The sequence below is a fragment of the Ahaetulla prasina genome, chromosome 4 (genome assembly GCF_028640845.1).
Source record: "Ahaetulla prasina isolate Xishuangbanna chromosome 4, ASM2864084v1, whole genome shotgun sequence".
In the NCBI taxonomy this organism is placed as follows: Eukaryota; Metazoa; Chordata; class Lepidosauria; order Squamata; family Colubridae; genus Ahaetulla; species Ahaetulla prasina.
Window position 1 is genome coordinate 8,921,900 of NC_080542.1, and position 72,089 is coordinate 8,993,988.

A 72,089-nucleotide genomic window follows, 5' to 3' on the forward strand; every position below is an offset into this window, starting at 1 on the left:
GCCTCTGACTGACTCTTTGCTGGGAGTATTGGGGGGAGGGAAACAGAACACAAGGGAATATTCTTTTCAAATGTTGATGATCAAGCACTCATTAAATTGACAAAATGATATCCATAATATCCCTAATAAATACTGTTGTAATCAGCAATGACAGTGAAATAAAATCTGATAGTGTGTGTGAGAAACAGAAGGGAGAGAGAGGGAGGAAGAAAGAAAGAAAGAAAAATGAGAACAACTTTCCTTTGTTCGGAAGTTGTGAGGGTTAGTAAAACCACAGATTTTACTATCTAGTTAAGCCCTCTGTTGAAATTGCTTCACAAAAGGTTTGAAACCCACAGTAAGATCTAATGCTACCTGGCCATTTCCAAATAGAATAAAGAATGTATAGCCTCCTAATGGATAAAATAAGTTTTAAAAAATGTCACCCAATTTACAATTGTGGAAACATTAGAGGTATCATCCTCCCTTCTAAAAGGATCTGGAAGGAAACCATAAAAAACCTCTTAAAATCAGGAAATATCAAAATACCTAGGCGTCCTAATGGTATGCAAAGGAAGGTGGTGTGCAATTGTTTTACAGTGTTTGCGATAAAGCAGCATGACCTAATACTATATGCACAGGAAAATATTATTTACAAATCCAGTAGGCATTTGTACCATTTTTAAATTCCTTCTCATTATTTTTCATTATTTACCATATTTTTTGGACTATAAGATGCACTGGATGATAAAACACACCTAAATTTACAGGGGAAAACAAGGGGGTGGGTGGGTTTTGCCTCTGCGCATTGTTTTTTCACCCTCCCAGCCCACCAGAAGCAGTCTGCAGTGCTCTATATATTCTATTTTTGCCAAAAATGGGCCCATTTTTGGCCTGCAGAGTGCTTCGGGGGCTGGGGCGACTGAAAAACTAACACGTGGAGGGTTCGGGAGGCCAAAAATGCCCATATTCGGTCTATAAGATGCACTAAATTTTCAGTTAAAGTCTAACTGTCCAATTCTATTTCCCCAGGTCTTTTCAAAAGTGGTTCAAACTTAGTCATGTATTATGTCATCTAAAAGAATGATCAGCTATACAAAGAAAATTGTCAGATTCTCTATTGTTCAAGGGTAATTATGTCCCTTATGAATTACTGAAATCGCTGCATTATTCTAGAAGGCCAAAACACCAGAGATTCTGTGCAGAAGGAAATAGGAAGTGAGAGACAATCCACATAAATATTTCAAGAGCCACAGGGAGGCAGGAAGGGCTAATGCTGACTCTCTGAGCTTTACTTCCACAGAATTCTCTTCCTCCTTCTCTTCTCTGCCAGAACTTCTCTTTCAATGATAGACCCAGATGTTTTCCCCATAAGCCGAGAGTCATGAAGTTATTCCTTCTGGTATTCCTGATGAACAAAGTAATTACTCTGAGCTGCCCTGCAAGTGATGCTTTCCTTTTTCCACATGAGTGGTACCAGCCTGGTGGCCTTATCTTTGGTGGGATGGTGTCTCAAATTGTTTACCACTTTTATGAAATTAAATTTAAGGAACATCCATCTTTAAAAGGTTATGGCTTACCACTGTAAGGGTTTTCCTTTCTTTCCATGCAGTCTCTAATCTTAACCAAATCGTCCAAAACTTCCTTATATAAATAAAACCTGTTTGAACATAAATGCTGAATTTTGTATGTTATTTAAGTCTGTTTGTCTTTCAAATGTATTTGGGTGTGGAAGAATAAATAATTTCCTTTGTGTTATGTTAAAGTCTTTCTTGTAAAGTGTATAAAACTTTGCTGCAAGGAGTCTTTTGAGGAACCTTTAGTGAGATTAAGGTACTTTTAAAAAGGTCTAAATTATCTAGGTTTTGTAAATTATAACATTTGTATGTTATCTAACCCCGTTTGTCTTTCAAATGTATTTGGTGTGGGAGAAGGAATAATTTCCTTTACATAACGTTAAAGTCTTTCTTGTAAAATGTATGCAAGAAGTCCTTTAAGGAACCTTTAGTGAGATTAAGGTACTTTCTAAAAAGTCTACATTATCTATTCATATTCAGTTTTGTGTTATGTGGATAGAAAATAAAAGCTGTAGCTTGAAAAAAAAAGCTACTTATATTGTTGCAGTACACATCTGTTGCAAATCATAGAATTATTGTGTAAAAAGTATATTTAAATTCTGTACTAATTATTGAATATTTTAGAAAAGCTGTCATCTATCTACTTCAGTAAGAAGCAGAAATGCTTCTTCTTCATATAGAAATGTTACAAGAATTGTAGAATTATTTTTTCAATGGGGGTATTTAACCTATTTGCAGTGTAATAACGAAATTCTACCAGCACATCCTTGCCTTGGCTTTTGCTGTGAAGGAGATCAATGAGGACTCCCAGATCTTACCTAATGCCACTCTTGGGTTCCACATCTATGACAGTTATCACAATCCAAGGATGACCTATCGTACCACTCTGGACCTGCTTTTCAAATCCCAGGAATTTGTCCCTAACTACAAATGTGATAGCCAGAAGAATCTCATGGCCATCATCGGAGGATTCGGCTCGGATACATCATCTTATATGGCAGAAAGTGTAAATGTCTACAAAATTCCACAGGTAGTTTGGGCAGTGGATGAGAGAGAAACTTTTGACTTCTTTTGTAATGAATGTTAGATATTGGATATTCTCCGGAAGCTCATGAATAGTTTTTTCTCCATAAGTATTTTATTTTATCAGCTACAAAGAAGAGCAGAAGTTCAAAAAGTTTAGCTCTGAAGAACACAGAATAATACACTAAATTTGGAAGGGACCTTGAAGGTCTTCTAATCCAACCCTCTACTCAAGCAGGAGACCATATACCATTTCAGACAAATAATTGTCCAGCCTCTTTTTGAAAGTCTTCAGTGATGGAGAACCCATAACTTTTGAAGACAAGCTGTTCCATTGGTTGATTTAGGAAATTTCTCCCTAGTTCTAGGTTGCTTCTCTCCTTGGTTGCTTCTAGATAGCTTCTGTCCAGATTTAGCTACATTCCAGGTGTTCATGGAATGTTCATAGCATCTATTCCAGGATGCAAATTTTGGTTCATAATCCAGTTGTATTCCATAGGTGAGAAAATATTCCATTTTTAAACTTTATTGCTTTGATTGTTCATCTTCCATAATCTATGTATAACTGGAGAAAATTTCAGAGTAGGGATTCAATTTACATCCATCCAGCAAGCAATCATTTCCCCCATACTTTCCCCTTGTTTCTCGTGAATAATGGCTCTCCCTTTTTTTTAGTTTAGTTGACTTATGGCTCTTTTGCCCAAGAAGAATTGAGGACTACTAAGTTATCTTCACTTTATTGCATGGTCCCAAATGAGGATCAACAGTACACTGGAGTTCTACAACTTCTTCTTCATTTTAGATGGACGTGGATAGGAGTCTTCACTCTTGACACTAATAAAGGAAAACGTTTCTTCCAGAAACTGCAGTCATGGCTTTCCCAGAATGGCATCTGCATAGCTTTCTCACAAAATATTCCACAATTAGTAAATTTGGAAAACGTGTCTGAATTACTTCAGGGAAACTCAATTATCTGCAATAAACTAATAGATCAGAAGGCAAATACTTTTCTTGTCTATGGAGAGTCGTTCACAATTTGGTGGCTCAGAATTGTTGTATTTCTGTGTGATCTAGAGGATGAAGAGAGCACATCCTTTAGAAAGGTTTGGATCCTGATGGACCCAACTGATTTCATACTGACAGCATTTCAAAGACGTTTTGATCTCCAGATGTTCCATGGGGCTCTTTCCTTTACAGTCCACTCAAGAGAAGTTCAAGGCTTCAAAGAATTTCTTCAAGTCATCAAACCTTCAACCCACAAAAATGGATTTTTTCAAGAAGTTTGGGAGCAACTGTTTGACTGTTCATTTTCTAATGAGGAATTATCCTTAATGTATGATAAAGTTTGTAGTGGGGAAGAGAATTTGGGGGATCTGCCTGCGCCTCTGTTTGAGTTGCAGATGACTGGCGAAAGCTACAATATCTACAATGCTGTCTATGCAGTGGCACATTCTTTGCACGAGGCAGTGAGTTCAAGATCCCAAAAGAGAGATATTCAAAGGTTTGAATTTCCAGATCTTCAGCCTTGGATGGTAATGTCTCAACAGATGCTTTACCTATCTTTTGTTTTAGTCAAAAGTTTGTTGTTTTAGTCATTGTCCTCCACTACTGATCATGGCTTGTTTGCTTTGGCCTATACTCAGATATCAATAGAAAAATTGAGGCAATTCCGGCATTCCAGCAATGCAGGAGATGTGGGCATAAACAAGGAACATTCTACGACATGTGGTGGACCTGCCCTAAAATTAGAAAATTTTGGTGCAGGATAAGAAAATGGGTCGAAGAGATAATAGAACAGAGGATGGCAATGAAACCAGAACAATTTCTTTCTTTTCTTTTCTTTTTTGTTTACATTTATATCCCGCCCTTCTCCGAAGACTCAGGGCGGCTTACAGTGTGTACAGTGTTTTGGGTATTTTTGAAGGGAAAATGGAGAAAAATTACGCTATATAACTTTACATATATTAACGGCAAGTAGAATTGTCATAGCACAAAATTGGAAACAATCAGATATTCTTCCAGACCAAATTATAATTTTAGAAAATATATAACTGTGCAGAAATGGATAGACTGTCTTTGGAAATGAAAGAGAGGGAAGAGACTGATAATATCAAATTTGGAACAGATGGTACTCCTGGCTTGAGAGTAAATGCGAAATCTAAGGGATAATTTGTTAAATATAATATGGAGAATGTAATAATAATAATACGTCTCACCGACCCATGCGCTCTCACAGAGAGGGACTCCTCAGGGTGCCGTCAGCGCGACAGTGTCGTCTGGTGACGCCCAGGGGAAGGGCCTTCTCTGTGGGGGCTCCCGCCCTCTGGAACGAACTCCCCCCAGGACTCTGTCAACTTCCGGACCTCCGAACCTTTCGTCGCGAGCTTAAAACTCATTTATTCATCTGCGCAGGACTGGGTTAGTTTTTTAAATTTATGGGTTTTTAATGGGTTTTTAGTATTTATTCTAAATTTTTAATTTCGGCCAATTGAATAAGTTTTTTAATTGTATTTTAATTGTATTTATATTGTAATATTATTGTGTTTTATTTGGCTGTGAACCGCCCTGAGTCCTTCGGGAGAAGGGCGGTATAGAAATTTAAATAATAAATAAATAAATAATAATAAATAATATTTATTATTTATTTATTTATTGTTCACATTTATATACCGCCCTATCTCCCTAGGGACTCAGGGCGGTTCACAGGCACTTAAAAATACATATAAGTAATAATAATAATAATAATAATAATAATAATAATAATAATAATAATAATAATAATAATAATAATAATAATAATAATAATAATAATAATAATAATAATAAATTTGTATACCGCCCTTCTCCCGAAGGACTCAGGGCGGTTTACAGCCAAGATAAAAAACAGTAAAGACACATATAATACTAAAAACATACATTAAAAAACTTATTGTCGGCAGTGTCGGCTGGCGGCCCCCAGGGGAAGGTCCTTCTCTGTGGGAGCACCTACCCTCTGGAACGAACTTCCCCCCGGTTTACGCCAATTGCCTGACCTTCAGACCTTTCGCCGGGAACTGAAAACTTATCTATTTATTCAAGCGGGACTGGCCTGATTTTTAAATTCTAAATTTTAAATTTTTAATTGTAATTTTACTGGGTATTTTATATGGTCAATTGGACGGTTTTAATTTTGGCCTTTTATTGAATAAGCTTTTTAATTGTTATTTTAATATGTATATTAATTGTTTTAAATGAAGGCTGTACACCGCCCTGAGTCCTTCGGGAGAAGGGCGGTATAAAAGTTTAATTAATAAATAAATAAATAATAAATATATTAAATTTGGCCCAATTTTTAAAATACAATCAATCCCAGTAAATAAAAATTAATGTAAAACTGGATAGGAATGTAAGATATGAAACAGAATTGTAAATAGATATTACTATAATTTAAATAAGGAGGTAATTCAAGAAAGAGATGTATATAATTAGAATCTTTGTATATATGTTTGTTATGATAGAGATACCAATATGGAAAAGCTGTCAGTGCTAATTTTTTGCTGTGTCTTTTTTTCTGTTTTTTTTCCCTTTTGTTGTGTTTTTTATATTTTATGTTTTATATGATGGAAATTTAATAAATATTAAAAAAATATTGAGTTAAGATAGCTGATGGTGTAAGAGGTGATTCTAAGTTATAGACTACAAGAAGATGAAAATAACCAATGCCTTTGCAAATTTTAGTCTCGTCAATGAGGTTTATACAATATATCATCCTTGGTTCCATAAATAACCATTTCATTTCCACATAGAATTGGCCTGTCTTGTAAATGTATCCAGACCAGTTCCAAGAAAGATTTAATGAAGGGGGGTCTTTCCTTTGTGCCCAACACACTTCTCTAAAATGTGGAGATTTCATTTTTCTGATTAATATTTTGCAATTTAGTCAAGACAGGGTTGTTAGACTGTGAATTCAGAGGCTATGACAAGAGGGAGTCGGGCTGTTCTCCAAAGCACCTGAGGGTAGAACAAGAAGCAGTGGGTGGAAACTGATCAAGGAAAGAAGCAACTTAGAACTAAAGAGAAATTTCCTGACAGTTAGAACAATTAATAAGCGGAGCGACTTGCCTGCAGAAGTTGTGAATGCTCCAACACTGGAAATTTTTAAGAAAATGTTGGATAACCATCTGTCTGAGATGGTGTAGGGTTTCCTGCCTGGGCAGGGGGTTGGACTAGAAGACCTCCAAGGTCCCTTCCAACTCTGTTATTATTGTTGTTGTTGTTGTTGTTGTTCAATCAGTAGAGGTGCACTATTTTAGTTTACTTTATTGTCATTGGACCTCGTACAATGAAATTAAATGCCATCTTCAGTATTGTTGTTGTTGTTAGTTGCGAAGTCGTATCCGACCCATCGTGACCCCGTGGACAACGTTCCTCCAGGCCTTCCTGTCCTCTACCACCCTCGGGAACCCATTTAAACTCATGCCTACTGCTTCAGTGACTCATTATGCATAAAAAAAACCCACACATCCTTCACATTCTATACAATTGAATTGAAAACCCCTGATATTGCATTAATATTGCACTATATAGTAGAATTCAATTAGTTACTGCCCTGGGATAGAAGCTGTTTTTCAGCCTATTTGTCCTTGTTTTTATTTTCCTGTACCGTCTACCAGATGGTAATAGTTCAAATAAAGGGTATCCAGGATGAAATGGATCTTTAAGAATGTTTTGAACTTTCTTAAGGCAGAGGGAGCTATAAAGCTCTTTCAAAGAGGGGAGAGGGCAACCAATGATTCTGTGGGCAATGAAGTTAACCCTCTGGAGTGCTGTCCTATCTGCCACTGTGCAATTGGCAAACCATACACAGGAACAGTAAGTTAAAATACTCTCTATGGTGCAGTGGTAGAAGGTCACCAGCAGTTTTTTATTCAGCTGTTGTTTCCTGAGAAGTCTCAGGTAGTATAATCTCTGCTGGGCCCTTTTGACCAGTGCTGCAATGTGAGCACTCCAAGTCAGGTCCTCATTTATGATAATATCTAGAAACTTAAAACTTCAAGAAGTGATGTTTGTTTTCAGTTAAAGTAAACTAACAGGAAAATTGTTGAGCTTGTTGCTTTAAAATACTTGTCATCATTTATGAATATGATCCAAGTGAGTTCCAAATCTCATTTATTGATCATTCAATGTAGGTTTACATTTTCTTCTTCTATATTTCAAGTTAGAAAGACTTTTTTTTTCATTTCCTGGAAAGTGAGAGTAAAATAAAGGGAAGTTTTAAACCTTTTATCCCTAATAATTTATTTTCTTTTGGACTCCCTTTTTCTGATCCTTCTTCAAGTAGCTCCACAGATTTCTTCAAGGGATTTCTTTTAACAACTCAGCTGGAGAAAGAGTCTTCTTTAAAGACAAAAGGGAAAGTCAAGGTGGTTTTGACATTGTCAACATGATCACATTTCCAAACAGATCTTTTCAGAGAGTTAAAGTTGGAGAGTTAAGGTCCAGTGCTCCAGAAGGGAAAGAACTCATCATTGAGAGGAACACAATCCTTTGGCACCCTGGATTTAACCAGGTAGGTAATCATGATTGTGTACAACCTGTACAAATTGTATCTTTTTCCATTATGATCTGTTGATCTTTGTCTGTTAAACCATACTGAAGATAGTCACTTTCCAAATCTAATTTCTCTTGTTGAAAAGGAAAAATAAAGGCATGTACTGTACAAATTGACAAACTGGTATGATGATTTTAATATTGCCATCATGCCAATTTATTTACTCGCTCTGCCCTTCTTCGAGCAGATCCTCTTACACATCCTTGTAATTTCAACATCTTTTTAATGCACAGTATAAATCCAAGATGATAAAATTCAGCAGTCCATTGGGTAGTAGAAACTTATCTGCCTTCCTATAGGGAAAAAATCAGAAACTGTTTTAAAGATCTCTCTTTTCAAAACCTTTTATGTTTATCACCAGGTTCTTCCTCTTTCTCGCTGTAATGACCATTGTTCCCCTGGATATTGGAAGAAAGGAGATGAAGAAAAAAAATTCTGCTGCTATGACTGTGTTCGATGTCCAGAAGGGAAGATTTCAAATCAAATGGGTAGGGTAGCCATTCCAAGAAGCTTTCGATAGATATGCTTAAGCAAACTATAATGTGTTACTTTAGGATTCATATGTTATTAGATTTCTGAATCCTTCAGGGCAAATATTTATTTCCTTACCTGTGAATCACAATTCATTTGCCCTTGAAGTTTCTGCTGATCATGTTTCCTATATAAAAAGAAGTTGTACATGCATTGAGCCATAGACTCTATATGATGAATGGATGGGTGGGTGGGTGAGTGGATGGGTGGGTGGGTGGACGGACAGACAGACAGATGGGTGGGTGGGTGGGTGGGTGGATGGATGGTAAATAGATGGATGGATAGATGATAGGTAGATGGATGGATGCAGATAGATAGATAGATAGATAGATAGATAGATAGATAGATAGATAGATAGATAGATAGAGATAGAAATAGAAATAGAAATAGATCGAGATCAAGATTGAGATTGAGATCGATCGATGATAGATAGATAGATAGATAGATAGATAGATAGATAGATAGATAGATAGATAGATAGATAGTTGGGTAGGTGGGTAGATAGATAGATATCATGTCATCATATGAACTCTATGCCTCAATAATCTATATCTATCTATATCTATATATCTATCTACATCTACATCCACATCTATTTCTACATCATTTACACATCTAAGTATCTATCTATCCATCCATCCATCCATCCATCCATCCATCCATCCATCCATCTATCTATCTATCCTATCTTCCATTTTTAATTTATTTGTATTAATTGTTATTCTCTCTAAGACTCAGTAAAGAAAATATTTTTTTGTAAACCTGGACCTATGGCTGATACAAGATCAAGGAGAGAAACAACATAGAACTAAGGATAAATTTCCTGATATTTAGGACAATTAATCAGTAGAACAACTTTTGAATGGAAGTTTTTAAGAAGAGATTGGACAACCATTTGTCTGAAATGGTATAAGGTTACATGCCCAAACCTACATGGTCCCTTCCAACTCTATGTACTGTTAACTGTCACTTGAACTATCATTTTCTGGATTTTACCTTTTATAAAAACATGAAAGTAAAGGAAACAAAAGAAGCTTCAATAGACAAGGGAAGATTTGTAAATGGATCCTCCTCCTCTGACGGCCGGGTCTGTAAAGTCTGTCTCAAGCATAGCCACGAAGCCTCTGTAGCTTTGACAAAGTACTGTCAGAGTTCTCAGGGCAGGCAGGAATCCAAGGTGTGACTTCAGCAACCAGATTAGACTTTGCCTGACTCAAAGAATGCAGAAAGCAGATCCTTTATATAGGTCATGGGGTGTGGCTCCATGACTCAGCACTTATCCAGGCCTGCCCCTCCCTTCCTTTTGCTGACGTCGCCTCTCCATTCTCCGGAAGCGTGGATCTGTCCACCCTCCAGCTGCCGGCAATTCTAGCTCGTGACTGGCTTCATGCTCATCATGCTCACACGCTGTGGGGGTGGGGAGGTTTATTTGCTCAGTCTGTCCGGGCATGGTGCCAGGACTCAGGGCTGGAGGCATGCCAGGCCATTCGTCTTCATTATCAGTCTCTGGCTGAGATAGCAGGAGATGAGAGGGGCCCGGCTGCAGAGAGGGGGGTGGGCGAGGCACAACAGTCATTGACACAGTGGGCATGAGTTTGAGCAGATTCAGAGAGGCAGTGGAGGATGGGGGGATGGTGTGCTATGGTCCATGAGGTAGCAAAGAGTCGGACATGACTTAGCAACTGAACAACAGCATTATTGAAAGTAAATCAATGGTTTGGGGTGTTTTTTGCTTGTCGAACCACACCTTTTTTTTTTCAAAATAAAAATACTGATGTTTCCTAGTTTACTGTCTCTTTAGGAAGGAGAAAAGCTAGAGGGTTTAAATGAATTATATTGGAATGAAACTAAGTAGTTCTCCATCTGCTTCTGTTATTCAAATCGTACATCCGTCATCAGACTTTTCTTCTCCATTTTTGGAATTTTTCTATATTGTAGTAACTTTCAGAAATGTTACAATGACTGCATTTTAAGATTAATTGAACTTTATTTTATGCCAATCTTAAATGATACAGAAGAATTAAAACTGTGCTTACGTAAAAACACGATCAAACTGAGAACGATTGGAAACAACTCAAAAAGAATATCATGTGGTTCCCACTCTCAAATAAAACTAGGGAATGCATAGATGACAAATTCCTTGATTTTTTTTTTTCAGATATGGATGACTGTTCTGAATGTTCAGAAGATCACTATCCAAATAAGGAAAAGATAGAATGCATTGTGAAACCGGTGGTCTTTCTAAACATTGAAGAAAACCTAGGAACTGGTTTAGCCTCAACGGCTCTTTCTTTCTTCTTCCTCACAATGTGGGTATTTGGGGCTTTTATTAAGCACAGAGATACTCCCATTGTCAAAGCTAACAACCGGTCGCTCACCTACACCCTGCTAGCCTCTCTTCTGCTCTGTTTCCTCTCCTCTTTGCTCTTCCTCAGCCAGCCTGGCAAAGTGACCTGCCTTCTCCGACAATCAATGTTTGGCATCACTTTCTCTGTGGCCATTTCTAGTGTACTGGCTAAAACCATCACCGTGGTTGTGGCTTTCATGGCCACTAAACCAGGATCTCAGATGAGGAGATGGGTGGGGAAGAGATTGGCCTTTTCTATTGTCCTCTCTTGCTCTCTCTTCCAAGTGTGTATTTGTACTCTTTGGTTGTCAACATTTCCCCCATTCCCTGAATTGGACATGCATTCAGAGCTCCAAGAAATGATTTTACAGTGCAGTGAGGGGTCAGCTCTCTTCTTCTACTGTGTCTTGGGCTACATGGGTATCTTGGCCATCGCCAGCTTTATTGTGGCTTTCCTTGCTCGTAAATTACCTGACAGCTTTAATGAAGCCAAGTTCATCACTTTCAGCATGTTGGCCTTTTGCAGTGTGTGGCTCTCCTTCTTTCCAGCCTATCTGAGCACAAAAGGCAAAGCCATGGTAGCTGTGGAAATCTTCTCCATTTTGGCCTCCAGTGCTGTATTACTGGGATGCATATTTTTGCCAAAATGCTACATCATTATTTTTAGGCCTCAGCTAAACCACAGGGAGCAACTAATAAAGAGGACTTAGTACATCATATACTTATTCTTGCTATACTGTCAAAAAAGAATAAAAAGCCTATTTGCTATGTATATGAAACATATAGAAGTTATTTCTGTGAAAGGAGGATTTTTGGAAGGTTATTGTGATTATGATTAAGATTTATTAATGTCACCCATTCGAAAAGAAGTGTTCATGCTGCTGCATTTTCAAATATTTTTTAAGATTGTTTAACCTAACCCCTCTCACCCTTTCAACACTTCATCTCAAGAAGATTTTGAGTATCTAGATTGCTTGAATACTGTTAGGAGATTTCAGATATGGACTCAAAGGATATCCAAACTCTTTCATGGTATTTATACTTTCTGTTCATAAACCACTGTATAAATATAGTAAAAAAGTGATTAACATTTTATGAACATGTATTTGTTATAGTATCATGGAACATCAGTTTTTGATTGTTTAGGGTTTGTTGTGTCTGCGCCCCCCGAGCCGGGCCTCCTGCCAGAAAGTGACTTGGAAAGTGAGGGGGAGGGGCTGTCAGGACTTACCTCGGAAGCACCGGCTTCCCTGGCTCAGCTCCAGAAGCCAGAAACAGGCCAGGTGGAAGAGATAACAAGACCTCCGTCCCCTGACTCTTTCCCCCCCCCAGGCCACGCCTTCAGACCCAGCTGATGGCAATCAGGCTTGGTTGGACCCTAGGTTTCATAGGCAGGAGAGGAGGGAACAGAAGCAGGGGTGGGGCAGGCCTAGGAAGTGCTGAGTCATGGAGCCACACCCCACAGGATATAAAGGCAGTGAGAACTGCTGTGCCTCTTCATAGCAGGCAAATCAACTGATTAACTAAGAACTGAAGTTTGTTCCTGGGTGACTCATCTGGCAGACACTCCCTATTCTGCTGCCAGAGCTGATAGTGCCGGCTAATTAAGCCATCACTCAGACGGAGGCGAAGGAGGACAGAACAGGGTTCTTTGAAATGTAAAATTTAAAAAGTTTCTGAATCCGGTACATTTAATTGAATTGGTAGGTCACAAGCAGTTATCATTCTATTTCCATTGTGACCTATTACCCGATTTTAAAAATATTGGAAATGAAGTGAAATGAAGTGATGTGAAATGTATTCTTTCTGTCTCATCCTTTATTTGAAGCATATACTTGCCATATATGTACATATAAAATTTAATTTGCTTTGGTATAAATTGTTCCTCTGTAATCTTTCCATGAAATTGTGGAAAAACAAATTGTGGATATATCAAGATGTAGTGTTCTCTTTTTGCTCTTCAGAAGAAGAATCTTGAAAACTCCTAAGGACAAAATGAACTTGCTATGATGGGGAAGTGATAAAAGATTGAATAAGTAAATAACCTCCCATTCCCAGTCAATTAACATTTCTAGTCGTACTTTCTGGTGCTTTGAAAAATAAGTTAACTCTCCTCTTCTTAGTGTCAGCCTTAATAAGATAAACAAAATATGAAATGGTGGATAATTTTTTTTCTCTTAACATCAACTGTGAACAATAAAGGAACTCATAAAATAAAAGTACTCATGAAATATGCTGTAGACTTTCATTTGATAAGGTAACAATAAAAGTTTAAAAGATATTCATATGCAATCTGAAGTTCATGGGATTGTCCAAAGCAATGGTGGTATAATTTTGAAGCTTTGATGAATATCATGTTCTCCCATCTTAGGGGTAGATTCAAGCAATCAATTCTAAACCTTTTCTTGGAAGCTCACAAGTCAGATGTAGACCTCAGTATATTTGTAGAAATAGGCTTAAACTTTCTCAAGGTGTCATTATTTCTGGTCCCCTTGACACAAGATGGATCTCAGTGAAGGACTTTAGAAAAGTAGAGGGAAAGCCAGATTCCACAGATAAATACTTCATTCTTCATTCTACCCTACTATTTACCTTTGGATAGTTGCAGCCAGACCTCGCACACCTCAGCTCATTTCTCTGGGAAGGCTTTCCTGAAGTCCTCTCTAGCTGATAGCAGAGGTCCGGATCGATCCAGAACTCTGTTATCAGCTAGAAAGGCCATCCTGGCCTTACCGGATGAAGACTTTCCTGAAGGCCTCTGATAGTGAAAAAGAGGCCAGAGGCGATGCGCGCAAGTGAGGTGAGTCAGTGGACGATATTTCCCCCCCCCCCGAAAATAAGACCTGGTGCCTTTGTTTGGTGGCAAACACATTGCAGTAATCTAAGCAGAAGCTTACATGGGCTTGGGTGATGGTGAACAAGGCCTCTTAGCCCAGGAATGGGCTAAGTCTAAGGAGAAGCAATGGGTTTGTCTGGGGTAGTGTCACCCCATCCAAAAACTAGACATAGAAGAACCTTATATCCAAAACTATTTCTTCTTGCTAGGGTTGAGTCAGAGATGGTTTCATCCCATCCAGATGAGTGGTGAAATCCAAATTTTTTTACTACCAGTTCTGTGGGCGTGACTTGGTGGGTGTGGCAGGGGAAGGATACTGCAAAATCCCCATTCCCTCCCCACTCCTGGGGGAAGGATATTGCAAAATCTCAATTCCCACCCCACTCTGGGGCCAGCCAGAGGTGGTATTTGCCGGTTCTTCAAAGTACTCAAAATTTCTGCTACCAGTTTTCTGGTTTGCTCAAAATTTCTGATACCGGTTCTCCAGAACCTGTCAGAACCTGCTGGATTTCACCTCTGATCCAGACCCAGTTTTCAGACACTAAGATACATCATCCACAGCACCCCCTCCATGGCTTGAAGTAGAGATATAAAGCTGGGTATCATCATCATATTGATAAATTACCTCCTGTAGTGACCTCATGTAGGTCACTACAGGAGACAGGGGCGGGGGAAAGAACCAAGCCCTGAGGCACCCTCATGGTCATGGCCATGATCTATACTTGCCTATCAACACCACCTGAAGCTGATGTCAGAAGAAGGAGAAAAACCAGCACAATACAATACCAATCACTCCCAACCCCTGGAGCTGCCCCAGACTGATACTATGCCTGATGTTATTGCCTCTGAGAGGTCAAGAAGAGCCAGGATGGATGCACCACCTTCATCTCACTCCTGCCAGAAGTCATCCATGAGTTCAATAAATGCCATCTCTGTCCCATGTCTTCAGACAGAGGGAATGAGGTCTAGACCTTCATCCAAGGTCATTTGCAGTTGCCATGCAACCACTCTTGCCATTTTCATCTCTAAACATAGAAGATTGGAAACTGGGTGAAATTTGTCTATTTTGTGGACTGTGTGATGCACCTTTATGGAGGGGATACACCACTGTCTCTTTAATTAAGAGCTGGGATCACTCTTTCTTTCAAGGAGGAGTTAATTATTACCAGACCCAATCTCATATTCCTTTCCACACAACTAGCAGCTGAGAGAGTCTTGCTCACTTCCTCTGGTTCCATGGGCTCAAAATCTTCTCAGATCACCTTGCAAGACCCCACACCTCACAGATTCTGCTTTAAAATTGAAGTCCAACATGGAGCTCAATTGAGTGACATTGTCCAGCAGATGTACAATGACCCTTTAAGTATTACTCCCTCCAAGAAGGGACCAAGTAATCCATGACCCTGAAACATGGATTACTTATACCACACTGGATTCAAAACTGTGGATGAAACTTTAGAAGATATACCCAGCTTCTGGTGTGACATCAGTGGAAAATCTAAGGCGGTATAGTGATCACTAGCCAGGAGTTTCTAAAGGTTTGAAGGATGCTCCACCACAGATTCTTGAATGTGAAACCTGTTCAATAGGTTGGAATCAAGGGATCAGTGGCATTGTTGATGCTGCACCAGCCTCCCTTATAGGTAGCGACCTCCCAACCTGACCTTCTTGACTTCATCTTTGGGTTGACAGTAGAGTTGCTTAAACTCATGGTCTTGCAGAATTTTAATCTGCTTTCCCTAGAAGAGGGCTTATCCCAGGGGTGAAATCTAAAAATTTTCCCTACCAGTTCTGTGGGCATAGCTTAATTGGTGGGTTTGGCTTGGTGGTCAGGTGACTGAATGGACATGGTCAATAATAATAAATAATAAAAATAATAAAGTATACAGAACTTGGGAGGCATTGGTCTACCTTCTTTAAAAATAGAGGCCCTGGTCTACCAATTGCTTTTAATGAGAAGCCCCGGTCTACCAATTGCCTTTTACTGAGAGGCCCCGGTCTACCAATCGCTTTTTACTGAGAAGCCCCGGTCTACCAATTGCCTTTTACTGAGAAACCCCGGTCTACCAATTGCCTTTTACTGAGAGGCCCCGGTCTACCAATTGCCTTTTACTGAGAGGCCCCGGTCTACCAATTGCTTTTTACTGAGAGGCCCCGGTCTACCAATTGCCTTTTACTGAGAAGCCCCGGTCTACCAATTGCCTTTTACTGAGAGGCCCTGGTCTACCAAGGGCCTTTTTTTTGGCAGGCACCAGTCTACCTTCTTTAAAACAGCTGTAGTGCGGCCCTTTGAAGTGCTGTGGCAGTTGTTTAAGGCCGTTTGCAGCTATATCACCACCAAGAGCTTCAGGGACAGAGAAGAGGAACAGCGAGGTGTGGCCATTGGGGGAGTGGGCAGGGATTTTTGCTACCGGGTGACTCGTGGTGTTTCCCTTGTCATGGTTTTATCATGCCCTGATAACCATCAGATTCTTTGGCAGCACCATCAACTGCAGGTAGTGGTCAGTCTGCCCATTGTTGACTAATACACTCACAAGGGTATGGCCAGTGTAAGATGATTAGCTGCATGAATCATATGACCCATGGGTCACAGCTTGGAATAGGGGGGAAACCAAGGTTATGAACTGGATCACACCTATGTAATCTTTTGAATCTCATGGAACAGAATATAAAGTTTATTATGGTCATAGATCAGCAAAAGACAAGAATCTATTTACACTTATATTAAAAGATAGTACAATCACAATAGTAAATAGTAACATCCAAAACAATAAGATACAGTTTGGATCGTGCCCAGTTGTACTCTATGGATAAGCGGGTAGGATAGGATTCAACTCTGATCCTCAAAACGATGCTACAGAGCACTGCACACCAAGACAACTAGACTCTCTCTAGTTCTCTAGTTCTCAAAAATCACTAGTCTTCCCACATTATGTTTGTGAGACATCCTAAAATGTCATTGGAGAAAAGCTTGAACTTTCCCCTAATGCAGATTTCCCCTAAATCCAGATTTCAGAGCTACAAGTAAATCAGAATGTTAAAGACCCTTTAATATGAATAACTTAAAATTATTTTCTAATTTTGATGAATCTTACTCTTATTAACTTAAAAATATAATCAAGCAAAGAAAAAGATACCTAAGCATGTCTTCTTATCAACTGTTCCTTGTTGTTTAAATCAGGCCTCAACACAATAATGTAACACTTGGGGGCAAAGATGCATCCTAGGAGTGCAGCACTAGAGCACAAGATAGAGAAGATCTCCACAGCCACCATGGCTTTTCCTTTTGTGCTCAGGTAGGTTGGGACGAAGGAGACCCACACACTGCAGAAAGCCAACATGCTGAAGGTGATGAACTTGGTTTCATTAAAGCTGTCAGGCAGTTTACGAGCCTGGAAAGCCACAACGAAGCTCGCAAATGAAAGGAGGGCCATATAGTTCAGGACACAATAAAACATAACAACTGATCCTTCGTTGCATTGTAGAACCATTTCTTCAATTGTTGAATGCATGTCTAATTCTGGGAATGGGGGAGAGGTTGACAGCCACACAATACAGATGCTTGCTTGGAATAGAGAGCAGAGAAGGACAATAGAAACGGCCAGTCTTTTCCCCACCCATGTCCTCATCCGAGATCCTGGCTTGGTGGCCTTGAAGGCGAGAGAAACAAGGATGGTTTTGGCCAACACACAAGAGATGGACAATGAGAAGGTGAGGCCAAATGCAGACTGTCTGAGGAGACAGGTGACTCTCCCAGGTTGTCCAAGAAAGAGCAAAGAACAGAGGAAACAAAGCAGAAGGGAGATGATGAGAGTGTAGGTGAGATCCCGGTTGTTGGCTTTCACAATAGGACTGTCTTTGTGCTTAATAAAAGTTCCCAACACCCATGTTGTAATGAGGAAGAACACAGCAGCAAGACAAGCTAAACTATACCCTAAAGATTCTTCATAAGATAGAAAGTTTATCCTTTTCAGGAGGCATCCATTTTTTTCTTGGTTTGCATAGTGATCTTCTGGACATTTGAAGCAAGCTACCATATCTGAAATTGAAAAAACAACAAAAATCAGGACTTTCCGGGTGGCTCCGCTTCGTTAATGGCGGGCTATCTCAGACCGCCAGTTCCGTGTGATTTTGTAGAGCCGCTTAGACAGCGTTAATCTGCTGTCAAGCGACTTGGAAATCTCTTCCCTTGGGCAAAGAGGGAGAGGTGAGCATTCGGGCTGAAGTAGAGCCCCCAGGAAAGCACCAGGAAGATTCCTGGTAGCTTGATGGGAACGCTCCTTCTATAGCCTGAAAAAAAGCTCCAGAATCCGGAACGCTTCTGCCAAATGGCAGAACAAAATGCAGCGTCCATCTCCGTGACTGAAATGGATTACTGAAGGACTCTAATGTGGATAGAGCTGAAAACTGGAGCGTTAGCATTTGAGTGTAACAAGATTTTAACTCCCTGATAGAGAATGTATTCATAGTCAAGATTGGAGATGATGAAAGGAAATGGCGTTTTGTGTATTGAAAGGAAATGGCGTTTTCTGTATTGGAAGTGAAAGCTAAGGAAATGCTTATTACAATTGCTGGCGTGGAATCTTTAAGAAGAATATAACAAGATTTTTTTTTAAATGGAATTTTTATTTTTTATTTTTTATCCTTTTTTATCTTTTTATTACAGCGTTTAAGAAGAAAAGTTTATTGAATTTTTCTTTTTTCTTTTTCTTTTTCTTTTCTTTCCTTCTTCTTGGTATTACTTAGTTTAAAAATGGCTTTCAAGCAAAGGGATTTAACTAGTTCTAAAATACTGGAAATTTCCTCACTTCAGATACAGAAATTGAAAGAAGATATTAAAGATGGCTTAAGAAATTTTTTACAGGAGCTTATGGAGGTTCATCTTTCAGAAATAGATCAAAAATTTGATGAAATGGAGAAAGAAATATTGGATTTTAAAGATATGGTGGAAGAACAGAGGAGGGAGATGAAAAAATTAAAGGAATCAATTAACCCATTATTGCTATCTAGTATTCAAACAGAGGAAAGACTGGAAGAAATTAACCAAATTAATTTAGATTTGCAAAGGAAAATAGATGAAGTTCAAATTAATTTGAATTTAGAAAATAAAATAGACGATATTCAGGTTAAGATAGATAGGGCAGATGAAGAAAGGGTTATATTACAATATAAATTAATGGAATATGCTATAAGGGTGAGAGGATTAAAAGAATGTAAGGAAGAAAATTTGAAAGAGATTTTTATTCAGGCCTTTGCTCAGATAGATGGAGTGGAACCAGAAGATTTTGAAGTTAATATTGAAAAAATTTATCATGTTAATTCTTGGTTGGCAAGGCAGAAGTGTTTACCGAGATATGTGGTTATTTATTTTACAAATAAGAAGATTAGGTATGGAATTTTGCAAGCATTTTATAAAAATAAATTTCAAATACTAGGACAAGATATAATAATGATGAAGGAAATTCCTCCTAAAATGTTAAGAAAGAGAAAAGAATTTGCTTTCTTAGTGGATGAGCTTAAGAAACATCAGATATATTTTAGATGGGAGATTCCAGCTGGCTTAGCAGTGAATTATAAAGGAAGAAAGTATTTTCTTAATACAGTTTTCAAAGCACGAGATTTCTACACTAATGTATTAAAGATTAGGAATCCTTTATCGATAGATGTTAAGTTGAATGGTGAATAGATGGTGGAAAATGTGTAAGATAGAAGATAAAGGGAGTGAGAATGTTTAATTTTATTATATATGATTATGGTTAATTTTTGTAAATGATTTATTTTGGATATAAATGTGTAATTTTAGGGGTACTATTTGATATATTTGAGATATAAAGGAATAGGAAGATGGAATATTGTTTAACTTTGGAGGATAGATAGTAAAATTTAGGAATTTCGATTAAATATTATATTTGAGAGATGGATGTAATGTTGTTATATGGTTAACTAGAATTTAATTGTTATAACTGATATATTTTGGATAAGTAATAGGTGTAATTTTAATAATGTTATTTAATATAAGTAAGGTAAAGTGAAGATTTTAATTATTACAATTGATATATTGTGTAGATAATATAGGATTAATAATAATATTTGTAATCTGATTTGATGTATGTAAATGATACCAAAGATATGAAAAGATGGTTTATTGTTTATCTTTGGAGGTTGGACAGTAAAATTTAAGAAAAGTTGGAAATATGAACTATTCTTGAGAGACTGCTTAAGGAAGAAAGACATTTCAGAAGAATCCTTGGTGAATATTGGAAGATGGAACGTTGTTTGGTACTGATTGATGAAGGTTGGATATTAAAAACCATGTACTTTAATGAAGAACAAATACGAACTCAATTGAAATTTTTGAGATCGGGGAGTCGAGATTTTAAGGAGTGACTATGGATTATAATTTGTGTTATATTTTAATTTTTGACTTTTAATTTTATACCTGTATTCGGTTCTGGGAAGTCCCGGGGGGTGGGGGGAGGGAGGGGAAGGGCGGGGGAGGGGGGATGAGGTAGAAAATGGATTGATGGTTAATGTACAGAGATGATTGAAGATGTATAATCAATGTAAGATCGGAGCTGCCAGGCTACCATTTCAGAATGATGGGAAGGAAGGAAGTAGAAGAGAGAAGGAGGTAGGAAAGAAAAGAGGAGGAAGAGGAAAGGAAGGAAGAGGGATAGAAGAGGGAGAAGAAAGGAGTAGGGAGGAAGGAGGAGAGGAGGTAGATAAGAGAAGGGGAGGATGGTCGTGGAAAGTAGAAGAAGGTAGAGAAGGGAAGAGAGTTAAAGGAAGGGGGTGGTGACCGGGCAGCTCCGATTAATTATATATGATGGTACATTAAATATGTTATCGGATATGAATGTTAAAATAAAACTTTTTAAAAAGGAACAATCCTAAAAAGAAAAAAGAAAAAACAACAAAAATCCATATTGCATTGAATAAATATAGAGTAGCAAAAATGGCTAAACGGATTCCTAAAAGTTCTCCATAAGACAAGTAGCTAATTGTTTTTACGATGCATTCCTTTTTGTTATAATTTGCGTATGGATCTCCAGGACATCGAAAGCAAGTAAATTTCTGAAAATGAAATGTTTTCAAATTTTAAATGAAAATTTTAAGTGAAAAAATCTATATTTTACACATATTGCAAGGACAAACTGCATCAGAAACAGAATATTCTAATGCTGCAAGCTATCATTTTTATATAATAATTTTATTGTCTTTTTTTCTCTCTTCACTTGTTTTAAAGTTCATTTAATAGGGAAATGGAACTAATTAGCATTACGAGTTCACTTTCTTAAGGAAGTCCATCTGGAAAGATCAATCTGGTGGGACCAAGAAGTAGGACTTTTCCATGGTGGCTCCCTCCTTGTGGTACAACTTCTCTGTAATTGTTCCGCCTCTCCTGCCTACGAAACCCAGGGTCCAGCCAGGCCGGGTTGCCATCAGTTTTCTGGCCTTGAAAACTTTGGTTTTAGCAATGAATCTGAGGTCTCCCGTGTACTATGGAACTCATCAAGTGGTTGGTTTGATTGTTGTCACTAGGGTCTTTGGGGGTTATTGGCTTTTGTATTGGGTTTTTTTTCTCGGAAACTTCCCAGAGTCACCATGAGTGAGTTGGCAGCCATATACATTTTCTAAATAAATAAATAAAATCATCTAATTGTTTAGAGCTTGGGTGGTGCAGTGGCCAAGCGGTGGAGCTCTCACAATCAGGAGGCTGTGAATTTGATCCTAGGTAGAGGCAGAAATTTCTCTCTCTGGGCACAATGAGAATATATCTGCTGAAAAAAACCTCAGGTTGGTGATAGGAAGGGCATCCGGCCAGTAAACACTCAGCTCCATTCAGTTGCCCAGACTTCACCCTGCAGGGGATTATGGTGTCGTTAAAAGAGGATGATCTAATTGTTTAGAGCTTGGTATCCCTTCCCTTCCTCATTTTCAGATATTGTAATATAGCTAGATTTTTTTATATTTCACAAACACTTTTATATATCTTTGCTGTTTCCAAATAAAAACTAATGAATATGCTAATTAGTTGAAAACATGCTGCAGAATACCTTTTCAAAAATACTGATATGATGTACTTTATTGTAATGGCACTCTGGCTGATTTTTCAAGTTCATCTCTACGGCAACAAAAGTCAGAGAAGTTGTTAACATACCAATCGTATTTGAGATTTTTCCATCTGGGCATGGAATGCAATCATAACAGCAGAATTTTTTCCCTTCATTCTTCCTTTTCTGATAACCAGGCTGACAATGTTCATTGCACAGAGAAACAGGGAACACCTAGTTTTCAATATCAAAGATGTTGGGAAATGAGGATTTCTTGTTTTGAATAAAAAATCAGTTAATTGTGTTTTATCGTTACTATTAAAAAGAAAAGTCCTATCCATACTATATATAAAAGGATTAAGAAATAAATAGGATTTCACAATGTATTTCAAATCAACCTTAAATCTGCTGTTTGAATTTGTGAATATATTAGAACTAGATTTCCATTTTTTTAACATACCAGAAATTGAATATGTGATTCATTACATCAATTCATGCATTTTAATCAAAAGGAATGAGTCAATCAAATTTGCTTTAGATCCCATCAAACTTTCATTCAACTAAGGAAATATATGTCATTTAAATTCATTTATTTTCTTTCAAATTTTTAGTTCACTTTTTGGGGAAGTCTAATGAATAATGTACACAGTATTAGTGAAGTTAGTTTTCAATAATTAAACTGTAAAAATGTATTTTTGATCTGGTTATTCCTCAGAATGTGCCTGGAAAAAGAATAGAAAATTTCCAATCCAAATTATCCATTTGAATATGTCATATAAACTCTCTTTGAAACCATACCTGGTTAAATGATCTATGCCAAACAATCATGTCCTCATTAATGACTAATTCCTGTCCTTTGAGAGCATCAGGATCCACTTTTCCAATCTTACGTCTCTGGAAACTTGAATTGGGAAAGGCAACTATGTTGATAATATCAAATCCACCTTCCATCTTCTTTTGGTCATAAAATGTCATGACGTCTCCAAGAGAATTGTTGAATGTCATGCCTTTAAGAAATTGGTGAAGCTATATTATTGGGAATTAAAAAAAACCAGAAAACAAAGAATAGAAAGATATCAGTAATTTTGTCTTAGGAGTAGTAAGCGTTTGAATGAGAAACTCTGAAAATATGGAAAGACTATTTCTCCAGCCTCTTAAGAACCTGTTTGCTGCTCTCTGCATTTGGGGGATAATTCAAAGGATCAGATACTTCTGACTGAGTCATAGTCAAATGACAGATGAAGTGAATTGCAGCAAGTTTGTTCCCAGCCCAACATATCCTAGGAAATGATATGGAACTAGAAAAATAATTTCCAAAATCATATTCCCTCTCTGATCCCTTCCTCATTTTCTAAGTAAGCCTCACCTGCCTCATCTTCTTCTGACTTTCCACCCATTTTTCAGTTCATTCAATTCTCATAGACATAAGGCTGCTATGAACATTTTTTAAAAAAAATTTGTATTTATATCCCGCCCTTCTCCGAAGACTCAGGGCAGCTTACATTGTGTTAAGCAATAGTCTCATCCATTTGTATATTATATACAAAGTCAACTTATTGCCCCCAACAATCTGGGTCCTCATTTTACCTACCTTATAAAGGACGGAAGGCTGAGTCAACCTGGAGCCTGGTGGGACTTGAACCTGCAATAATTGCAAGCAGCTGTGTTAATAACAGACTGTCTTAGCAGTCTGAGCCACCAGAGGCTCATGGTAAAAACTAAAAGATGGCTGACACAACTAACTAGAATCCCTCCATTGTCTTCAATAATATCAGTAGTTATGAGAAAGAAATTACAAATTGATGATGTCAACAGCAAAGAAATAAAACCTGTACAAAATGTTTTAAAGATGCCACCAGCAAGAATAGCAAAAATGTTCCCAAATATGTCACTAGAGCGTTGGAAATGTAAACAGGTACCAGGATCCTACTATCATATGTGGTGAACCTGCCCAACAGCAAAACAATATTGGTCAAAGATAAAAAGGTGGCTAGAAGAGATGACAGCACAACAAATAGATCTATTTATTTATTTATTTATTTTATTTTATTTATTTATTTTGTCACAACAGTATATATAAGCATAGGCATGACACCAAAGACCTACATAAGCATGAAAGTAACTATATAATATATAAGCATATATATATAAGTATGTAATAACTATATTGATTGGATATAATGAAAGAAAACAATAGGACAGGAACGGTAGGCACGTTTGTGCTCTTATGCACGCCCCTTACGGACCTCTTAGGAATGGGGTGAGGTCAATAGTAGACAGTTTTTGGTTAAAGCTTTAGGGATTATGGGAAGAGACCACAGAGTCAGGTAGTGTGTTCCAAGCATTAACAACTCTGTTACAGAAGTCATATTTTCTGCAATCAAGATTGAAGCGGTTAACATTAAGTTTAAATCTATTGTTTGCTCTTGTATTACTGTGATTGAAGCTGAAGTAGTCTTTAACAGGAAGGACATTGCAATAGATGATTTAAAATGATCTAAAAGTAGAACTATTCTTACTAGGTATACCACCAGGGAAATACAATACAAGAATTACATACTTAATATTACATGTAATAACAGCAGCTAGGCAATATGCACAAAATTGGAAAAATGAGGGTATACCTATGGACGAAAAGGTAATAAAATAAATATTAGAATGTGCCTATTTGGACAAGTTAACGATGGAACTTAAAGATAAAAAGGAATCAGAGTATTATTTAACATGGGATTCATTGTACAAATGGTTAGATAACAGTTGCAGAGATTAGTAACTTAATAATGAAAGAAGATTAACAAAATAGAAATACAGTTATATAACAGATTAACACAATTGGAAGGGATCTTATAGGTCATCTAGTCCAACCCCCCACTCAAGCAGGAAACCCTATACCATTTCTGACAAATGGCAGTCCAATCTTTTCTTGAAAGTCTCAAGTGATGAAACTCCCACAACTTCCGAAAGCAAGCTGTTCCATTGGTTGATTGTTCTCACTGTTAGAAAATTTCTCCTCATTTCTAGGTTGAATCTCTCCTTGGTCAGTTTCTATCCATTATTCCTTATCTGGTCTTCAGGTGCTTTGGAAAACAGCTTGACCCTCCTCCTCTCTGTGGCAGCCTCTTAAATATTGGAACACTGCTATCATGTCTCCCCGGTCCTTCTCTTCACTAGACTAGCCATGCCTAGTTCATGTAACCGTTCTTCATATGTTTTAGTCTCCAGCCCCTAATCATCCTGGTTGCTCTCCTCTGCACTTTTTCTAGAGTGCAGAAAGTGCATCCTTTCTAGGGAAAGGATGACGCGGAATATATTTTTTTTTATTTCTTTTGTCACAACAGAATACACAAACAATTGTTATAGATAAAACAACATATTTTGAAGAAAATATACATAAATGTATAAAAATATGCATCAACTATATCAATTTGATATGATGAAGGGAACAATAGAACAGGAACGGTAGGCACTTTTGGGCTCTCACCCCTTATAATCCTCTTAGGAATGGGGTGAGGTCAATAGTAGACAGTTTTTGGCTGAAGATTTTGGGATTTTGAGTAGAGACTATGGAGTCAGGTAATGAGTTCCAAGCATTAACAACTCTGTTACAGAAGTCATATTTTCTGCAATCAAGTTTGAAGCGGTTGACATTTAGCTTGAATCTATTTTTTGTTATTGTAATATTGCGATTGAAGCTGAAGTAGTCTTTTATAGGAAGGATATTGCAATAGATGATTTTGTGTGTTAAACACAGGTCATGTCGAAGTCGACGGAGTTGTAAATTTTCTAATCCCAGGATTTCAAGTCTGTTGGTATAAGGTATTTTGTTGTTTTCGGAGGAGTGAAGAACTCTTCTAGTAAAATATTTCTGGACTCTTTCTATTGTATTTATGTCAGAGATGTGGTATGGGTTCCAGACGGATGAGCTGTATTCAATAATAGGTCTGGCAAATGTTTTTTATGCTCTGGTTACTAGTGTAGAGTTTTTAGAAAAGAAGCTGCATAAAATTAGGTTTACAACTCTTAGGGCTTTTTTCGCTATGTAGTTGCAGTGAGCTTTGGCACTAAGATTATTAGATATGAGAACTCCAAGATCTTTGAGAGGGTGGGGGTCATCAGTTAGGTAATGTCCATCAAGTTTGTACTTGATATTAGGGTTCTTTTTTCCAATATGTAAGACTGAGCATTTGCTTGTTGAGATTTGGAGTTGCCAAGTTTTAGACCAATCGGAAATTAAGTCGAGGTCTTCTTGAAGGGTAGAAGTATTATTGGTGGTATTAAATGGTTTGACATCATCAGCAAAGAGAACACAATAACTTGAGATGAGGTCACAGAGATCATTTATATATAGTATTTTTTATTTATTTATTTACATTTGTATCCCACCCTTCTCCGAAGACTCAGGGCGGCTTACATTGTGTAAGGCAATAGTCTCATTCTATTTGTATATTTATACAAAGTCAACTTATTGCCTCCCCAACAATCTGGGTCCTCATTTTACCTACCTTATAAAGGATGGAAGGCTGAGTCAACCTTGGGCCTGGTGGGACTAGAACCTGCAGTAATTGCAGGCAGCTGTGTTCAATAACAGTCTTCTTACAGCCTGAGCCACACCACGGCCCTCGAAGAGGTATGAAGAGGTATGAAGAGTGTTGGTCCATATTATATTATATAATATACATATTATGCTGTATAATATAATATATAATTATATAATATATAATAATATACATATTATGCTGTATGGGAGAAATGGTATGACTGGATAGATAAAATGGACAGCTAACATCAAAAACATCATAAAAAAAGGACAACAAAGAATGTTCTTTCTGCGCCAACTCAGTAAGCTCAAACTGCCCAAGGAGCTGCTGATTCAGTTCTACAGAGGAATTATTGAGTCTGTCATTTGCACCTCTATAACTGTCTGATTCGGTTCTGCAACCCAACAAGAAAGACACAGACTTCAGAGGATAAATAGAACTGCAGAAAAAATAATTGCTACCAACCTGCCTTCCATTGAGGTCCTGTATACTGCACGAATCAAGAAGAGGGCCGTGAAAATATTTACAGATCCCTCACATCCAGGACATAAACTGTTTCAACTCCTGCCTTCAAAACAACGCTATAGAGCACTGCACACCAGAACAACAAGACACAAGAACAGTTTTTTCCCGAAGGCCATCACTCTGCTAAACAAATAATTCCCTCAACACTGTCAAACTATTTACTAAATCTGCACTACTATTAATCTTCTCATCGTTCCCATCACCAATCTCTTTCCACTTATGACTGTATGACTGTAACTTTGTTGCTGGCAATCCTTATGATTTATATTGATATATTGACCATCATTTGTGTTGTAAATGTTATACCTTGATGAACGTATCTTTTCTTTTATATACACTGAGAGCATATGCACCAAGACAAATTCCTTGTGTGTCCAATCACACTTGACCAATAAAAAATTCTATTCTAATCTATTCTAATAGAATTAAGGAATGGAAATGAACATAAAGGAATAGAACTTTTAGAAATAGAATGTATACAGAGTATTGAATATTGATTCTGCTTGTATGACTAATGTCACAGATTTGTTAAATATGTAACAGAGATATGTAAAGAGAAAAAGTGCAATAAAAATATTATGTATTTAAAAGAGACTATGACTACGAGAATAACAAAAATAATAATAATGAGAATAATAGTGAAAATAACCAGGGTGTATAATATTATATATACTTAAAAAAGATACAACCAGTACACTGTCATTGCAAAAACTGGAAATATGATGTATAATAAAGGAAAATGTATAATAAAAATATTTTAAATAATAATAATATTGGTAGGTGAAATGCCTAAAAAGCTATAGGAATTTGAAAACCGGGACCTGGTTCTTACTTCATTCAACTCTTAATGCTTGCATTGTGAAGTTGTTCAGGGAGTAAAATGGAAAACATATTAAAGTATGGCAACAAAGGAAGAAATATAAATTTCTATCAAAGGATGAACTATTTGAATAGTTGCTTCCCCTCTGTTTGAATCATATAGCCTAACTCTGTATTTATCATTGTTTCGTATAATTTATTGATACAACAAAAATCACCTGCCACGGTTGCGTATCTTCATAGTCTAATAATTTATGTCTCTGCAAATGCCTGTGATTAGATCGAAGTAAGAGGAGAGCATGCAAAGCTTGGGCCAATACATAGACAGCATTATAGATACTATAACTGTGCCCAGTCAACTGCATCTCAAAAAGAGACCCAGGAATGTCCTCCAACTTTTCCTCTCCAGTACAAATATAGTTGTCCACTAGGGTTGAATGAGGAGATGGGAATGAACAATCAAATGCCTGTTCCCAGAAAAGTGCGAAAAATCCATCTTCTTGAATCCAAGGAGGTTTTATCAACTTCAGGAATTCCTTGAATCTTGGAATTTGTTTTGAGTTAATTGTGAAAAAAAGGGCACCATCAAAGAACTGCCGATCCCATTTTCTTTCCATTCCTGTTAAGACATAATCAACCTGGGCAGTCATGATCCACACTTTCCCCAAGGAACTCTGCCCAAGTCCGGGATCCAACAAGAATGTAATAGCAGTCACCCATACAATGGTCAAAGCGTCTCCACACACAATAAAGGTATTGATCTTCTCATCATTTATGCCATTATAAATAATTGTTGCTGTTCCAATCATGTCATAGAATTTATCCCATCGTGCTAAATATGGGATTCTTTGGATGGAAGCAGAGCAGATTCCGTGTTGAGAAAGGAGGGTTTCAATGGTCTGCAAGAAACGTTCTCCATTCATATTATCAGTAGTAAGGATCCCAATCCAGGTCCACCCAAAATGTTGAAGCAGTCGGATAATCCCAATGTACTGAGAAGATTCATTGGGGACAATGGAATATGAAGATGACATTTCACTGTTATCATCACTATTCCGAGGGGCAAATGAACCATAAGTCAGCTAAAAGAAAAAACACATTTTGTAGAAAGACATTGCCAATAACATATTTAACTCCTTTAGTAAATTCGTTTTAAGCTGAAAGGTAATTCTCTTGTGTCTATTCTTCAAGCACCTACCTGTGGTATCTTGTATAAACCTACAATGTCTGCCATATAGGATGATGTTTCAGAGGTGAGTCCGCCGATAATGGCCATAAAGTTCTTCAAAGCATCACACTTGTAGTTGGGAACAAATTGCTGGGATTTGAAGAGTAAGTCCAAGGTTGTCCGATAGGTCATCATTGGGTGATAATAGTTGTCATGGATATGAAAACCAAGGGTGACATTAGACAGGATTTGTGGATTTTCATTGATCTCCTTCACAGCAAAGGCCAAGGAAAGGACATGTTGGTAGAATTTTGTTAAGACCCTGTAAATAAAATTTACAAAGTGTTAACCAAAACAAAAATCACTTTTTCAGAAGTTAACTTTAAAGGAGATTTTATGTCACAACAACAGTCATTGCTTTAGCTGAGTTAAATATATCTATAACTTCTACCCCTCTCTATGTTTTAGATACGGATATTTTACGTCAATTGACAATTCTGTCGTAATTTAATATTGCCTATGAATGGTATGGTCACTGAATCAATCAACATATCATCGGTTGTCATGAATGGAGAGCATCTATTTTCGCTCTGAACGTCATCTGTCATTAAAAGAAATGATATAATAAAAAGTGAAGTAGTAAAAATTAGATATAACTGTTCTCCTAGTTTCTCCCAGAAGCACTCTTTTCTTACTCGAAGTGCAGCCATCGTCAACTTTGCAGACAGATGGTCTCTGTAAATTTAACTTTTAAAATAACCAAAAGCCAAACTGCAGAAACATATCTGCAGTTGTTATTTCTCTAGTAAAGTTCACACTTTGATAGAATTATTTTCCAGTATTTTATATAGAGAACAGAGCTTTATTTTAGGTAGGATTCTAGGATTTCGTATATGGATAACAGGATGTAGCTCAGGAGTAGCTTCTTCTAAAGATAGCAAGATTTGGTTGAGACATACATCTAAGGTAGTGGCAAAATTGTGGAATCCTTTTGGGAAAAGTGTATTTTCTAAAACTAGCTAAAAACAATCACATTTTTTGGGAGTAATACCATAAAATTATATATCAATGGAAAGATAATTTAATCAAGAATGTAATGAAATAACTTTTATGAGGAATTTGCTCTTAGAATAACAGTTACAGTATAAAGAAGAAAAGTGAAACACGTAGAAAAAATGAGATATACAAAAATTATCATCATAGAAAAAATGAGATATACAAAAATTATCACCCATGTCAGTTAATATTTAGTTGGGTAATCTTTAGCATGAATTAAGGCCTTACAACATCTTCTCATGGATTGAACCAAGTCTTTTAGTTCTGTAGCTGTCATAATGTGAAACCAATATTGAATGGTTGCTTCTATCAACTGGGTTTTATTGCTGGGTCACTTCTGACTAACATGTTTCTTTAGTCGGCTCCATAGATTTTCAATAGGTTTAAGATCTGGGCTATTCCCAGGCTATTCCAGCATTGGAATAGGATTGTCTTGAAAATCCCCCCAAAAAAAGTGGTGTTATTAGCCATCAAATCTCCAAAATACACTTTTCCCAAAAGATTTCACAATGTTGACCACTATTGTACTTCAACACAAAAAAAAGAAAGAAAGAAAAAGAAAAAGAAAAAGAAAGAAAAAAGGGGGAAAAAAATCAAAATTCAGATGAGAATTTTTTGAGCATCGTGTTTTATGCAGAGTTACTTTCTAAATTTCCTCAGTTATAATCTTTTCAGTTATGAAGAGCATCCTAGGTAAATTTCTAATTTTATCTTTCAAATAAACTTATGAAAATTGGATGTTAATGGCCCTTCTTATGGATATATAAGCAAGATCACATCAAATACCTGTACAATTAGCACAGGGGCCCCCCAAGGCTGTGTGCTCTCCCCACTTCTCTTCTCTCTGTATACCAATGACTGCATCTCCAATGATCCATTTGTTAAGCTACTGAAGTTCGCAGATGACACAACAGTGATTGGTCTCATTCGAGACAATGACGAATCCGCATATAGACGAGAGGTCGAACGATTAGCCTTGTGGTGCAACCAAAACAATCTGGAACTGAACACACTCAAAACTGTAGAAATGGTGGTAGACTTTAGGAAAAACCCTTCCATACTTCCACCTCTCACAATACTTGACAACACAGTATCAACAGTAGAAACCTTCAAATTTCTGGGTTCTATCATATCGCAAGATCTCAAATGGACAGCTAACATCAAAAACATCATTAAAAAAGGACAACAAAGAATGTTCTTTCTGCGCCAACTCAGTAAGCTCAAACTGCCCAAGGAGCTGCTGATCCAATTCTACAGAGGAATTATTGAGTCTGTCATTTGCACCTCTGGTTCGGTTCTGCAACCCAACAAGAAAAACACAGACTTCAGAGGATAATTAGAACTGCAGAAAAAATAATTGCTACCAACTTGCCTTCCATTGAGGACCTGTATACTGCACGAATCAAGAAGAGGGCCGTGAAAATATTTACAGATCCCTCGCATCCTGGACATAAACTGTTTCAACTCCTACCCTCAAAACGACGCTATAGAGCACTGCACACCAGAACAACTAGACACAAGAACAGTTTTTTCCCGAAGGCCATCACTCTGCTAAACAAATAATTCCCTCAACACTGTCAGACTATTTACTGAATCTGCACTACTATTAATCGTTTCATATTCCCATCACCAATCTCTTTCCACTTATGACTGTATGACTATAACTTGTTGCTGGCAATCCTTATGATTTATATTGATATATTGATCATCAATTGTGTTGTAAATGTTGTATTTTGATGAACATATCTTTTCTTTTATGTACACTGAGAGCATATGCACCAAGGCAAATTCCTTGTGTGTCCAATCACACTTGGCCAATAAAATTCTATTCTATTCTATTCTATTCTATTCTATTCTATTCTATTCTATTCTATTCTATTCTATTCTATTCTATTCTATTCTATTCTATTCTATTTCTCTTCCTGGAAAAAATAAATTAATTCTATTCTTTTATTTAATAACAAGGGGACCATATATTTTAAAGTATTTCTTCATTTTATTAAATCCCCTTTCTTAGAGATTTTCAATTTAGCCATCATGTTTAGCCTACATAAGATTTTATTTAAAATAAAACTGATGAGAAAGAAAAGTCTTATTTAACCTACAGTCAGAAACTCTCAAAAACTGAAGCATTTACTCGATCAGATAAAGCTTTCTTCTGCTTTCTTTATGGACCTTTTTTCATAGAGGTATGAATTAATGAGAAAAAACAACAACCAAGGAATCATTACATGAAGGAAAGAGTGGCTTTTGCTTACTCTAAAAATTCAAATAGCTCCTGAGATGGATCTTCACAAAACAAAAGCTCACTGAAAGAATAGAAGTTTTGTGAAGCCATCCCTCCAATGAGGAGATCACCTGGTTGATACCATTCTTGTGGAATTGGGATAGGATCAACCTCTGGGCACTTGAGTGCATTCGCTTTGATCACTGGGAACATCAGAATGAATAAATACATCAGCAGCCAAAACATTTTCCCAAAGAGGTCTCCAACATATCAATCCATACCAATGGATCTGACCTAGCGTACTGGATCTTCCCAACAGGCGTCCAAAGACCAGAGCATCAATCTAAACTTTTCATTTTGATGGAGATACAGACACGTGCTTGAATAATGACTGAGATTTCTACAACTCAGATTTGAAATTGGTCTGATCAAAGAAAGAACGGATGCTGGAGAAATTGAATCCAATAGTCCTTTTGGACTGTTCCCTCCATCCCAAGCTCTCCATTGAACCAGGATTAGTTTATAACGTCTTTCAAACTTGCTTTCTACTTTTCACTGCTTTCTAGAAAATCTCTGGAGTTTTGAGCAAATAAACACATGATAGTAATTTGGACCGATTCCCGGAAGAGTTAATTATCTATTAAAATATGTTCCCCTAGCTGGCTTTAGAAAACCTATCTACTTGTTAATTCTCAATTTGACAAAATCTTCCCCCTCTTTCTGATATAAAAATAATTTTAAAAACCATCTGATATTTTTTTCAATAATATACATACATGGACACAGAAAGAAAGATGATATATTGGATTTAACTATTTTAATTCAGAATATAAAATACAGGGACAGGTGCTTACAGAGAACAGGGTACCAAAAAAGGAGAATATGTATAGCTCAGTGTTGAAATGAGGGGTCCTTGGTTCTATCTGACCTTTGCTGTTTTCAGCCATGTCTAGGTAACATCATGAGTCCTAGCAGGATCCTGACTTAGCAACGTGTAGATGACCCTGATAACATATGTAGGATCTCTTCCCAGAGGGAGGGGGGAGAGGTGTGTCTATATTTCTGTAAAGTTATAGGACTGCACACCGATGGACAGAACTAGATATTCAGAGCTTTAGAAAAAGCCACCATGTACCAATAAAGGAAATGTTTGTAAGGAAACAACCAAGTTCCATTGAGCACCAACATATATTATATAATGGTGTTCCATGCATCTTCGGCGTTTAGTCACACTGGCCATATGATATGATCTTGATTCTAACCCTCTGTTTATGCAGCCCAGAACTGTGTTGGCTTTTTTGGCAGCTGCTGCAAACTGCTGGCTCATATCTAAATGGTTGTCCACTAGGACTCCAAGATCCCTCTCACAGTTACTACTATTGAGCAAGGTACCACATATACGGTACCTGTGCATTTTGGGTTTTTTGCCTAAATGTAGAACCTTACTTTTTTCATTGTTGAATTTCATTTTGTTAGATAACGCCCAATGTTCAAGTCTGTCAACATCCTTCTGTATCTTGAGCCTATCTTCTGGAGTGTTGGCTATTTCTGCCAGCTTGGTGTCATCTGCAAATGTAATGAGTTCCCCATCTATCTCCTTGTCCAAGTCATTGATGAAGATGTTATAATAATAATAATAATAATAAAATGTTGAAGAGTACTGGGCCTAAAACAGAGCCTTGGGGTACTCCACTGCATACTTCCCTCCATGTGGATGTAGTTCCGTTGATGACTACACGTTGAGTGCAGTTGGTCAGCCAGTTATGAATCCATCTGGTGGTGGTGCTGTCTAACCCACATTTTTCTACTTTATCTAGTAGTAGGTTATGGTCTACTTTATCAAATGCTTTACTGAAGTCCAAGTAAATTATATCGACAGCATTCTTCTGGTCCACTAATTCTGTCACTTTGTGAAAGAATGTGACAAAATGGTTCACTCCATGGAAAGACATTGTAAGGCCGTAATTCATGCTAAAGGTTACCCAACTAAATATTAAATGACATGGTGATAATTTGCATATATCTCATTTTTTCTGTGTGTTTTACTTTTCTTCTTTATACTGTAACTGCTATTCTAATAGCAAATCCTTCATAAAAGTTATTGCTTTACATTCTTGATTAAATTATCTTTCCATTGATACATAATGTTATGGTACTACTCCCCTTTTTTCAGATTTTCCCACACACACACACATACACAAGTATTTGCTCTTGTGGTGTCAGATAATAGTAGGTTAATCTGTATGTCATATACGCACACACACACATAGTTATAGATGATATATATATATATAGATGAGATAGAGATAGATAAACATAGATATAGATCATATACATACACATATACATATAAACACACACACACACACACACACACACACTCTTTGTGAGTATATAATGATATATCTATATAGTACATATAGATATACATTATACACACACACACACACACACACACACACACATATACATATAAGCAGTGGTGGGATTCAAGTAATTCAACAACCGGTTCTCTTCCCTAATGATTTCTTCCAATGACCAATTTGCCAAACTGCTCAGAAGGTTAACAACCGGTTCTCCCAAAGTGGTGCGAACTGGCTGAATCCCACCACTGCCTATAAGTATACATATACATATACGTCAGTGGTGAAATGTAAAATTTGTTACTACCAGTTTTGTGGGTGTGGCTTGGTGGGGGGGGGTGTTAATGTGACTGGGTTGGCATGGTCAACTTTCTTTTTTACTTTTAAAAGCATTTTTTCTGCAACCTCTTCCGCTGAAGAGGTTGTAAAAATGCTTTTAAAGGCTCTGACGATCCCAGCTGAGTTGCCTGATTGCTAGAGGCTTTTGTTTTCTTTTAAAAGCATTTTTTTGCCTTTAAAAGAAAAAAAAAGCCTCTGACGATCAGGCAACTCAGCTGGGATTGTCAGAGCCTTTTAAAAGCATTTTTTTGCAACCTCTTCAGGCAAAAAAATGCCAGTCAGCTTTGTTAGCTGGGGAATTCTGGGAATTGCAATTCATACAGATTAAAGTTGCCAAGGTTGAGAAATACTGGAATAGAGCATTAATGCATAAATTTCACAAGAACAGCGTATCAAATATGTATCAAAGTATAAAACACCAGAACAGTGAATTATTTTGAAAATGCACAGTATGAATGATGAATAAAATGATGAAAAAATAATAAATTATGTATGAGTACTTATTAGAGTACTTAAACCTATGGCCAGATATCTAGATCATCTAGACGTTGGCAGCAGTGTCCTCAAGATGATGTAGCTCTTGCAGGGAACCAGGGAACCTTCATTCCATATTGGCCTTCCATCCCAATATGATTTGCAGGACATTCTCACAGTCACAATTAGTATTATCAACCAGCCCCCATTTATTTTTCCGCTATTGCCACCTGCCAATATTGGTTTGGATTAGATTATAGCTGTCCACGTTTTCATGGTGAATTACAAGATACGAATCTGAATATTTAATCATTATAATCCTCATGTATGAATAAAAATTAGCTTTGGAGGTGAAGGTTTCGGTGGACTGGTGCTGTTCTGTCCCCCCTGCCCCAACCACAACCAAGAAGACACACCAGCTAACTATATCTGCCAGCAATTTATTCCTATGACAGATATCAGTTCTGGCAACGAACCTGCGATTGCCTGCCACGTTCTCTTATCTCCTCAGAAGCCAGCGTAACTGCAGTTCATTGCTGGAGCAACCAAGAGTTCAGAAATAAACAGAAATCCAGAAGCCAAATTCTTAGTCTCGAAATATTGCAGCCAAAGTTTCCAAGAGTCAGTTTTTGTCCGTCACAAGACGCTATAGAGCAGCTCCTCCTGCATTTATACCCTGTGGGGTGTGGCTCCGAGACTCAGCACTCTCTTACGGGACCGCACTCCGAGACTCAGCACTCTCTTACGGGACCGCCTACTCTCACCGACCCGTGCGCTCTCACAAAGAGGGACTCCTCAGGGTGCCGTCAGCTAGGCAGTGCCGTCTGGCGACACCCAGGGGAAAGGCCTTCTCTGTGGGGGCTCCCACCCTCTGGAACGAACTCCCCCCAGGACTTCGTCAACTTCCGGACCTCCGAACCTTCCGTCGCGAGCTTAAAACACATTTATTCATCTGCGCAGGACTGGATTAGATTTTAAATTTATACTGGTTTTAATGGGTTTTATTATTTATATTGCTTTTTAATAATTCGGCCATGTAGAATAAGTTTTTTAACTGTTATTCTAGTCTGTATTTATATGTAATTTTTTATTTGCCTGTGAACCGCCCTGAGTCCCTAGGGAGATAGGGCGGTATATAAATGTGATAAAATAAATAAATAAATAAATAAATAAATAAATAAATAAATAAATAAATAAATAATCTAGGCCTGCCCCACCCCTTCTTTTGTTGTTCCTGCCTCTCCTTTCTGCGATGCCTGGGATTTAACCAGGACTGATTGTCAGCAACTTGTTCTTGAGACGTTGCCTGGGAGGGGGAAGGTGTGGGAGAAAGAGGCCTCGTCATCTCTTCCACCTGGCCTGCCTCTGGAACCTGGAGCAGAGCCAGAAAGGAAGGTCCTGCAGAAGGAAGCCCTGTCAGCTCTTCCCCCTCACTCTCTGAGTCACTCTCTGCCAAGAGGCCAGGCTCGGGAGCCGAAGACACAACAGGTGCAATAAAAGTTACCTGGTTCTAAATGTCAATAAAACAAAGGAGATCTTAGAAAGAGCCGGCATGATCATACTCCACTCAGCATCAAGGAAGCAGCTGTAGAGGTGGTCAGCAGTATTAAGTATTTGGGGACGCAGATAACTAACCACCTGAACTGGTCTCTCCACATCATCCTTAATGAAGCGTGCAAACGAGCGTCTGCATTTCCTGCATTGGATGTGGAAAGCATATCTTTCTCCTTCTGTCCTGGCCACATTTCACAGAGGCACAACTGAGAATGTTTTAACAAACTGCATCACTGCTTGGTGGCAGCAGTGCCTCAGATAGAAAGTCCATACGGAGAGTGGTGAGGACAGCCGAGAAGATTATAGGAAGCTCGCTTCCTCTTATTCAAGATACTGCTTATAAGTGCCATGCGCTTAGAGCTCAAAACTTTGTCAGAGACCCCACACACCCATTTTATGGTCTGTTTCTGTTGCTGCCTCCTTGGAGGAGGTTTCAAAGTATTTCTAGCAGGACAACCAGATTCTGTAACAGCTTTGTTCCTATGCCATCAATCTGGTAAACTTGCAAGATTCATTTTCTCACCATGTCTGGTTTGGTTCTGCAACCCAACAAGACAGACACGGACTTTAGAGGATAATTAGAACAGCAGAAAAAACAATTACTATCAACCTGCCTTCCATTGAGGACCTGTATACTGCACGAGTCAAAAAGAGGGCTATGAAAATATTTACAGATCCTTCACATCCTGGACATAAACTGTTTCAACTCCTACCCTTAAAATGATGTTATAGAGCACTGCACACCTGAACAACTAGACACAAGAACAATTTTCCCCCGAATGCCATCACTCTGCTAAACAAATAATTCCCTCAACACTGTCAAATTATTACTAAATCTGGATTACTATTAATCTTCTCATCGTTCCCACCCCTTCTTTTGTTGTTCCCGCCTCTCCTTTCTGCGATGCCTGGGATTTAACCAGGACTGATTGTCAGCAACTTGTTCTTGAGACGTTGCCTGGGAGGGGGAAGGTGTGGGAGAAAGAGGCCTCGTCATCTCTTCCACCTGGCCTGCCTCTGGAACCTGGAGCAGAGCCAGAAAGGAAGGTCCTGCAGAAGGAAGCCCTGTCAGCTCTTCCCCCTCACTCTCTGAGTCACTCTCTGCCAAGAGGCCAGGCTCGGGAGCCGAAGACACAACAGGTGCAATAAAAGTTACCTGGTTCTAAATGTCAATAAAACAAAGGAGATCTTAGAAAGAGCCGGCATGATCATACTCCACTCAGCATCAAGGAAGCAGCTGTAGAGGTGGTCAGCAGTATTAAGTATTTGGGGACGCAGATAACTAACCACCTGAACTGGTCTCTCCACACATCATCCTTAATGAAGCGTGCAAACGAGCGTCTGCATTTCCTGCATTGGATGTGGAAAGCATATCTTTCTCCTTCTGTCCTGGCCACATTTCACAGAGGCACAACTGAGAATGTTTTAACAAACTGCATCACTGCTTGGTGGCAGCAGTGCCTCAGATAGAAAGTCCATACGGAGAGTGGTGAGGACAGCCGAGAAGATTATAGGAAGCTCGCTTCCTCTTATTCAAGATACTGCTTATAAGTGCCATGCGCTTAGAGCTCAAAACTTTGTCAGAGACCCCACACACCCATTTTATGGTCTGTTTCTGTTGCTGCCTCCTTGGAGGAGGTTTCAAAGTATTTCTAGCAGGACAACCAGATTCTGTAACAGCTTTGTTCCTATGCCATCAATCTGGTAAACTTGCAAGATTCATTTTCTCACCATGTCTGGTTTGGTTCTGCAACCCAACAAGACAGACACGGACTTTAGAGGATAATTAGAACAGCAGAAAAAACAATTACTATCAACCTGCCTTCCATTGAGGACCTGTATACTGCACGAGTCAAAAAGAGGGCTATGAAAATATTTACAGATCCTTCACATCCTGGACATAAACTGTTTCAACTCCTACCCTTAAAATGATGTTATAGAGCACTGCACACCTGAACAACTAGACACAAGAACAATTTTCCCCCGAATGCCATCACTCTGCTAAACAAATAATTCCCTCAACACTGTCAAATTATTACTAAATCTGGATTACTATTAATCTTCTCATCGTTCCCACCACCCTTCTCCTTTCACTTATGACTGCATGACTGTAACTTTACTGCTTGTATTTTTACGATTTATATTGATATTGATTGTTTCCTGATTTCTTATTTGTACCCTATGACTATCATTAAGTGTTGTACCTTATGGTTCTTGATGAACGTATCTTTTCTTTTATGTACACTGAGAGCATATGCACCAAGACAAATTCCTTGAAGTGTCCAACCACACTTGGCCAATAAAAAATTCTATTCTATTCTATTCTATTCTATTCTATTCTATTCTATTCTATTCTATTCTATTCTATTCTATTCTATTCTATATACCTGTATACATCCAAACTAGACTGGTTTTTCTCTGTGTCATATAATATATGGGTGTATATGCATAATTTTGTATGTCTGTTTGTTTATTTGTTTGTTTATGTTTATGTAGTGTATATTAGAGGTGGAGACCCTTTAAGAGCTGTATGCAACAAAATTTCATTTTAATTTATGCCCATTAATTTACATTCAAAGTGACAATAAAGTTAGTCTAAGTCTAACTGTCCAATTCTATTTCCCCAGGGCTTTTCAAAACAGTTCAATCTTAGTCACGTATTATGTCATCTAAAAGAATGATCAGCTATACAAAGAAAATTGTCAGATTCCCTATTGTTCACTGGTAATTACGTCCCTTATGAAATACTGAAATCACTGCATTATTCTAGAAGGCCAAAACACCAGAGATTCTGTGCAGAAGGAAATAGGAAGTGAGAAACAATCCACATAAATATTTCAAGAGCCACAGGGAGGCAGGAAGGGCTAATGCTGACTCTCTGAGCTTTACTTCCACAGAATTCTCTTCCTCCTTCTCTTCTCTGCCAGGACTTCTCTTTCAATGATAGACCCAGATGTTTTCCCCATAAGCCGAGAGTCATGAAGTTATTCCTTCTGGTATTCCTGATGAACAAAGTAGTTACCCTGAGCTGCCCTGCAAGTGATGCTTTCCTTGTTCCACATGAGTGGTACCAGCCTGGTGGCCTTATCATTGGTGGGATGGTGTCTCACATTGTGTACCACTTTTATGAAATTGACTTTAAGGAACATCCATCTTTAAAAGGTTATGGCTTACCACTGTAAGGGTTTTCCTTTCTTTCCATGCAGTTTCTAATCTTAACCAAATCCTCCAAAACCTTCTTCTATAAATAAAAGCTCTTTGAACATAAATGTTAGGTTTTGTATGTTATCTAACCCCATTTGTCTTTCAAATGTATTTGGTGTGGGAGAAGGAATAATTTCCTTTACATAATGTTAAAGTCTTTCTTATAAAATGTATGCAAGAAGTCCTTTAAGGAACCTTTAGTGAGATTAAGGTACTTTCTAAAAAGTCTACATTATCTATTCATACTGAGTTTTGTGTTATGGGGATAGAAAATAAAAGCTGTAGCTTGGGAAAAAAGCTACTTATATTGTTGCAGTACACATCTGTTGCAAATCATAGAATTATTGTGTAAAAAGTATATTTAAATTCTGCACTAATTATTGAGTGTTTTAGAAAACCTGTCATCTATCTACTTCAGTAAGAGGCAGAAATGCTTCTTTTTCACAGAGAAGTGTTACAAGAATTTTAGAATCATTTTTTCAATGGGGTTATTTAACCTATTTGCAGTTTAATAACCAAATTCTACCAGCACGTCCTTGCCTTGGCCTTTGCTGTGAAGGAGATCAATGAAGACTCCCAGATCTTACCTAACGTCACTCTTGGGTTCCACATCTATGACAGTTATCACAATCCAAGGATGACCTATCGCACCACTCTGGACCTGCTTTTCAAATCCCAGGAATTTGTCCCTAACTACAAATGTGATAGCCAGAAGAATCTCATGGCCATCATAGGAGGATTAGGCTCGGATACATCATTTTATATGGCAGAAAGTGTAAATGTCTACAAAATTCCACAGGTAGTTTGGGCAGTGGATGAGAGAGAAACTTTTGACTTGTTTTGTAATGAATGTTAGATATTAGATGTTTTCCATGCCTTTCTGCAGGACTTCACTGAAGTCCACTTTACAATCCTTCTGTAATTTGATTCCACAATGCAGTGTATTGGCTCAAGGTAATGCATTTTTTTAAAAAAAAAATCAAAATCTTTTATCATGATCACAGATCAGAAAATTTAAATTAGAGAACAACCTTAAAATTGTCTTCTGACCACTATCTGGCAATAGGTGGCACCTCTCCTTGCTATGTCTTCATTTGGGTCTGATAAAAATAGTTTACTAAAAAAACTCAACTGTTTTTCTGGAATTGTCAAACAATTGGTGCACTTGAGTCTTTTTGAAGATCTGTATTAAAAAAAAAGCAGTAAAGGAGAACATACTTAACTGTTTCTATTTTTCCAGACTCTCATGGATAGTCTTTCATGCTTAAATATTTTATTCTGCCAGCTACAAAGAAGAGCAGAAGGTAGTTCAAAAAGTTTAGCTCTAAAGAACGTAGAATATAGAATAATAGAGTTGGAAGGGACCTTGAAGGTCTTCTAATCCAACCCACTGTTCAAGCAGGAGACCATATACCATTTCAGATAAATGATTGTCCAGTCTATTTTTGAAAGTCTTCAGTGATGGAGAACCCATAACTTTTGAAGACAAGCTCTTCCATTGGTTGGTTTAGGAAATTTCTCCCTAGTTCTAGGTTGCTTCTCTCCTCGGTTGCTTCTAGATAGCTTCTGTCCAGATTTAGATACATTCCAGGTGTTCATGGAATGTTCATAGCATCTATATCAAGATGCAAATTTTGGTTCATAATCCAGTTGTATTCCATAGGTGAGAAAATATTCCATTTTTAAACTTTATTGCTTATATTGTTCATCTTCCATAATCTATGTATAACTGGAAAAAATTTCAGGGTAGGGATACCTTCATTCAATTTACCTCCATCCAGCAAGCAATCATTTCCCCCCATACTTTCCCCTTGTTTCTCATGAATAATGGCTCTCCCTTTTTTTTAGTTTAGTTGACTTATGGCTCTTTTGCCCAAGAAGAGTTGAGGACTACTAAATTATCTTCACTTTATTGCATGGTCCCAAATGAGGATCAACAGTACACTGGAGTTCTACAACTTCTTCTTCATTTTGGATGGACGTGGATAGGAGTCTTCACTCTTGATACTAATAAAGGAGAACGTTTCTTCCAGAAATTGCAGTCATGGCTTTCCCAGAATGGCATCTGCATAGCTTTCTCACAAAATATTCCACAATTAGTAAATTTGGAAAACGTGTCTCAATTACTTCAGGGAAACTCCGTTATCTGTAAAAAACTGATAGATCAGAAAGCAAATGCTTTTCTTGTCTATGGAGAGTCGTTCACAGTTTTGTGGCTCAGAGTTGTTGTGTTTCTGTGTGAACTAGAGGATGAAGAGAGCACATCCTTTAGAAAGGTTTGGATTCTGATGAACCCAATTGATTTCATACTGACAGTATTCCAAAGTGGTTTTGATCTCCAGGTGTTCAATGGGGCTCTTTCCTTTACAGTGCATTCAAGAGAAGTTCAAGGTTTCAAAGAATTTCTTCAAGCCATCAAACCTTCAACCCAGAAAGATGGATTTCTTCAAGAAGTTTGGGAGCAATTATTTGACTGTTCCTTTTCAAATGAAGAACTTTCTGATAAAATTTGTACTGGAGAAGAGAATTTGGAGAATCTGCCTGCGCCTCTGTTTGAGTTGCAGATGACTGGCCAAAGCTACAGTATCTACAATGCTGTCTATGCAGTGGCACATTCTTTGCATGACGCAGTGAGTTCAAGATCCCAAAAGAGAGATATTCAAAGGTTTGAATTTCCAGATCTTCAGCCTTGGCAGGTAATGTCTCAAAAGATCCTTTACCTATCTTTTGTTTTAGTGAATAGTCCATTCTCCTCCACTGCTGATCATGGCTTGTTTGCTCTGGTCTATACTCAGATATGAATAGAAATATTGAGGCAATAAAGTTGATGGTGTAAGAGTTGATTCTAAGTTACAGAATACAAGAAGATGAATATAACCAATGCCTTTGCAAATTTCAGTCTAGTCAATGAGGTTTATATATCATTCTTGGTTCCATAAATAACCATTTAATTTCCATATAGAATTGGCCTGTCTTGGAAATGTATCCAGCCCAGTTAAAAAAAAATAATAATGATGAAGGGTCTGAAGGCAGAGTTTCTTTGCTTTGGGCCCAATACACTTTTCTAAAATGTGGAGATTTCATTTTTCTGATTAGTGTTTTCCAATTTAGTCAAGACTGGGTTGTTAGACTGTGAACTCAGAGGCTATGACAATCAATTTAATCAGTAGAGCTGCACTATTTTAGTTTACCTTATTGTCATTGCACCTCGTACAACGAAATTAAATGCCATCTTCAGTGTACATTATGCATAAAACAAAACACACATCCTTCACATTCTTTACAATTGAATTGAAAACCTCTGATATTGCATTAATATCGCACTATACCGTAGAATTCAATATAGTTACTGCTCTGGGATTGAGGCTGTTTTTCAGCCTATTTGTCCTTGTTTTTATTTTCCTGTACCATCTGCCAGATGGTAATAGTTCAAAAAAAGGGTACCCAGGATGAGATGGATCTTTAAGAATGTTTTGAACTTTCTTAAGGCAGCAGGAGCTATAAAGCTCTTTCAAAGAGGGGAGAGGGCAACCAATGATCCTCTAGGCAATGAAGTTAACCCTCTGGAACGCTGTCCTATCTGCCACTGTGCAATTGGCAAACCATACAAAGGAGCAGTAAGTTAAAATACTCTCTATAGTGCAACGGTAGAATAGAATAGAATTTTTATTGGCCAAGTGTGATTGGACACACAAGGAATTTGTCTTGGTGCATATGCTCTCAGTGTACAGAAAAGAAAAGATACATTCATCAAGGTACAACATTTGCAACACAATTGATGGTCAATATATCAATATAAATCATAATGGGGAGAAACAGGCTCAAGCTCAATCCCTCCAAGACGGAGTGGCTGTGGATGCTGGCATCTCGATTCAGTCAGCTGCAGCTGCAGCTGACTGTTGGAGGCGAGTTATTGGCCCCAAAGGATAGGGTGCGCAACTTAGGTGTCCTCCTGGATGAGCGGCTGTCGTTTGAAGATCATTTGACGGCCGTCTCCAGGGGGGCCTTCCACCAGGTCCGCCTGGTTCGGCAGTTGCGCCCCTTCCTTGATCGGGATGCCTTGTGCACAGTCACTCACGCACTCGTTACCTCTCGCTTGGATTATTGTAATGCTCTCTACATGGGGCTCCCCTTGAGGTGCACTTGAAGGCTTCAGCTAGTCCAGAATGCAGCTGCGCGGGTGATAGAGGGAGTGTCGCGTACCTCCCATGTAACACCTCTCCTGCGCAGACTGCACTGGCTCCCTGTGGCTTTTCGGGTGCACTTTAAGGTTTTGGTTATGACCTTTAAAGCGCTCCATGGCTTAGGGCCTGGGTACTTACGGGACTGCCTACTGTTACCATATGCCTCCCACCGACCCGTACGCTCTCACAGAGAGGGACTTCTCAGGGTGCCGTCCGCTAAGCAATGTCGGCTGGCGGCCCTCAGGGGAAGGTCCTTCTCTGTGGGGGCTCCCACACTCTGGAACGAGCTTCCCCCGGGTTTACGCCAAATACCTGACCTTCGGACCTTTCGCCGCGAACTGAAGACACATCTTTTTATTCGCGCAGGGCTGGGTTAACTTTTATGGATTTTATAGTTATTATTAATTTTAAACGGGGTTTTAGTTTTTATATTTTTTAATTTTTAGGCAAATTATAATAAGTTTTTTAATTTACATTTTATATATAGTGTCTTGTTTGTTTTTATTTGCCTGTACACCGCCCTGAGTCCTTCGGGAGAAGGGCGGTATAAAAATCAAATAAATGAAATGAAATGAAATGAAATAAGGATTGCCAGCAACAAGTTATAGTCATACAGTCATAAGTGGAAAGAGATTGGTGATGGGAACTATGAAACGATTAATAGTAGTGCAGATTCAGTAAATAGTCTGACAGTGTTGAGGGAATTATTTTTTTAGCAGAGTGATGGCCTTCGGGAAAAAACTGTTCTTGTGTCTAGTTGTTCTGGTGTGCAGTGCTCTATAGCGTCGTTTTGAGGGTAGGAGTTGAATGTCACCAGCAGTTTTTCATTCAGCTGTTGCTTCCTGAGAAGTCTCAGGTAGTAAAATCTCTGCTGGGCCCTTTTGACCAGTGCTGCAATGTGAACACTCTAAGTCAGGTCTTCATTTATGATAATATCTAGAAACTTAAAACTTCAAGAAGTGATGTTAGTTTTCAGTTAAAGTAAACTAACCAGAAAAATGATTGAGCTTGTTGCTTTAAAATACTTGTCATCATTTAGTAATATGGTCAAAGTGAGTTCCATATCTCATTTATTGATCATTCAATGTGGGTTTTCATTTTCTTCTTCTATATTTCAAGATAGGAAGACTTTTTTTTTCCATTTCCTGGAAACTGGGAGTAAAATAAAGGGAAGTTTTAAACCTTTTATCCCTAATAATTTGTTTTCTTTTGGACTCCCTTTTTCTGATCCTTCTTCAAGTAGCTCCACAAATTTCTTCAAGGGATTTCTTTTAACAACTCAGCTGGAGAAAGAGTCTTCTTTAAAGACAAAAGGGAAAGTCAAGGTGGTTTTGACATTGTCAACATGATCACATTTCCAAACAGATCTTTTCAGAGAGTTAAAGTTGGAGAGTTAAGGTCCAGTGCTCCAGAAGGAAAAGAACTCATCATTGAGAGGAACACAATCCTTTGGCACCCTGGATTTAACCAGGTAGGTAATCATGATTGTGTACAACCTGTACAAATTGTATCTTGTTCCATTATGATCTGTTGATCTTTGTCTGTTAAACCATACTGAAGATAGTCACTTTCCAAATCTGATTTCTCTTGTTGAAAAGAAAAAAATAAAGGCATGTACTGTACAAAGGTTCATTTTCCAAATGGACAAACTGGTATGATGATTTTAAAACCAAGTTTAAATATGTGGGTCACAATTCCATTTGAAATTACTAGAATTGTATCGTTTCCATAATAATGCCTTCATGCCAATTTATTTACTCGCTCTGCCCATCTTCAAGGAGATCCTTTCATGCATCGTCATTTGAACAACTTTTTAATGCACAGTATTTATTTATTTATTCATATATATTTAATTACTCTATTTTTCAGAGTATAAGATGCACCTTTTCCCCCCCAAAAAGAGCTTGCGTCTTAAACTCCGAATGTAGCCCTGCCCAGCTTCTCAAACAGAGATTTCAGAGGCTGAAAAAAGCATCAGAAATGGAGCTTAGGGAAAAAGCCCCAAACGGAGCTTCGTGGAGCTTAGAAAAAAAGGCCCAAATGGAGCTTCAGAAAAGAAGCTTCCAAACAGAACTTCAGAGGCTTTTTTTCTGAAGCTCTGTATTGGAAGCTTTCAGCGGCAGAAAAAAGTTTTTTTCTGAAACGGAGTTTCAGAGGCAGGAAAAAAAAAAGCCAAAAAAAAAGCAAGGCACAATGCACACAACCAAGGAACCTGTTGCTAAAATTCACCTCTGGGAACAGCTGATTGGGGGTATTCCAGGAGGCCAATCTACCTGCCAGTCAGCTTTTTTCTTATTTTCCTCCCCAAAAACTAAGATGCATCTTATATTCCAGTGCGTCTTATACTCTGAAAAATATGGTAGTTAGTTTGTCAAACTTGTATGAGAAAACAGGTATAAGTATAAACAATGGGGATGAACATAGGAAATGAGTACGAATAAATGGGGACAATAAGACAGGGATGGTGGGCGCATTGGTGGGCTTAAAGGCCCCTTAAAGACCTCTTAGGAATGGGGTGAGGTCAACAGTAGACAGTCTAAGGTTAAAGATAAATCCAAGATGATAAAATTCAGCAGCCCATTGAGAAGTAAAAGATTATTTGCCTCCATAAAGAGGCGGGGGGGAAATCAGAAATTGCTTTCCAAAACCTTGTATATTTATCACTAGGTTCTTCCACTTTCTCGGTGTAATGACCATTGTTCCCCTGGATTTTGGAAGAAAGGAGATGAAGAAAAAAAATTCTGCTGCTATGACTGTGTTCGATGTCCAGAAGGAAAGATTTCAAATCGAATGGGTAGGTTAGACATTTCAGTAAACTTTCATTAGAAATGCTTAAGCAAACGGTAACACATTTAAGATGTATATAATTACTTGATTGATGAATACTTCAGGGCAAATATTCATTTCTTTACTTGTGGATCAAACTCAATTTGCCATTGAAATGCTTACAGGTCATGTTTCCTATACAAACACCAGCTATACTGTACATGCAAGGGTGGGATTGAAATTGCTGGATAGGCATGGCCATGGGAGCATGGCCTAGTCAACTTCCTGCACCATGGTCTGGGGGTGTTTCAACCCTCCCCAGGCTCCAGAGGTTTTCTTCAAGCCTCTGGGAGAGCAAAAAAAGCCTCCCCCGGGCTCTGGAGGCCCACCGGAGGCTGGAAATGGGCAAATTTCCAGACTTCTGGTACTTCTGGTAGGCCCATTTTCCTCCCTCCCCATGCTCCAGAGGCTTTTCTTGAGCCTCCTGGAGGGCAAGAATGACTGCCTCCAGCTCTGGAGGCCCTCCAGAGGCTGGAAAAGGGCCCATTTACAGACTTCTGATACTTCCGGTAGGCCTATTTTTCACCTCCCAGAGCCTCCATGCAGGCCCTGAATGTACCTGGCATCCAAAATGGGTTGTGTGGAGACTTCTGGGAGGGACAGGGAAGGTGTGCGGTCAACCAGTCCTTGCAACTACCAGTTCAGTGAACCAGATTAAAATTAACATCCGGTTCGCCTGAATCAGTCTGAACCGGCTTAATCCTACCCCTGTATATATTGAATGAGCCATAGAGTTTTTGAGGGCCACAATTTTCCTTTTTTAAACATGGCAGAGAAATAAGAATCAAGTTGAATTGGAACTTCTAGTTGTAATTTAAATAATTTTTAGTGAGAAGGTAAATAAATAAGGAGAATAAATTAAATTAAAATGAAAATCGACAGTTGTTAAAATTGTAAAGTACAACTAACAAATGTCTAACAAATGCTCCAACACTGGAAATTTTTAAGAAAATGTTGGATAACCATCTGACTGAGATGGTGTAGGGTTTCCTGCCTGGGCAGGGGGTTGGACTAGAAGGCCTCCAAGGTCCCTTCCAACTCTGTTGTTATGTTATGTTATGTTATGTTATGTTATGTTATGTTATGTTACGTTACGTTACGTTACGTTACGTTACGTTACGTTACGTTACGTTACGTTACGTTACGTTACGTTACGTTACGTTACGTTACGTTACGTTACGTTACGTTATGTTATGTTATATCTGAATCGTTCGGGTCAGGTTAACTGTCAATGAACTGACACTTGTTCTGCCATTTTCCATTTTTCATGAAAACATGAAAATAAGGGGAAACCAAAAAAGCTTCACTATACAAGGGAAGATTTAGAATGGATCAACTATTCATATAAAGGGGCTGCTTGTAGAACCTACTGATGTTATCTCATAGAACACAGAAGCATCACAAAGACCAGGACAAAATTCATGGATGACACAAATATACTTTCCCCCTATATCAAAAGTTCAATTAAAAGAAATCAACCCTGACTGGGTTTTTGGGAAGGATAGCTGCTGAAGCTGAAGCTCAAAGATTTTGTCCACCAAATGAGAAGAGAGGAGTCATTGGAAAGATTGAAGACAAAAGGAGAAGGGGACTGAATAGCATCAGATAGTTAGATAATGTCATTGATACAGTGGGCATGAGTCTGGGCAGATTCAGGGAGGCAGTGGAGGATGGGTGGGATGGTGTGCTATGGCCCATGAAATAGCAAAAAATCGAATGTAATTTAGCAACTGAACAACAGCAATATTGAAAGTAAATCAATGGGTTGTTTTGTTTGTTTTGTTTGTTGAACCACACCTTTTTTTCAAAATAGAAGGGCCTCTGGTGGCTCAGCAGACTAAGTCTGTCTGTTATTAACACAGCTGCTTGCAATTACTGCAAGTTCAAGTCCCACCAGGCCCAAGGCTGACTCAGCCTTCCATCCTTTATAAGGTAGGTAAAATGAGGACTTGGATTGTTGGGGGCAATAAAAAGTTGACTTTGTATATAATATACAAATGGATGAAGACTATTGCTTAACACAGTGTAAGCTGCCCTGAGTCTTCGGAGAAGGGTGGGATATAAATTCAAATAAAAAAAAAATACTGATATTTCCTAGTTTACTCACACTTTAGGAAGGAGAAAAGCTAGAGGGTTTAAATGAATTATGTTGGAATGAATCTAAGAAGTTCTCCATCTGTTGTTCAGATCTTACATCAATCATCAAAGTTTTCTTCTCCATTTTTGGAAATTGTTTATAATGTAGTAATTTTCAAAAATGTTAGAACGACTGCATTTTAAGAGTAATTGCACTTTATTTTATGCCAATCTTAAATCATCATCATCTTCATTTAACAACCATATAATCCTTTGTGGAGTTTGGGCTACTAAATGGAGCAAGCAGAGTGTTTACTGACCGGATGCCTTTCCTGACGCCAATGTGGAGATTTGCTCAGCAGATATATTCTCATTCTGCCCAGAGAGAGAAAAATCTGCCTCTACCTAGGCTCGAACTCTCAGCCTCCTGATTGTGAGGCGAGAGCTCCACCTCTAGGCCACAACACCACTCTTTTATATCAATCTTAAATGATACAATAGAATTAAAACTGTGCTTACATAGAAACATGATCAAACAGAGAACTACTGGAAACAACTCAAAAAGAATATCATGTGGCTCCCACTCTGAAATAAAACTAGGGAATGCATAGATGACAAATTCCTTGACTTTTTTTCCCCCAGATATGGATGACTGTTTTGAATGTTCAGAAGATCACTATCCAAATAAGGAAAAGATAGAATGCATTGTGAAACCAGTGATATTTCTAAATATTGAAGAAACCCTAGGAATTGGTCTAGCCACAAAGGCTATTTCTTTCTTCTTCCTCACAATGTGGGTACTTGGAACTTTTATTAAGCACAGGGATACTCCCATTGTCAAAGCCAACAACCGGTCCCTCACCTACACCCTCCTTGTCTCTCTTCTGCTCTGTTTTCTCTCCTCTTTCTTCTTCCTCAGCCAACCTGGCAAAGTGACCTGCCTTCTCCGGCAATCAATGTTTGGTGTCACTTTCTCAGTGGCCATTTCTAGTGTACTGGCCAAAACTATTACTGTGGTTGTGGCTTTCATGGCCACTAAACCAGGATCTCAGATGAGGAGATGGGTGGGGAAAAGATTGGCCTTTTCTATTGTACTTTCCTGCTCCCTCTTACAAGTATGTATTTGTATAATTTGGTTGTCAACATCTCCCCCATTCCCTGAGTTGAACATGCACTCAGAACTCCAAAAAATCATTTTGCAATGCAATGAAGGGTCAGCTCTCTTCTTCTACTGTGTCTTGGGCTACATGGGTATCTTGGCCATTGCCAGCTTTATTGTGGCTTTCCTTGCCCGTAAATTACCTGACAGCTTTAATGAAGCCAAGTTCATCACCTTCAGCATGTTGGCCTTTTGCAGTGTGTGGATCTCCTTCTTTCCAGCCTATCTGAGCACAAAAGGCAAAGCCATGGTAGCTGTGGAGGTCTTCTCCATCTTGGCATCCAGTGCTGCATTACTGGGATGCATATTCTTGCCAAAATGCTACATCATTGTTTTCAGGCCTCAGCTAAACCACAGGGAGCAACTGATAAAGAGGACTTAGTACATCATATACTTATTCTTGCTATATTGACAAAGAAGAATAAAAAGCCTATTTGCTGTATATATGAAACATATTTCTGTGAAAGGAGGATTTTTTGAAGGTTATTATGATTATTAAGATTTATTAATGTCACCCATTCAAAAAGAATTGTTCATGCTGCTGCATTTTCAAATATTTTTGGATATCGTTTAACCTAACTCCTCTCACCCTTGCTTTTTTTTTAATTGAAAAAGTTTTAACAAACAAAAACATTTCCCCTCCTTTTTCACCCCCTCGCCCCCACAAACCCCCCTTCACCCCCTCCCTTCACCCTCCCACCCCCAGCTTCCCGGGTCAATCACAAGGTAATTCCTCTCACCCTTTCAATACCTCACCTTAAGAAGATTGTGAGAATCTAGATTTCTTGGGTACTGTTAGGACATTTCAGATATGGACCACTGGTGGGTTTCACAATTTTTTAGTACTGGTTCTATGGGCGTGGCTTGGTGGGCATGGCAGGGGAATGATACTGTAAATCTCCATTCCCATTCTACTCCAACATTACACTACTGTAAAATCTCCATTCCCTCTCCAATCCAGGGGAAGGTTACTTCAAAATCCCCATTTCCTCCCAATCAGCTGGGACTTGGGAGGCAGAGAATAGATGGGGGTGGGGCCAGTCAGAATTTTTATTACCGGTTCTCCAAACTACTCCAAACTTCTGCTACCAGTTCTCCAGAACTGGTCAGAACCTACTGAAACCCACCCCTGATATCGGCTCAAAGGATATCCAAACTTTTTCATGGTTTTTTATATTTTCTATTCATGAACTACTGTGTAAATGTAGTAAAAGGGTCATTAACATTTTATGAACATGTATTTGGTACAGTATCATGGAATATCAGTTTTTGATTGTTTAGGGTTCTTTGAAATTTAAAAGGTTTCTGTCGTGTCCCACTCCTCCTCTGACGGCCGGGTCGGGGAAGTCCGTATCAAGCGTGCGTCTGCAGCTTTGCCAAAGTTCTGTCAGAGTTCTCAGGGCAGGCAGGAGACCAGGATGTGACTTCAGCAATCCAAATTAGACTTTGCCTGACTCAGAGAATGCCAGAAAGCAGATCTTTTATATAGGCCATGAGGTGTGGCTCCATGACTCAGCACTTATCCAGGCCTGCCCCTCCCTTCCTTTTGCTGACGCCGCCTCTCCACTCTCCGGAAGCGTGGGTCCCTCCAGCCTCCAGCTGCCAGCAATTCCAGCTCGTGACTGGCTTCACACTCCCCAGGCTCACATGCTGTGGGGGAGGGGCCCAGCTGCTCCGTTTGTCCGGGCATGGTGCCAGGACTGGGGGCTGGAGGCATGTCAGGCCATTCGTCTTGCTCGGTCTGTCCGGGCATGGTGCCAGGACTGAGGGCTGGAGGCATGCCAGGACATTCTTCTGTACTATCAGTGTCTGGCAGGAGATGGGAGGGGCCCGGCTGCGGAGAGTGGGGCAACCGAGGCACAACAGTTTCTGAATCCGATACATTTAATTGAATTTGTAGGATACAAGCAATTATCATTCTATTTCCATTGTGACTTCTTACCTGATTTTAAAAATATTGGAAACATAGTGAAACGAAGTGATGTGAAATGTATTCCTTCTGTCTCACCCTTTATTTGACACTTATACTTGCCATATTTGTACATATAAAATTTAATTTGCTTTGGTATACATTGTTCCTCTGTAACCTTTTCATGGAATCGTGGAAAAATAAATTGTGGATATATCAAGATGTAGTATAAACATGCCCCATTTTGGGCCTGAAACTTCCATTCAGGCCTGGAAGGCCTCCTGCACCAATCTGGAAGTTGTGCGAGGCCCCAAAATGCAATGTGAGCACCCCCCTGCGCATGCGCCCTGTCCCCCCATGTGTCGAGTCCCACTCCCACTCCGACGAACGAGTCAAGGAAGTCCATAACAAACTTGGCAACAAAGCCTCTGCAGCTTGCCAAATTCCTTCGAGGTTTATCAGCGCAGGCAGAAGTCCAAGTTGTGACTTCAGCGATAGAGTCCGATATCAGCAAACTAGATAAGACTTTGCTTGACTCAAGGTTGGAATGCCAAAAGCAGGTCCTATAGGCTGTGCGGTGTGGATCCATGACTCAGCATTTATCCAGGCCTGCCCCACCCTCCCTTCTGCTGGCGTCGCCTCTCAGATCTCCGGAAGTGAGGGTTCACCCACATTGAATTGTCTTCAGCTGGATCTGCTGTCAGTAATTCCACCACCTGGCTGGCTTCCTGCTCTGAAGGCTGAGCCAAAGGAACACACGCTGTATGAGTGAGTTTATGGGGCTTGTCCTTTCATTCCTTGAATCCTCTCCAGGCATGGGGCCAGGGCCGGGGGCTGGAGTCATGACAGGCCATTCATCCTCATTATCAGACTCGGAGTCTGATAAAAGGCCCAGTTGGAGACGGGAGGGGCCCGGCTGAGGAGAGGAGGGAGGACGAGTCACAACATCATGTATGTGCATGTGCATCCCCTGAAAACCAGCCACCAGCTGGAGGCATGCACACATGCATGGTGCAGCTGAGCTGGGGCAATGGCTCTGCTTGCCACCTGTGGCAGATGTGCCATTGGTTCGCCATCACAGACATATTGTGCCTGAAAATATGATTCAAATCATTTTGTGATCCAAATCATTTTTTAGTAAAATTTTCACATTTATTGGACAACTTTACCTTAATGAACGTATCTTTTCTTTTATGTACACTGAGAGCATATGCACCAAGACAAATTCCTTGTGTGTCCAATCACACTTGGCCAATAAAAAAAATTCTATATAAAAGGTGGTACATCTTGAGGTTCTGGGATTTACTCTGACTGATTTTATTCACCAACATTTTATTCTGACTGGATTCTTTTTGATGGTAAAGCTGTCAGCCCTGGAGGCCATCTTTTTCTTGAATTCTTCAGGGCTGCCACGTTTAGTGCTGTGGGAAACTGGGAGGAGGGAATTGCATAGAGACGCAGGGATATCTACCCATAATAACATTCCTTTCTCAGAGAGTCAAGGACATTCGGCCTGCACCTGGAGGGGTGTGGCTGGGAGGCATCTCCAGTTGGGATGGTGCATTGATTGGACCATGTGAGGGACACGTGGGAACAGGGGAAGGGACTTGGACTTTATTTTGGGTGGGGAAAACCTGGAAGCTTTCAGATTAATTAAATTGAACTTTGAGGAATGGAGTCTTCTTTTGTTGGGGATTTTACTTGGAACCCTGACAAAAGCTTCCAAAGAATAAGTCAAAAAATAGATACCATTATAGATGCTATAACTATCACCTATCATTTGCATTTCAAAGAGAGGTCCAGGAAGACAGCTTGCCTTTCAGGAGTTGTTGGTGCTTCATCACTGGAGGTTTTTAAGAAAATAATGGACAGCCACCTATACAAAATAGTATAGGTTCTCCTTGTAAGATACCTTCCAGCTCTACTCTGATTGATTGTATTTGACGACTGAGTATTGCCATCCTGTATGACTAAATAGTGTTCACACAAAAGCAGGGGATGCTCAGTTTAACCACACCATGAGGCTAATAGCAGGAACTATGAAATCGATGCCTTCCAAATGGCCAGTTACTACAGTATCTAACACACTATCCACATACCTTAGAAGGTAAACAGCTTTAAAAAGGGAGTGGAGAAAATGTGAGGCAAACCTGATTATTACCCATACATGAGGATTATCATGATCAAATATTCAGACTCATATCTTGTAATCCATCATGGAAACTTGGACCGCAATTAATCTTTAATTAATATTAATGGATAGACTTTGATATTGAGACAGTAAGTCATCAGGAATGGGCAACTTCTAACCAGATCTGTTTGATTTATTATCTGATGCAGTTCAATACCCTTCTGGCTTTGTTCTTCCATGGAAAAAATAGACAGCGCTCATTCAGATCCAAACCAACAATGGCAGGTGTCAATATTGGAAAACCAAATGGGGACTAAATGTGACCGTGAGAATGTCCATTTTGGGAGGGAATGTCTCACTGGAGGCTCCCTGGTTCCCTGCAAGAGCAACATCATCTTGAGGATACTGTTATCCAATGTCTAAATGTTCTAGATAGTGCAGCAGCTCAATAGAGAGGAATGGCTGAATTGGGCACCTAATTTCTGCTTGGAGAGCACAGATTAGAAATTCTAGATAGGTGATATGTCCATGTAGACTAGTAATTCAAATTTGAAAAAAAAGTACTGTGAAAGACAGCTGCAAAAAATAGTATTATACTGAACTAAGCCGGTCATTTTGAAATAAAATGAAATCACAGTTTGAAGTGCACTACCCCCGAATGTATTATTGCTATTTTTGGTTTATAGTTATATGATTTGCATGCTGTTAGGTGTGCGGGCCGCTACCTTTGTCCTCTATACTCCCTTTCAGTCTCCCCCACTCACAGCCAGCAACTCCTCCTACCAGCCTCTGGGAAGTTAAAATGCAATGGCAGCAGTTTCACTCTACCTTTGTACCGGGGTGAAATGCTCCCGGTTTGGACCGGATCGTGCAATCTGGTAGCGATGGGGGAGGGTAGTTCAGAGAACCAGTAGCAAAAATCCCTGCCCACCCCCCCCCCGCCCATGCCCCACTGTTCCTTTTCTCTGTCCCTGAAGCTCTTGGTGGTGATATAGCTGCAAACGGCCTTAAATGACTGACACAGAACTTCAAAGGCTGCACTACAGCTGATCAGCGCTTTAGGCAGCTAGTAGACCGGTGCCTCTATTTTTAAAGAAGGTAGACCGGTGCACTCCCAAGTTTTGTATACTTTATTATTTTTATTATTTATTATTATTGGCCATGCCCATTCAGTCACCTGACCACCAAGCCACACCCACCAATTAAGCCACACCCACAGAACTGGTAGGGAAAATTTTTAGATTTCACCCCTGCTTTGTACTCCCTCTCAGTCTCCCCCATTCACAGCCAGAAACTCCTCCCACCAGCTTCTGGGAAGTTCAAAATCAAGGCAAGAAGACAAAGAGCTTAAAAAAAGGAGTGGAAAAAATGTGAGGCAAACCTGATTATTACTCATACACGAGGATTATCATGATCAAATATTCAGACTCATATCTCAGAAATTTGGACATTGATTAAACTATAATTAATATTACTTGATAGATTTTGATATTGAGACCGTAAATCACCAGGAATGGGCAACTTCTAATCACATCCATTTGATCTTGACAGACTTGACAGATCTTGACAGATCTTGATAGACTTGAACATTGGGCGGTAACTAACAAAATGAAATTCAACAGTGAAAAAAGTAAGGTTCTACATTTAGGCCAAAAAAAAAAATGCACAGGTACAGGATATGTGGTACCTTACTCAATAGTAGTACCTGTGAGAGGGATCTTGGAGTCCTAGTGGACAACCGTTTAGATATGAGCCAGCAGTGTGCAGCAGCTGCTAAAAAAGCCAACACAGTTCTGGGCTGCATAAACAGATAGAATCAAGATCACATGAAGTGTTAATACCACTTTATAATGCCTTGGTAAGGCCACACTTGGAATATCGCATCCAGTTTTGGTCGCCACGATGTAAAAAACATGTTGAGACTCTAGAAAGAGTGCAGAGAAAAGCAACAAAGATGATTAGGGGACTGGAGGCTAAAACATATGAAGAACAGTTACAGGAACTCGGTATGTCTAGTTTAATGAAAAGAAGGACTAGGGGAGACATGATAGCAGTGTTCCAATATCTCAGGTGTTGCCACAAAGAAGAGGGAGTCAAACTATTCTCCAAAGCACCTGAGGGTAGAACAAGAAGCAATGGATGGAAACTAATCAAGGAGAGAAGCAACTTAGGAGAAATTTCCTGACAGTTAGAACAATCAATAAGTGGAACAACTTGCCTGCAGAAGTTGTAAATGCTCCAACACTGGAAATTTTAAAGAAAATGTTGGATAGCCATTTGTCTGAAATGGTGTAGGATTTCCTGCCTCGGCAGGGGGTTGGACTAGAAGACCTCCAAGGTCCCTTCCAACTCTGTTATTATGTTATGTTATGATGTTATTTATTATCTGATACAGTTCAATACCTTTCTGGCATTGTTCTTCCAAGAGAAAAATAGACAGCACTCATTCAGATCCAAACCTACCATGGCAGATGTCAATATCGGAAAACCAAATGGGGTCTGGTTGATAATACTAAATATAACTGTGAGAATGTCCTGGAAGCTTTATATCATATTGGGATGGAATGCCCCACTGGAGGCTCCCTGGTTTTCTGCAAAAACAACATCATCTTGAGGATACTGGTATCCAATGTCTAAATGAACTAGATATCTGGCCATAGGCTTAGCTACTCTAATAACCACTGGTGCATAATTTATTTATTTTCATGATTTTATTTATTTTTTTATTTATTTATTTATTTATTTTTTATTTATTTATTTATTTATTGGATTTTTATACCGCCCTTCTCCCGAAGGACTCAGGGCGGTTCCCAGCCAAGATAAAACAACAATAATATACAAATAAAACAATAGTTAAAAAACTTATTAGATATAAGGCCAGATTAAAACATTTAAAACCATAAAAAACCCATAAAATTTATATCAAATATTAAAAGTTTTTAAAATTCCTATGCCAGTCCTGCGTGAATAAACAGATAAGTCTTCAGCTCGCGACGGAAGGTCCAAAGGTCAGGCAGTTGATGAAGTCCAGGGGGAAGTTCATTCCAGAGGGTGGGAGCCCCCACAGAGAAGGCCCTTCCTCTGGGGGCCGCCAGCCGACATTGCTTGGCGGACGGCACCCTGAGAAGTCCCTCTCTGTGCGAGCGCACGGATCGGTGGGAGGCATTCAGTAGCAGAAGGCTACCATTCATATTCATATTCATATTGAATATTGAATATTCATATTATATATGAATTATCATTCATATTGTTCATTTTTAAAACAATTCACTGTTCTGGTGTTTTATATTTTGACTGGGGAATTCTGCGAGTCAAAGTCCATACAGCTTAAACCTGCCAAGGTTGAGAAACATTGCTGTATTTTATAATGCCCTATGAACTACATTAACAAGTAACCCCTGAAATTATTTAATTAACTGTTTACAGATTATAGCAATCTCATTTAAACTCAGTATTCTTGGGGAAAATATAACATGCACATGATACAATAAGTTCATTTTATTAGTCCTTTCTTGGTGTTTAGTTCTGGCTTCAGCACAATGATGAAACATTTTGGGAAGAAGATGCATCCCAATAACCCAGCACTGGAGGACAAGATGGAGAAGATCTCCACAGCCACCATGGCTTTTCCATTAGTACTCAGATAGGTTGGAACAAAGGAGACCCACACACTGCAGAAAACCAACATGCTGAAGGTGATGAACTTGGCTTCGTTAAAGGTATCAGGTAATTTACGAGCAAGAAAAGCCACAGTGAAACTGGCAATAGCCAAGAAGCCCAGATAGCCCAGGACACAATAGAACATGAAGATGGAGCCTTCATTGCATTGCAAAATCATGATTTCTCTAAGGGAATTCATGTCTAACTCAGGGAATGGAGGAGATGTTGCCAGCCACACAATGCAAAGACCTGCTTGAAGAAAAGAACAAGAAAGGACAACAGAAAGAGACAATTTTTTCCCCACCCATTTTCTCATTGAAGAACCTGGCTTAGTAGCCATGAAAGCGACAACCACGGTAATAGTTTTAGCTAACACACAAGAAACAGCAACTGAGAAGATGATGCTGAATGCCGGTTGACGGAGAAGGCAGGTTACTTTCCCTGGCTGACCAAGGAATAACAAGGAAGAGAGAAAGCAGAGCAGAAGGGCGATAAGAAGAGTGTAAGTGAGGTCCCGGTTGTTGGCCTTGATGATAGGGGTATCTCTACGCTTCAGGAAAATTCCGAGCACGCTGACTGTCATGAAGGAAAAGGAAACAGCAGCTGAGGCCAGACTGATTTCTAAAGGTTCTTCAAAGGACAGGAAACTCATGGTTTTGTTAAGGCATCGATCTTGCTCTTTGTTTGGATACTGATCCTCAGGACATTTGAAACAATCTTCTGTGTCTGGATAAAAAGATCAAAAAGACAATCATTTACTTTCTATTTCTTTCTGAGATGTTCTACGCTATTGTTTGAAGACTAGCATTCCTTTCAATCCCACTTAGCCATGGCTTTGTGTTCCAATCAGAATTTCTGAAATTTAGAAAATCAGGAGGGTTAGAGTCTTTCTCCCTCTCTCTCTCTCTCTCTCTCTTTCTCTCTCTCCAATATTGATTGTTATGGGGGTTTTTTCCTAGCCAATTTTACAACCATTAAGCAGATAATTTTCTATTTTCTCGATTACATTGTCATGCAGTTTTTTGGTTGACCACCACATAAAAGATGGCTGGGCCCAAAATTTCACTTTGGTCACCATGGCCTGCAGATGACATCTTTAAGGACCCAAATAAATAGTTTGGATTTTGAATTCTGGGACAAAAATGCCATACGAGAAAAGATTGGATATATGAATGCTGGGATCATGTGAAGTATCTTAGTATTCTGAAATATGAGAGATTATTAATAACTGAGGTTTATAGTGATTGCCCTTGTTTTTTGCTTTAAAGCAGGGTTAAACGGACTAGAACATTGGGTGCTAACTAACAAAATGAAATTCAACAGTGAAAAAAGTAAGGGTCTACATTTAGGCCAAAAAAACAAAATGCACAGGTACTGTATATTTGGTACCTTGCTCAATAGTAGTAACTGTGAGAGGGAACTTGGAGTCCTAGTGGACAACCATTTAGATATGAGCCAGCAGTGTGCACAGCTGCCAAAAAAGCCAACACAGGTCTGGGCTGCATAAACAGAGGGATAGAATCAAGATCACATGAAGTGTTAATACCACTTTATAATGCCTTGGTAAGGCCACACTTGGAATATTGCATTCAGTTTTGGTCGCCATGATATAAAAAAGATACTGAGACTCTAGAAAGAGTGCAGAGAAGAGCAACAAAGGTGATTAGGGGCCTGGAGGCTAAAACATATGAAGAACGGTTGCAGGAACTCGGTATGCCTAGTTTAATGAAAAGAAGGATTAGGGGAGACATGATAGCAGTCTTCCAATATCTTAGGGGTTGCCACAAAGAAGAGGGAGTCAAACTATTCTCCAAAGCACCTGAGGGTAGAACAAGAAGCAATGGGTGGAAACTAACCAAGGAGAAATTCAACTTAGAACTAAGGATAAATTTCCTGACAGTTAGAACAATTAATCAGTGGAACGACTTGCCACCAGAAGTTGTGAATGCTCCAACACTGGAAATTTTTAAGAAAATGTTGGATAACCATTTGTCTGAAATGGTGTAGGATTTCCTGCCTGGGGAGGGGGTTGGACTAGAAGACCTCCAAGGTCCCTTCCAACTCTGTGGTTTTGTTGTTGTTGTTGTTGTTGTTGTTGTTGTTGTTGTTGTTGTTGTTGTTATTATTATTATTATTATTATTATTATTATTATTATTATTATTATTATTATTATTATTATTATTATTATTATTATTACTTGATTTCATGGAGGGCCGCATCAGGGTTGTGTTTGACCTCAGAGGGCTCTCTCTCTCTCTCTCTCTCTCTCTCTCTCTCTCTCTTTCTCTCTCTCTCTCTCTCTCTCTCTCTCTCTGTGTGTGTGTGTGTGTGTGTGTGTCCGGGGATGGGCATGGCCATGATGGGTATTTGACACAGGGTCAAGATGCATTTTTTCCCCTTCTCTTTCTTTCCACAATTCTTTAATATAACCATTTTCTTATCTCTTCTACCAGATATTACTGGCAAACATTTGTTACTAATTCTTCATACTCCACTACACTTTTCATTTCTAAATTTATACCCCATTGTTTAATAGTAAGTTGCTTTTTCAGGCAGAAAAGCTATTTCCACTATTGCATTTTTATTATTCAACGAATAATACAAATGCAATAGCATGACTAACATGATGATACAAGATGTAACAGCAGAGGTAAATTTCCAGGATAGGGAATAGAAATGGCTATCAATTATAGATTGTTGATTGTAAATTAAATGGACCTACAGCATCTCAAATCCAGCATTAAACTTTAGTATCAACATAGGATTTTGCTTGTTTTCTAACCAGCACTTGTTTTCTAACCAGGTCCAGCACTTACTGGAAGCCACATAATTGTTATCCAGTCCAATCCAGTCCTCCTGCAGCACTCTGCTGGCTGGAAATGGGCCATGTGGGGGACACTTGGGTATAGTGACCAAACGTCCCGCTTTTGGCGGGACAGTCCCGCTTTTTAATAATTTGTCCCACGTCCCGTGGCATTTCAAAAAAGTCCTGATTTATTTTTCCATTTCCATTCTGAAAATGGGAGGCGGCAACGCTGGAGGAGGAGGTGGATAAGGGGAAGTGGCGGAGAAGGGGGCGCGAGATCGCCCGCTGCCTGGAAGAGCCAAGAGGAGAGCCGAGCCTGCCTGAAAGAGCCGAGAAGCAGCAGCCGCTCCTCCTCCTTCAGCCAGGTGGCGAGACTCAGCACGCATGTACAGCCCCCCCTCCCCCCTCCCCCCCAGAAATGGTGTCCCGATTTGCCATCGCTGAAATCTGGTCACTTTACACTTGGGGCCTCTGCAGGGCCCATTTTCAGAGGGCAGAGTGCTGCAAGAGGCAGTAGAAGCCAAAAACAGGCTGCATGGGGACAGCACGCGATCCACCCCATGGCCCGCTTTGACCCACAGAGGCATCACAGGCTGGCCCATTGATATTTTCAGACTAATCCCATGAGCCAGATCTAAGTAGCCCAAGGGCTGGATCCACCCGTGAGTTTGACACCCATGCTTTAAAGGGTGGAAAATCTCATCTTTAGTAAGAAAAAGAACAAATTGTACTTTTTTTGACAAAACAATTAGTTTGCAGCCCTTGTCTCCAAAATGTGCAGGTTTTCGTAACTGACCTATCTTGCTTGACATCTTCCCCTGTGGACACGGAATACAATCATAGCAGCAAAAGCTTTTCTCTTCAGATTGTCTCTTCCAAGATCCAGGCTGACAGTATTGATTGCACAGAGAAACTGGAAGAACCTGTTCATAACATGAAAAATGTTGCACGATTAGTTGCCAAGTTTTTAAGCTTTTCATCATTTCAAAATAGAAGCAATTAATCATCCTATAAAGGGAGTCAGGGCAAACAGAAATTATTTAAGCTTTTTTTTTTTTCATTATTTAAGGAAGTTGTAAAAATATAATAATAATAACAACAGAGTTGGAAGGGACCTTGGAGGTCTTCTAATCCAACCCCCTGCGCAGGCAGGAAACCCTACTCCAGAGAGGAGAGAATAGAATAGAATAACAGAGCTAGAAGGAATCTTGGAGGTCTTCCAGTCCAATTAATTGCTTAGGCAGGAAACACTACTCCAATTCAGACAAATGGTTATCCAACATTTTCTTAAAAATTTCCAGTGTTGGAGCATTCACAACTTCTGCAGGCAAGTTGTTCCACTGGTTAATTGTTCTAACAGTCAGGAAATTTCTCCTTAGTTCTAAGTTGCTTCTCTCCTTGATCAGTTTCCACCCGTTGCTTCTTGTTCTACCCTCAGGTGCTTTGGAGAATAGTTTGACTCTCTCTTCTTTGTGGCAACCCCTGAGATATTGGAACACTGCTATCATGTCTCCCCTAGTCCTTCTTTTAGTTAAACTAGACATACTGAGTTCCTGCAATCGTTTTTCATATGTTTTAGCCTCCAGTCCCCTAATCATCTTTGTTGCTCTTCTCTGCACTCTTTCTAGAGTCTCAACATCTTTTTTACATCGTGGCGACCAAAACTGAATGCAATATTCCAAGTGTGGCCTTACCAAGGCATTATAAAGTGGTACTAACACTTCACGTGATCTTGATTCTATCCCTCTGTTTATGCAGCCCAGAACTGTGTTGGCTTTTTTGGCAGCTGCTGCACAATGCTGGCTCATATCTAAATGATTGTCCACTAGGACTCCAAGATCCCTCTCACAATTACTACTATTGAGCAAGGTACCACATATACAGTACCTGTGCATTTTATTTTTTTGGCCTAAATGTAGAACCTTACTTTTTTCACTGTTGAATTTCATTTTGTTAGATAGTGCCCAATGTTCAAGTCTGTCAAAATCTTGTCAAGATCTATAAGCATTCCACATGCTTGCAGTCCATGCCTCATTAAAACTTTTGTGCCATTCAAGAATTGCCTTGAGGCATTTGAAATGCTTATTCTTGAAAAAGAATGAGAAACTGGAGGACCTAAAAGTTGCAAAGAGATTCACCAAGTTCTTCTCAATGGGTATAATGGAGGAAAATGACACATGTTTTAGGAAAATGTATGCAGCAATCTGACCCATTCAAGAATAAACATACCTGGTTAAAATCTTTGTGCCATACAATCAAATGTTCATTAACAATCAATTCATTTCCATCTGGAGCATTGGGATCTAATCTTCCAACTTTCACTCTGTGGGTGGATTTGTTTGAAAATGTAATTATGTTGATGATGTCTAATCCTCCTTCAATTTCCATATTTCCATTAAAGGACACTGTTTCTCCTGCTGAGTTGTTGAAAGAAATGTGTTGAAGAAATGGGTGCAGCTACAAATGAGGAATAAGGAGGAGGAGGAGGAGGAGGAGGAGGAGGAGGAGGAGGAGGAGGAGGAGGAGGAGGAGGAGGAGGAGGAGGTTTAAAGAATAGTGGGATAAAACATTTGATGAAACATTTCCCGTTCTTTGCAAATTTCTGTATGCATCTTGATGTGACAAATATCAAGAATTAGCATGGAGAGTATCACTACATACGGTAATGAGCCCACTGATTTCCATTTTCATGGATATAAAATAGGCACTATATTACTATCAATAGTATTTCACATATTCCTCCCATTGATTATAACCCAGTGGTAGGATTTACTGAGTGCAGAAGGACAGGACTTTTCTTATGTATTTATCATTGATTGATTGATTTAATCATAGCTATTTGAATGATACTTTGTGTCTGAAAACATGGTTGATCTCGTTTTGTGATCCAAGTCATTTTCTAGCAAATTTTTCACATTTCTCGGACAATTTTACCTTAAAAGGTGGTAGATCTTGAGGTTCTGGGATTTTATTCACCAATATTTTATTCTGACTGGATTTTTTTGATAGTAAGGCTTGCAAAGAATGAGCCACAGCATAGATACCATTATAGACACTATAACTATGACCTGTCATTTGCATTTCAAAGAGAGGTCCAGGGAGGCTGTCCAGATTCTCCTCCCCACTACATTTTTTAATGTTCATCGTTGGTGTTTCTGAATCAGAAAAGAAACAGTCAAATGCTTGCTCCCAAAACCCTTTTAGAAATCCATCTCTTTGTCTCCGAAAAGGTTTTATAGACTTCAAAAAACCTTTGAATGCTAGAACTTCACCTGAATGTGTCTGAAAAGAAATGGACCCATCAAACAATTGGAGATTCCAGGTCTTTACATTTGCTGTTAGTATGAAGTCAACTTGACTTGTTGTGATCCATACCTTTCTAAGGGATGCATTTAATTTAACTTCAGGATCAGTTAAAAATATGGCAGATATCATCCAGATAAGTGTATAAGACTCTCCATAGAGAATAAATATGTTTGCTTTACTGTCTGTGAAATGTATGTAAAAACTTTTAAGTATATCATTGAATGTATGGATTTCATCCAAAGAAAGCAGTGGGGGGATTCTTTCTATGAAGGCTGGACATATTCCATGCCGAGAAAGCATCTCCTGTAGCTTCTTCAAAAAGTGTTCTCCACTCTCATTTTTGACAGCAAAGAGTCCAATCCATTTCCATCCAAAATGTTGAAGCAATCGGATAATCCCAATGTATACAAGACCTTCATTTGGTGCCATAAAATAAAAAGAAGAAAAATGACTGATATGAAATTCTTTTGGGGGGAAGGATCCATATGGGAGCTAAAAGAAAACAACAACAACAAAAATCAACAAAGGATTTAGATTTTCTTCTGACTGTTCATCTTTGTGAATTAGTTTCCAGTACAATGTGGTTGAAAATGCAGCTAAATTTCTGTTATTATTTTTCTAATTGGAAGATGATCAAAAATCACCAAAGATCAAAAAATCATCAAAGATCAAAAAAGATCAAAGATGATCAAAAAATCATCAAATATCAAAAAATCATCAAAGATCAAAAAAGATCAAAGATGATCTTGAAATCCTGGGATTAGAAAATTTACAACTCCATCGACTTCGACATGACCTGTGTTTAACACACAAAGTCATCTATTGCAATATTCTTCCTATAAAAGACTATTTCAGCTTCAATCCCAATAATACAAGAACAAAAAATAGATTCAAGCTAAATGTCAACCGCTTCAAACTTGATTGCAGAAAACATGACTTCTGTAACAGAGTTGCTAATGCTTGGAACTCATTACCTGACTCCATAGTCTCTATTCAAAATCCCAAAATCTTCAACCAAAAACTGTCTACTATTGACCGCACCCCATTCCTAAGAGGACTATAAGGGGCGTGCATAAGAGCACAAAAGTGCCTACCGTTCCTGTCCTATTGTTCTCTTCATTATATCAAATTGATATAGTTGATGCATATTTTTTTACATACACACACACACACACACACACACATATATATTCTTCAAGATATGTTGTTTTATCTATGACAATTGTTTGTGTATACTGTTGTGACAAAAATAATAAAAAAATTAAAAAATTAAAAAAAATACCAGGAAGTTGAAATCTGTCTTTACCGCTACAAGTTAATTTTAATTTTCAATGTCTTGCTAAGTAGGGAATGAGATTTCCTTACAATCATGTTTTTGTGGAGACAAACACACGAGAATAAATACTTAAGAAGGCTCTTAATTAATTAAGAACTAGAGAAATTTCCTCATCCCTGGACATACCTGAGGAATTTTGTAGAACTCTACAATTTCTGCGATATGGGATGAAGTTTCTGATCCAAGTCCTCCAATAATGGCCACGAGATTTGTCTGAAGTCCACATTTGTAGTTGGGCAGAAATCTATCTGATTTGAAGAGCAGATCCAGGGTGGTCCGATAAGTCATCCTTGCATCATAGTAACTGTCGTGAATATGGAACCCAAGGGTAATATTGGGCAAGATTTCTTGATTCTCATTGATTTCCCTGACAGCAAAGGCCAAGGAAAGGAGATGTTGATAGAATTTTATAATCAGACTGTAAGTAAAGAATGTTTTATTTATTTATTTATATTTATTTATTTATTTTGTCACAACAATATATGTAGGTATCATACAAAAAGATTATATAGTATATAAACAAATATATGAGTAAATATAAGGAGGTATAAGCATATATATAGGAAGAAGAAAAGAAAAACAATAGGACAGGAACGGTAGGCACGTTTGTGCGCTTATGTACGCCCCTTATGGTCCTCTTAGGAATGGGGTGAGGTCAATAGTAGAAAGTTTTTGGATAAAACTTTTAGGATTATGGGAAGAGACCACAGAGTCAGGTAAGGTATTCCAAGCACTGATGATTCTGTTACAGAAGTCATATTTTCTGCAATCTAGATTAAAGCGGTTGACATTAAGTTTAAATCTTTTAGTTGCTCTAGTATTATTGCAATTAAAGCTGAAGTAGTCTTTAACAGGAAGGATATTACAATAGATGATTCTGTGAGTTAAGCTTAGGTCTTGTCGAAGGCAATGGAGTTCCAAGTTTTCTAAGCCTAGGATTTCAAGTCTGGTGGGATAGGGTATTTTATTGTTTTCAGAGGAATGGAGAACTCTTCTTGTAAAATATTTCTGGACACGTTCAATTGTATTGATGTCAGAGATGCGGTGAGGGTTCCAAACAGGCGAGCTGTATTCTAGAATTGGTCTAGCAAATGTTTTATATGCTCTGGTTAGTAGTGTGGTGTTTTTGGAAAAGAAGCTACGCAAAATTAGGTTTACAACTCTTAGAGCTTTTTTTGCTATGTAGTTGCAGTGGGCTTTGGCACTTAGATCATTTAACATGAAAACCCCAAGGTCTTTAACGGGATGGGGGTCGTCTGTAAGGTAATGTCCATCTAGTTTTGTTTTAGAAAGTGAATGAATTAATTGATCATCAAGAATAGCCATTTGTACCTGTGATCGGAATTTAAAAGATTAAATTCCCTTTATACTGGTTCAAAGTACCATGGAAGTCATTCATAAAAAAATACAGTATTTTATATTTTTAGATTTTCTACTAATGGCCAATGAGAATGATGTTGTGTCTTGTTTCATAGAGAGGAACCTAAACTTATTCCACTTCTTTATTTTAATCTTCTTTAACCATTTTTGTTCTTTCTTCCTTTTTCTGAGAAACTGTGTTAATTGTAAAGAACATTTTTTTCATTGCTTTTGTGGGGATGAGTGATCATTTCTGAACATCTTCTGATATTACGAATTCCTACTTTTATGAATTTATATTCTAGGTATTGTGAAGTGGTGGTGCTTTCTAAGATTGATTGTTCCCTTTCAAATAGTTTGCGTCCCAAGTAGGTAACATATTAAAAGCTTTGCAATGCTCTTCAGAACACTAAAGTTATTACCTAATCTGATAATAAAATATCTGCAAAAAATAACCAAGCTATGATAGCACCAAGGATTGTATAGTTTATACCTGAGCTATATGTGCTCTCTCACATTAGTAATCTAGGTGTCCCTTAAACATTCAAATTCATATTTGTATCACTTTTTTCAAAATAGTATAAAGACTCCCTCATTTCTATAGAGGCATAAAATCTGAAATTTCAGGGGGAAAAATCAAGAAATGCTTGGTCTGACTTATGACTTCATCTGCCTTCTTGTGAGACCCTTGTGAGCAAAGAAACTGATGTAGATATCTAGAAATGATCATTAGGTGAAGAAAGGTATGAGATTTGCTTACTCTGAAAATCCATATAACTCCTGAAATGGATGCTGATAAAACGAATGCTCTCTGAAGGCATAGATGATCTGTGAAGCCATCCCTCCAATAAGGAGATCTCCTGGTTGGTACCATTCATGTGGAACTGGGAAAGGATCAACCTCTGGACACTTGAGTGCATTCATTTTGATCACGGGGAACATCAGAAAGAACAGTACATCAACAGCTAAAAAATCTTCTAAAAGAGGTCTCCAACATATCAACCCACACCAATGGATCTGACTTAGCATCCTGGGTTTTCCCAACACGCCTCCTAAGAGAAAAGCATCAACCTAAATCTTTAACTTCAATGGAGATACAGAAATAAAGAATGACTGAGATTTCTACAACCTAAATCTGAAATTGGTCCGATCAAAGAGAGAACAGATGCTGGAGGAAACGAACCCAATAGATCTGTTTGACTCCTCCCACCACCTCAAGCTCTTCTTTGAACCGCAGTTAATTTATAACCTCTTTCAGCCATGTTTTCTAATTTTCACTGCTTTCCTGAAAATCTCTGGAGCTTTAAGCAGATAAACACATTATAGTAATTTGGACTCTTCAAGGAAAAGTTAATTATTTACTTCACAACAAACAAGATGTGGGAATCTTAATGCTATTATTTAGCTTAGATAGAACTGAAGAAACCTGCCGTGTCCCACTCTTCCTCTGACGGCCGGGTTGGGGAAGTCTGTATCAAGCGTGGCCACAAAGCCTCTGCAGCTTTGCCAAAGTTCTGTCAGAGTTCTCAGGGCAGGCAGGAGTCCAAGATGTGACTTCAGCTATCCAAATTAGACTTTACCTGACTCAAAGAATGCCAGAAAGCAGATCCTTTATATAGGCCAAGGGGTGTGGCTCCATGACTCAGCACTTATCCAGGCCTGCCCCTCCCTTCCTTTTGCTGACGTCGCCTCTCCATTCTCCGGAAGCATGGATCCGTCCATCCTCCAGCTGCTGGCAATTCCAGCTCGTGACTGGCTTCAGGCTCCTCATGTTCACATGCTGTGGGGGAGAGGTTTATTTGCTCGGTTTGTCCAGGCATGGTGCCAGGACTGTGGGCTGAAGGCATGCCAGGCCATTCGTCTTGCTCTGTCTGTCCGAGCATGGTGCCAGGACTGGGGGCTGAAGGCATGCCAGGCCATTCGTCTTGCTCGGTCTGTCCGGGCATGGTGCCAGGACTGGGGGCTGGAGGCATGCCAGGCCGTTCGTCTTCATTATCCATCCCTGGCTGAGATAACAGGAGATGAGAGGGGCCCAGCTGCAGAGAGGGGGGCGAGTGAGGCACAACAAAACCATTGTTGCTGAGAAAGGAATAATGCTTCTATTTTCATTAACCATTGCAGTGTTTCCCAGCCATTTATAGAATCAAATAGAGACTACAGCAACATTAATTGAGTGTATCAGTGTAAAAAAAAACAAAAAAACCAGCGATTTTAAAAATACATGGCCTTATAGAGATAGTACTTATTGTAGATAGGAGGTCGTGAAAAACTGAAAGAAGATAACAATTTCTCCCTGCACTTTGGTTTCCATGACCTGGTTTTTCTCTTCTCGGGTGTTGCGATGGCAGCAGGTTGCTGTTTAGCTCTGAAGGCAGGAGGCATGCTAGCACGACAGTCTTTAGCCAGATGCCCCTTACTGTTGCACCTCTGCCACACAGTGACCTTGTATCTGCATGTTGCCCTGTAATGTGGCCCTCTGCACCCTGCACACAGGGGTTGCCTCCAATCTGAATTGGGGTAGGCTCTTTTCTTGTCATCTTGGAGCCGGTAGATGTCATTTTCATCTTCCGACGACTCGATCAGCTCGCTGCTCTCCTGATGTACTGCGGCGGTTGGGCGCGAAATTGACACGTTTCCCACTCTTTTCAGGGCTGCAGCTGATTTCTGCGAGTTCTCTGCTGCTCTGGCCTCATCCAAGACCTTTTGTAGAGTGAGGGCCTGTGTGGCTATCAACCGCCATTGCAGGCTAACATCCCTCACTCCGCATATGAGCAGTTCCAACAGCACATCCTCCAGCTCTTGGCACTCACAATATGCGGTGGCTTTTCTGAGTGCTGCTACATAGTGGTTCACGGATTCGCCTTCTTCCTGCACTCTGCGGTGGAATTTGCGCCGCCGTACAAACTTAGACTGCACTGGGGCATAATGTGCCCATAGTGTGTTTTGGAGTGTGGCGCACGGTACCGCTTGAATTGCGACTGGTTCGACAAGTGCCTTGGCCGTATCAAACACGTCCATACTGCAATAACTGAGGAACAGTGCTCACTTGCGGTTATCAGACAGTCCCAGGAGGTTGTTCGCCTCCAAACGATTCATATAGGAGTCCCAATTGTTGGCAACTGGGTTGAATGGAGCTGGTGGAGCATAAGTGGTCATTATGCTGGCAGATGGTGATTCTGCAGAACAGCGAACAATGCTGGTCATGCCTCCTACTCCACTGGGACTCTGGTTTACTTGTCCTTATTCTTTTGATCCCACCTTCATCGCCAGTGTTAGATCTGATGGTGGAAGAGACAGTCACAGCTCTTTCAGTAAAAACAGCTCTTTATTAGTAGATGAGTACAACTCAACAACTTGCTTGTCTGGCAGCATTCTCTTATAGAATAGAATAGAATAGAATAGAATAGAATAGAATAGAATAGAATAGAATAGAATAGAATAGAATAGAATAGAATTTTATTGATTGGACACACAAGGAATTTGTCTTGGTGCATATGCTCTCAGTGTACATAAAAGTAAAGATACGTTCATCAAGGTACAACATTTACAACACGGTTGATGGTCAATATATCAATATAAATCATAAGGATTGCCAGCAACAAGTTATAGTCATACAGTCATAAGTGGAAAGAGATTGGTGATGGGAACTATGAGACGATTAATAGTAGTGCAGATTCAGTAAATAGTTTGACAGTGTTGATGGAATTATTTGTTTAGCAGAGTGATGGCCTTCAGGAAAAAACTGTTCTTGTGTCTAGTTGTTCTGTTGTGCAGTGCTCTATAGCGTCGTTTTGAGGGTAGGAGTTGAAACAGTTTATGTCCAGGATGCGAGGGATCTGTAAATATTTTCACGGCCCTCTTCTTGATTTGTGCAGTATACAGGTCCTCAATGGAAGGCAGATTGGTAGCAATTATTTTTTCTGCAGTTCTAATTATCCTCTGAAGTCTGTGTTTTTCTTGTTGGGTTGCAGAACCGAACCAGACAGTTATAGAGATGCAAATGACAGACTCAATAATTCCTCTGTAGAACTGAATCAGCAGCTCCTTGGGCAGTTTGAGCTTACTGAGTTGGCGCAGAAAGAACATTCTTTGTTGTCCTTTTTTAATGATGTTTTTGATGTTAGCTGTCCATTTTAGATCTTGCGATATGATAGAACCTAGAAATTTGAAGGTTTCTACTGTTGATACTGTGTTGTCTAGTATTGTGAGAGGTGGAAGTATGGAAGGGTTTCTCCTAAAGTCTACCACCATTTCTACGGTTTTGAGTGTGTTCAGTTCCAGATTGTTTTGGTTGCACCATAAGGCTAGTCGTTTGACCTCTCGTCTATATGCGGATTCGTCATTGTCTCGAATGAGACCAATCACTGTTGTGTCATCTGCGAACTTCAGTAGCTTAACAGATGGATCATTGGAGATGCAGTCATTGGTATACAGAGAGAAGAGAAGTGGGGAGAGCACACAGCCTTGGGGTGGGGTCCCCTGTGCTAATTTTACAGGTATTTGATGTGATCTTGCTTAGCTTCACCTGCTGCTTCCTGTTTGTTAGGAAGCTTGTGATTCACTTACAAGTCTGTTCCAGTACCTGTAGCTGGTTTTATAGAGGGCTGTCAGATGGCTTAACCAATGAGCTTCAAATATTTTCCCATTGTTTTGGAGGACCTGAGTGAAGCCTATAGCTCACTCCTTATATGGTACATAACATTCTTGGTGCCCCATTTATGGTTGGGGAGGAATCTATTGGAACTGTTGTGGCCCACCAGCAGCCAGCAGAGCTGGCAGCAGACTCTGACAGTGAAGAGGTTGGGGAGGAACATGGGCCAGTTCTGGATTCTGGGGAAGGCTCTGATGAGTGCTCTGCATCGGAGGCAGAGATGGGCCAGGGATGTCTGACAGTTATCAGCTACCTTTGGAGTTGGAGATAAGTGGGGCTGAAGAACATTTAGAGCCTGTTCCCAATGTGTGCATGTGCAGAGCTGTCAGGAGAAGGGAACAATTAAGGAACAGAGGTCAATTCAGGAATAAAGGCACACGGGGATACTGAATGGCCCCTCCCATAGGAAATAAATAGGGGCAAAAGGGGAGTGGTGTTTGCAGGAGACAATTAGTTCTTATTATTAGTCAGAAGATTTGCT

The 72,089-nt window shown here is 39.0% G+C and overlaps 3 protein-coding genes and 1 pseudogene across 3 annotated transcripts; 2 read left to right on the plus strand and 2 right to left on the minus strand.

Moving 5' to 3' along the window:
• Nucleotides 1-1,363: 1,363 nt before the first annotated feature.
• LOC131197090 (extracellular calcium-sensing receptor-like) lies at nucleotides 1,364-11,757 on the plus strand. The gene is made up of 5 exons (XM_058180728.1): nucleotides 1,364-1,563; nucleotides 2,295-2,586; nucleotides 3,260-4,111; nucleotides 8,531-8,657; nucleotides 10,859-11,757. The coding sequence occupies exons 1-5, from the start codon at nucleotides 1,364-1,366 to the stop codon at nucleotides 11,755-11,757; spliced, it is 2,370 nt and encodes a 789-aa protein (XP_058036711.1).
• Nucleotides 11,758-12,979: 1,222 nt separating this feature from the next.
• On the minus strand, nucleotides 12,980-32,516 carry LOC131197094 (vomeronasal type-2 receptor 26-like; annotated as a pseudogene).
• A 7,462-nt stretch (nucleotides 32,517-39,978) lies between these two features.
• On the plus strand, nucleotides 39,979-50,831 carry LOC131197098 (vomeronasal type-2 receptor 26-like). The gene is made up of 6 exons (XM_058180737.1): nucleotides 39,979-40,178; nucleotides 40,712-41,003; nucleotides 42,058-42,900; nucleotides 45,764-45,859; nucleotides 47,056-47,182; nucleotides 49,933-50,831. The coding sequence occupies exons 1-6, from the start codon at nucleotides 39,979-39,981 to the stop codon at nucleotides 50,829-50,831; spliced, it is 2,457 nt and encodes an 818-aa protein (XP_058036720.1).
• A 7,040-nt stretch (nucleotides 50,832-57,871) lies between these two features.
• LOC131197099 (vomeronasal type-2 receptor 26-like) lies at nucleotides 57,872-67,881 on the minus strand. The gene is made up of 6 exons (XM_058180738.1): nucleotides 67,718-67,881; nucleotides 65,725-65,965; nucleotides 63,891-64,754; nucleotides 63,186-63,413; nucleotides 61,753-61,879; nucleotides 57,872-58,875 (listed from the first exon to the last, which is right to left on the minus strand). The coding sequence occupies exons 1-6, from the start codon at nucleotides 67,879-67,881 to the stop codon at nucleotides 57,983-57,985; spliced, it is 2,517 nt and encodes an 838-aa protein (XP_058036721.1). The 3' UTR covers nucleotides 57,872-57,982.
• Nucleotides 67,882-72,089: the final 4,208 nt, after the last annotated feature.

What these genes read in the sequence shown, in the direction of transcription:
- LOC131197090 (XM_058180728.1), top strand. Translation starts at nt 1,364, where the DNA reads ATGAAGTTATTCCTTCTGGTATTCCTGATGAACAAAGTAATTACTCTG. An exon ending in AAAGGTTATGGCTTACCACT is followed by an intron (nt 1,564 to 2,294) that starts GTAAGGGTTTTC and finishes ACCTATTTGCAG; the next exon opens with TGTAATAACGAAATTCTACC. An exon ending in GAAGATTTCAAATCAAATGG is followed by an intron (nt 8,658 to 10,858) that starts GTAGGGTAGCCA and finishes TTTTTTTTTCAG; the next exon opens with ATATGGATGACTGTTCTGAA.
- LOC131197098 (XM_058180737.1), top strand. Translation starts at nt 39,979, where the DNA reads ATGAAGTTATTCCTTCTGGTATTCCTGATGAACAAAGTAGTTACCCTG. An exon ending in AAAGGTTATGGCTTACCACT is followed by an intron (nt 40,179 to 40,711) that starts GTAAGGGTTTTC and finishes ACCTATTTGCAG; the next exon opens with TTTAATAACCAAATTCTACC. An exon ending in AAAGATTTCAAATCGAATGG is followed by an intron (nt 47,183 to 49,932) that starts GTAGGTTAGACA and finishes TTTTTCCCCCAG; the next exon opens with ATATGGATGACTGTTTTGAA.
- LOC131197099 (XM_058180738.1), bottom strand. Translation starts at nt 67,881, where the DNA reads ATGAATGCACTCAAGTGTCCAGAGGTTGATCCTTTCCCAGTTCCACAT. An exon ending in GAGTTATATGGATTTTCAGA is followed by an intron (nt 65,966 to 67,717) that starts GTAAGCAAATCT and finishes CTTTGCTGTCAG; the next exon opens with GGAAATCAATGAGAATCAAG. An exon ending in GAAGATGTCAAGCAAGATAG is followed by an intron (nt 58,876 to 61,752) that starts GTCAGTTACGAA and finishes CTTTTTATCCAG; the next exon opens with ACACAGAAGATTGTTTCAAA.